This window comes from Odocoileus virginianus, chromosome 7 (assembly GCF_023699985.2).
Source record: "Odocoileus virginianus isolate 20LAN1187 ecotype Illinois chromosome 7, Ovbor_1.2, whole genome shotgun sequence".
Taxonomy (NCBI): domain Eukaryota; kingdom Metazoa; phylum Chordata; class Mammalia; order Artiodactyla; family Cervidae; genus Odocoileus; species Odocoileus virginianus.
Genome location: NC_069680.1, coordinates 11769 through 83857, shown reverse-complemented (window position 1 = coordinate 83857; position 72089 = coordinate 11769). Strand labels below are relative to the sequence as shown.

Below are 72089 nucleotides of genomic sequence, written 5' to 3'. Positions count from 1 at the left end.
GTCTATTTTGTCTAAGAATTGTTTCCTCAACTTTCGACTTCCGTTTGTACTCAATACATTTTTCTTGTGGAGTAGCTGCTGGGTGATGGTGGGTGGGGCTGGGTCATGTGGCAGCTGGTTATGAAACCCCTATGGGGCACAGTCTAGTCCAGGCCCTCTGGTCATTAGAGCTGGGTCCAGGGCCTCTTCCTGAGATGGCTGGCAGAGAGTTCTGGGGTTTCCCAGAACTGTGTGTGAGTTTGCTGTTGGGTGAGCCTGGGGCCCAAGATGTCTTCTGGTGGTGTGACCTGCTGTGGAGTAGGCTGGATCTTGACATGGTTGGCTGCAGGACTGCTGTGGTCCTGGGGCTGAGGTTGGCCTGCTAGTTGGTGGATCAGGCCCCAGGAGTCTTGAGGATAGTACCTGCCTTCTGTGTGTATGAGGCCACATCCTGGCTTCTCTGGCTGCAGGGTCTTGGGTATCTTGGTGGGGGGAGCCAGATCCTGTGTTTTCTGGCTGTAGGACCCTAGGGGTCTTGGAGTTGGAGTTGGCCTGCCCGTTGTCTGGATGGGGGTCCAGGGGGACCCGGGGTTGGTGTCTCCCAATGGGTGAGTGGAGTTGGGTCCAGGGGCAGCTGGGTCTCAGGGCTGCTATAGTAACTGGCATGCTGGTGGATAGGACTATGTGCTAGCCCTGCTAGCTGCTTGGCCTCCCACATCCAAGAACGGGTGATAACTGGCTGATGAGAAGGGCCAAGTTCTGGCAAAATAAGCCAGAGGGAAGATTCTAAAATTGCTCTTACTATCATCCATGTCCATGTGTTTGGATGAGCTCTCTAAAATAGCTGCTACTGGTATATGTGTTCCAGAGGTGAGCCCCAGCTGCCCCGTGCCTCTCTGGGAGGCTGTCCAAGATCAACAAGTGGGTCTGTCCCAGGCTCCTTTCAAATTACTGCTCCTGCTTCTGGGTCCCAGAGTGGGTGAGATTTTGTATACGCTCTTTAAGAGTGAAGTCTCTACTTTCCGCAGCTCCCTAGCTCATCTGAAATAAGCCCTGTTGGCCTGCAAAGCCAAGTGCTTTGGGGGCTCATCTTCCTGGTGCAGGACTCATGGGTTAGGGAGCCCAGTGATGGGTTCAAACCCCTCACTCCTCGGGGAGAACCTCTGTAATTATCCTGTTCATGGGTCTCCTACTTGGGCGTACAGTCTTAACTGTACCATGTTTCTGCTTCTCCTATGCATTACATGATTCCATCTTTAGTTCTTTAGTTGTTGAAGAACTTTCCCCTTAGACTTCAGGTTGTTCTTATTGATAGTTGCTCTGTAAATCATTGTATTAATCATTTTGTAATGCTTGTGGGAGGAAGTGATCTCAGCGTCTTTCTACTCTGTAATTTTGGATATTCTCCCTTAACTTACTTATTATTCCTATGTGTTGAGTCAACCAAGCATCTGTTCAGTTGGTCCATTTATTAAGTATTCACTGCATGGAGTACTTCTACTCTCTTAGAACTTTCATAAAAAACTGACATAAACAAAATGGTTAAACTGCATGATGTGAGCCTTTGAGATCCCACGTCCCTGAGTTTATTTTAAAAAATACACCAAGGAGAGAATCAGAATTAAGAAATGAATTTCATGATGTAACTGTGTTTTATATGTATGTGTATTTAAGTCTCTAATGAAATTCCAGTTTGCCCATGACACTGAAATTGTTTCTTTTTTTCCCTTGTATTGAAACACAGGTAATTTTTCCTTCTCTCCATACCCTACCACAATGTAATCATCATTAAGAAGATATAAAATATCTTTATCACTTGACATAAATTCTGCTTTCTACCTTGCCAGCTAAAGTCCAGGATGAAATTAACCGTGTGGTTGGCAGAAACCGGAGTCCCTGCATGCAGGACAGGAGCCGCATGCCCTACACAGATGCTGTGATCCACGAGATCCAGAGATACATTGACCTTGTCCCCAACAATCTACCCCATGCAGCAGCTCAGGACATTAAATTCAGAGAATATCTCATTCCCAAGGTGAGAGGCATTTCACCTATACTCCTCATGAAGACTCTTGGGTTTCAACTATCACAGCAGTAGATGTATAGATTGCCTAATTGTCTACAGGTATTACATAGTCGTGTCTAAGGTATTTCACCCTCTGACGATATGCTCCTTTTTTAGTTTGTAGATACATTTTAATAGTGCTTAGACTCCCACAGGATTCTCAGTACATTGTTAGTCCCATATTCTGCCTGTTCATTAGGCTACTTTTCTGTCCACTCCTTATTTTCCAGTGTGTTTTATTACTCTTACCACGTAATCAGTAAGCACCTCCCTATCTGTTTCACTTGTCAAAAGTCCAATGCAACAGTTTTTTTCCTCCCTACCTGCATTTGAGCTACTGATCACTTCTAGAAGACCATGCAGCTCATCAGGTTGATATTATTGTCAGCAACTCAATCAGTTCAGTTGCTCAGTCGTGTTTGACTCTTTGTGACCCCATGGACTGTAGCACGCTGGGCCTCCCTGTCCATTACTAACTCCAGGAGTCCACTCAAACTCATGTCCATCGACTCAGTGATGCCATCCAACCATCTCATCCTCTGTTGTCCCTTTCTCCTCCTGCTTTCACTCTTTCCTAGCATCTGGATCTTTTTGAATGAGTCAGTTCTTCGCATCAGGTGGCCAAAGTATTGGAATTTCAGCTTCAACATCAGTCCTTCCAGTGAATATTCAGGACTGATCTCCTTTAGGATGGACTGGTTGGATCTCCTTGCAGTCCAAGGGACTCTCAAGAGTCTTCTCCAACACCACAGTTGAAAAGCATCAATTCTTTGGTGCTCAGCTTTCTTTATAGTCCAACTCTCACATCCATACATGACTACTGGAAAAACCATAGCCTTGACTAGACGGACCTTTGTTGGCAAAGTATGTCTCTGCCTTTTAATATGCTGTCTAGTTTGGTCATGACTTTCCTTCCAAGGAGTAAGCGTCTTTTAATTTCATGGCTGCAAGTCACCATCTGCAGTGATTTTGGAGCCCAAGAAAATAAAGTCTGTCACTGTTTCCATTGTTTCCCCATCTATTTGCCATGAAGTGATGGAACTGGATGCCCTGACCTTCGTTTTTTGAATGTTGAGTTTTAGGTCAGGTGTTTCACCTTTCACTTTCATCAAGAAGCTCTTTAGTTCCTTTTCACTTTCTGCCAGAAGTGTGATGTCATCTGCGTATCTGAGGTTATTGATATTTCTTCCGGCAATCTTATTCTTTTGTTTATTTTCACACATGGAAATGATGGTCTGTCTTTCAATTCATGATGTTTTGGAGTGAGAACTATATCATGTATTTTGAAAGGCCATGCAGTATACCAGAAGGTATTCAGATGAATCTGAATTTGAATTTTGTCTCTGTATTATTATGATCCCTAGATATTGTGAATAAAATCATTGTTATCATAACAGTAGCAAAATTTTAATGTATTGAGCATTTTAGCTTGTGGTAATAGCCTCTGTTTAAAAAGTATTTTTTATATTATCTCATTATATAATAAAATAATGTAAATTTGTTGTTTATGTTTTTTGTTTTGTTAGTTTAGTTTTTTTTTTTGGCATGCTGAGAGACTTGTGGGATCTCAGTTCCCCAACCAGGGATTAAACCTAAGCTACAGATTGAACCCTAGCCACTAGGGAACTCTCTGTTTATATTTTACTTGTGATGAAAATGAGGCATGCAAATGTTAAAAAAAAACAAAAAACAATCTTGCCTATAGCCACAGAGATTAATTTAATAGAGAAAAATGTTCAATTGATTCTAAAAACTAAATTCTAAATCATTATGTTACATGGTATCTCTGAGTTTAGGATAAACCTTACAAGAAACCAGAAATGCCATCTTATTTCCAGAAGAATATTCAACAAATACATTGAAAAAACATAGCAGAAGGAGGGAATGCTTACCAGTTTCTCATCTTAGTAGGACAAGAAAATAGTTTTCAAAAATATGGCCATTCATGTAGTTTTGAGGAAGATGTCATATTTGATTCCAAAGAGAAAGAGCTAGATTTTCAGTGACATCAGCACGTTTAAACAGTATGTTTTTTTTTTGTCAAGAAAAATGCAGCTCCTCTAATTTACTGGAGAGCAAGTGCAGCAGGTAGGCTTCAAGCTGAAGATGGTGGTCTTGGAGTCAGGTTTTCACTGTGCCCTGAACTGGCATTATAGGATTTAAGGCCAGTTAGCCTTGGTCATTGGGCTTCCCTGGTGGCTCAGACAGTAAGGAATCTGCCTGCAGTGAGGGAGACCTAGGTTTGATCCCTGGGTTGGAAAGATTCCCTGGCAGAGGGCATGGCACTCCATAATTCTTGCCTGGAGAATCCCCATGGACAGAGGAGCCTGGTGGGCTACAGTCCATGGGGTTGCAAAGAGTTGGACATGACTGCGTGACTACAGCACAGGCTTGGTCATTAATTTGTTCTCTGACATGGAAAGAATAAATTTTTTGCATGTGCCTCAGTCACCTCATCTACAAAAGGACAGGACTAGACAAGGTATTTTTTTTCAAGCTCCATGACCATTTTTATAATCCCGTTAATCTGTTTGTCTTTATCTCAGGGCACAACCATATTAACATCTCTGACTTCTGTCCTGCATGATGGCAAGGAGTTTCCCAACCCAGAGCAGTTTGATCCTGGTCACTTCCTGGATAAAAGTGGTAACTTTAAGAAGAGTGACTACTTCATGGCTTTTTCAGCAGGCAAGCATGCTTCATTTTTGTCTGTACATCAGTGGTGAAAGGAGAGAAGGAAGGGCTTTGCATGGAGGCTAGTCTGGGCTGGACAAATTGTCATTTGCATGAGGCCAGAGGCACGACTCCCAAAGTGCAGATAATTTCTCACTGGTTTGGAGGCTGTATTTCCTGACTTCTGCTCTCTCACCCACTGCTGAGTATTGTAAGAGCTCCTCCTAGATGTCTAGTTCCACTGCGACTTTTCTCCCCTGCCCTGAGAAGTCAGTTCACTCAATGAAGTCAATTCACTCAATGAAGTCTACATACATTCTATGTAGTAGACTCATGCTCAGTCAGGTCCAGAGATACAAATGTGAGTAACAGATGCATCCTTCCTCTTAGAAAGAGGAATGCAGGTTAAAGGCAAGGATACTCCAGAGAGAAAATACCCTTCAAAGGGCTTCTTTCGGCCCCAGAGAGAGAAGCTCCTGAATCTTGCATTTTGAGGGACAGGGCAGAGGGCAGAGTAGTTGGAGAACAAAAGACGTTTTCTTGCAGGAAGAAGTATTTTATATTTAGTATCTTCCTTTAATCTGTTAGGGTCCTTGAAAGAAAGAGGTAGCATACTTTAGACAGTTTAATGAAGGGACGGTTTTCAGAGGTGTGGACATGTTTAAGGGAAGTGGCAAGGAGTGGTCAAGTATTCAGGGATGGCATCAGCAGGACGATGTTACCATCCTATGTCGGAAGGGTAGGGAGACGGAGGGTGTTGCTGAAACTCAAGCAGATTTTTAGCAAAGAGAGAATGGATGCCTCAGCAGGAGATGGGTCTGTAGGTTGGAGAATACAGCCACTGCTGAAATTGTGGCCTGCCAGGCTGGGACTGAGGGAAGACATACTCTAACATTCTCAATGTTTAATCCTCTGAGTTTACTCACAGTGAAGAAGGTAACTAACTACTGGAGCTATGCATTCCAAAGAAATCAACTTCCTAAACACAGAGTAGGTGCAAAAGAAAAACAAACAGAATGGATCTGGGAAGATGGAGAAACATCCCCAGACTATGAACAATGTCCAGAGGTGATTGCATAGAGAGACCCTGCTAATCTCCTTATCTTCTTCCTGAATTTTGGGTCCATTGTTGCATAATGAGCCTGCTCAAAATTTCTGCTCAATTTAAAGGGTTTGTGGGATTGCTTTTGTCCTGACACTGTGCTACCATTATAAGATCTAAGGCTTTACCTTATGAGCTTATATTCCAGTGTGTGGGACAGAGGAATAATTATGATTTCATGTGAAATATTCTGTATTAGAAGCATTAATAAGTCTTGTGGAATACCAGTGAGGGAGTAAATTATATCCCCGTGAATAGATCAAAGAAGTTTGTATAGAATAAATGACACCTGCGGTGGATCTAGAAGGATGTAGAGAATCTCAGCTGGCAGAGCAGAGGGGATGAGTATTTCAGGTGGAGGAATGACTGGAAATTCCTGACACTTGAAATAGCTTATGTGTCTGGGGCTTGGTGAGCATGTAGTAATACTTGTGTCTAGATTGTGACATTTCTTTTTATACCTGATAGTGGTAAACTCTTAAAATAGTGTTAATAAAGGGACATGGCAGGTCAAGATTATTTTTAGAAATCAGACAGGGAGTATTAAACCTGTTGTTGAGACTTAGGTTGGAGGTAGATGGAGAATGTATAGTGTGTCTCATGCTGATTGGGATGAGCGAGTGTGTGTATATATGTCTGTGTGTGTATATGTTTGTGTGTGTGTGCATATCTGTGTGTGTGTGTGAGTGTAGAAAAATGTCACTGGCCACCCTCAGGAAAGCAATTCCAACATGGGTGTATAGAACAGTTTTTAAAAAATATATTAAATAGAATGTACACAGAAATATGTTCTGAGGGAATGAAGCAGACCAGATTTTGGTGTAAATAGGAGAAGCCATTGGTTATTTGGTCTTCCCTTAGTTTATCTATTTATTTACTCTATTCTTTCATTTCATATTTATCTACATCTCCTGGTGCACTAGGTTAAATGAGAATTATATGGATATTTCATTTATGTGTCATTTTTAGGAAAAAGAGTTTGTGTTGGAGAAGGCCTGGCCCGCATGGAGCTGTTTTTACTCCTGGTCAGCATTTTACAGCATTTTACCTTGAAACCTCTGGTTGATCCGAAGAACATTGACACTACACCACTTCTGAAAGGGGTGGGTTCTATACCACACTTCTACGAGGTCTGTTTCATTCCAGTCTGAAGAAAGGGCCGCTGCCAGATCACAGACACGCCTCTCCCCCTCTATCTACACAAGCTGATGGTCTTTGCCCTTGCTGTTAGCTATGGTCCACCTCTCCCTAATGTCAGGAGTGACATTCCTGAGCCCTGTCTCTTTTGATTTTCTTTAAGATTCAGTTCAAGTTTTGCTTCATGAAATACAGCTCACTGTTTTGCCTTCAATAAAATGTTTTTTGTAATTCTATCCTGAAATCTTAAGCTGTATCTCATCTACAGTGGAAAGGTACCCTACAAATGTCACATTTTGATTTTTTTTTAAAATTAGAGTAGAACATTATCACATGTTAAAAAATATATATGTATAATGTACTCATCTCTTACTGCTATTATCTCTTCAGGGGAGTAATCTCTTGACAGTTTGACATGTATAGTTTCTGTTTTCTTCAGTGTTCATTAAAGTGTGATTATATATGTGGTGTATATGTTTTTATATATACATACATATATATATATATATACATCATATATATATATATATATATATATATACATATATATATATATATATACACGCATACATACATACATGCAGGAAGAAAGCAGAGGAAGATTGCTCCAGCTAGAGGGAATAACATGAGATAAAAATTACATTTGCTAGTTATTTTCAAGGCTGTCCTTTCTCTTTTCCCCTAGTTATTAAACACAGACCCACACATAGACCTAATTACAGATATACAGACATATTAAAGCAAAAAAGAAGGAAAATAATATGTATTTATGGTTATATTTGAACACACATAGAAATATGCATGTGTGTTTCTGTGGGTATGTGTGTATATATGTATTATTTATAATATATCTCTGATTTCTGACTTCTTAGTGACATTAGACAATAGCAACAGATACTTTCACAATCTATATAAATAAATGTATTGCATAATACCATATTTCATGCCTATAATCATCTTAAAAATTATCTTAGTGTTCAAGGATATTTAGATTAATTTTGAACTTTTGTTATTATAGAAGTGCTTCTACCTGCATATATCTTTTATTATTCCGGTACTATCTCTTTGAGATAGTTTGCTAGAAGTGAAGTGTCTGCATATAAATGTGCATTTTTGTTTTTCATTAATACTGAAGAATAATGCCCTAAAAAGTATGTATCTCTTTACTTTTCTGTCATGACTGTAATAGAAAGACTATTTGATCAAACCCTTTTATATGCTGAGAACTGAATTCTTTGGTAGATTTAGTAAATTTAGTTAGCTTTCATGGATTTTTCAAGTAGGAAATTTTATCATCTACAAATAATATATAATTGCAATGACCAGAAACTTTTTGATATAACATCTATATTTATGTCTGTATTTTCTTCCTCTGTCTGGCTCATCACACACACACACACACACACACACACACACACACAAACACATGCCTATGTACATATATATTTGTCAGCAGGGAAGAGTGTTCAAAATTGTGAGGATTTCTGGGGACAAGAAAGCAGAGGGTTTGGGAAATCCATATTAGGAAGCCTGTTATTTGATGTGCTTTTACCTTTGAAGTGATTGTTGATTTGAAATCAAGAGCTGAGAGTCTGAAGGGCTGGCTATAAAATGTCATGTAGGAGCTTTAGAATCAAAAAAAATTTTTTGAGGTTCTGACTGCTTGGAGAAAAAAAAAGTTGGTATGTAGAGCTTGCCAAGTAAGAAGGATCAAGTAAATATTCCAACTTCAGCTGAAGCCTGAAGGTTATGAAGATCTGCAAACAAACCTTAAGAATTAACCTAAAATTGAAGAGTAGTTATAAGACTAGAGTTCATCTTTAAGTAATTTTAAACATTGGTTAAATTACATTGATTCACCCCTAAACATTTTTTGCTTGCTGGAACATACTTTCTGCTGGAGAAAACTAATGTCACCCAGAGCCCCAGATTATCATTGCATTATTTGATGTACAATGTGTAGCATAGAGACTAACCTATCTGGTGGAACAAGTGACCTTCTCAGTAAATGTAAAAAATTTGATAATGGTCAACATTTTTTTAATGATACACATTCTCTGTAAATTGAGAAAAATTCTGAAAAAAAGATGTCTCAAAATCCTAGAAACTATTTTCATTAATGGTGAAATATTGAACCCTATAAGTTTGAAAAAAGTAAGAGTATCCACTTTTCATTACTTCCGTTCAAAATTAGACTGAAACATGTCAGCAAATGTGGTATGAAGTAATGACTTCTAATAATTCTCTCTGATATAAAACAATGAAAGCACAAGTAAAAATTATCAGGTCTGTTTTTTTCAGATCTTTGGCCATTAGCCAAGACATGCATCAATCTGCAGTGTGTCTTCAGGAAAATGGATAAACCTCAGTAATAACAGTGAGGTTTGTCATGTTTTGCCTTATTCCCTTCTATCTTCCCAGCTTTGAGGTAGTCTTGAAAAGCTACAGACTATAATCATGGTGAAAAGCATCAACAATATGTCAGCCACAAAGAGGAGGCAGTGAGTGGAGCTGGAACTCCTTCAAAACCCTGTTCTCGGAGAATCATTATTATTTGACCGGCCTGTGGTCCCTGTGGAAGACTACATTCAGGATTGATCTGACTCAGAACTTTCCCAGTATGAACAGCCTTTCCACAGACACATTTGTTGAAAACAATCAGGGGCAATTTTTGAATACTGTAGATGCCCAAAGCTATAGAAATCAGTACACTAATGAAAAAGCTTAAAAGGAAAAGTTGAGGAATGAGATATTCATGGAAGGCTCTGAAAACCTGATGAATTCCTGAGACACTTCGTGTGGGTGCATGCCAAGTCACTTCAGTTGTGTCTGACTCTGTACAAACCTAAGGACTATAACCAGCCAGGCTCCTCTGTCTATGGGATTCTCCAGGCAAGGATACTGGACTGGATTGCCATGCCCTCCTCCAGGGATCTTTACAATCTAGGGATTGAACCTTCATCTCTTGTGTCTTATGCCTTGGCAGGCAGGTTCTTTACTACTAGCAACACCTGGGAAGCCCTCCTGAGACATTAGAAATCTACAAATGCTCTGAAAAGACTGGAGTATACCCTAAACTCTCACCTCTGGCAAATCTGGAGGTTCTGTGCAAGACGCAAGTGAGGACACAGCAGAACTATTAAGTGTCTGGATGCATGTTGAAGGCATGCTCCAACATATGTATATATATATATATATATATATATATAAAGTGTCTTGCAAACAGTAGGTGCTGTTTTGATTCCTAAAACTACTAAGGAAATATCTGTCCAATTATTAGATGAGCACTAAGCTAATTGAGTGGTCTTTAGTGGACATATATGACAAAGAATAGAAAATTTTTGTAAGTTCCAAGGAGCTGCTAAGCAAAAATAAACAAAGCAAACTGTTAAGCATGTCCTCCTTAGATCTTGAGAATGTTACATTTGAGAGTGTAATAGAAGTACACTGCTGATGGCAAAGTAGAATGACCTTGAGAACTGGCTACAAGGTTAATAAAGAAATGAATTGAAAAAAAGGAATTGTACTGCTTTGTACTAAGATCAAATAATTAAATAATGATATTGATAAAAGAACCATTTAAAATAAGCTAACCACTCCCTCCAAATATCTAGGGCTGAATCTAATGAATCATGTGAAACACTTCAATACTTCAAATTTTGCAATGTTGCTGGGAGAAATTATCCCCAAATATAGAGTTATATCCTGTTCATAAATTTAGAAAAATCAGTATTGTTTAAGTGTCAGTTCTGCCAATGTAGAGATTCAATGAATTATCAGTAAATATCAGATCTTCTGAATTGATCAATTGATCTAAAATTTGTGTGGAAATACACAGAAGCTAATATAATCAAGAAAGAAAGAAGAATAAAGGTTGAAGACTTACACCTGATATGAGGACTTAGTTTAAAGCTATAATAATTAGGATAATATGGTATTGGCACAAGAATAACAACTTGAAATACACTAGAATAGAAAAAACTTTAGAAACAGACTCACACCTATATGACCATGTGATGGTGCCACTTAATTTAGCTGGAAAGAATAATCTTAATGCTAGATGAAATGGATATTGGGAAAACATCAACTTGCTCCTTATGAGTTGCTTACAAACACTCATTTGAGGTGGATCATGGACAAAAGTATGAAAAATAGAACTATAAAGCCTCTGCTGTGAAACATAAGAGAAAGTCATTATGATCTTGAACTTGACAGAGTTTTAACAAAATAGAACAAAAAAGCACTAATTATAAGAGATCAACAAATTGGTCTTTATTTAAATTAATTTTAAAACTCCTATTCATCAAAAGATATCATTTAATATCATCAAAAAGCTAGCCAGAGTCTGGGAGAAATATTTACACTGAATAAATCCAATGACGGACTTACATCCGTTTACATCAGTAAAAAGAAAGATTTCCATTCAGATATTTTGTTAGATGGGCAAAACGTGTGAACAAATTCTTCACAGAAAAGAATATCCACGTGGTCAATAAATATGAAAAAAGGTACTCAACATTTTTAGTTATGTGGGAAATAAAAATTAAAATCACAATGGATTACTAGTATGTCCCTACCAGAATTTTTTAAAAGTCCTGAAAATTCCAAGTGTTCATGAGGAAGTGGTATACTAGACCTACCATATATTTTGGTGGGAGGATAAACTGTTTCAAAACCTTGAAATGTTTACCATATGTTCTAAAGCTAGGCATCTGCCTGGTCCTGGAGCCTGAGGACATTAAGGTGTATATCCTTGAAAAATGTCAGCCTGTATCTAAGATCACACATGGAAAAAAGTGTTCACAATAGCTTTCTTTATAGTAGCTCCAAACTGGAATCAACTCAATGTCTATTAGCATAACAGTGAGTAAATACATCACGTCACATTCATGGAATAGGATACTGCCATCAATAAAAAAAGACAATCCTCTGCAACTTGTGGAAACACGGAAGAATGTCCAAGATGAGGTTGAACGAAAGAGTCCAGACACCAAAAAGTACATTCTGTAAGATTCTGTTTCTGTTCTTTTCTAGCATAGGCAGAACTAACCTTCATTGAGAGAAGTCAGAATAAGGGTTTATTGTCTGGGGTAAATAGACTGGAATAGGAAGTGAGAGAGCCTCCTGTGGTATAGGAACATGTTCTAGATTTTGATGTAGATGGTGCTTAGGAAGGTGTACACATATGTAAAAAGTGTACACTTAAGGTTAACACACTTTATTGCAGGTATTTTGTGTTAATATTTTATCAAGGGAAAAAATAAAATAGACATAAAAAACAAGATGCACACAAAAGTATGAGGATAAAAAGTAGACAATAGAAAGGAAAACCTGTTAAATCTAAGCATTGGAATTATCTGAAAGTAGCAAATATGATGAAAAGTTATGGAGATGAAAAGAGAAAGAATGCCACAATAAAAAGCAGAAAAGAGCATATCTAAGGTGCAATGTAATGGTTTTATATATGAATACATTGTGAATGATTATCACAATTATTCCATAATTATCATAGACCTTAAAGCAGGTATGAGGCGATGCCTATCTGTGGTTTTTTTATTGCATTTCCCTGGTGACTAGGGATGTTGAGCATCTTTTAACAAGCCTGTTAGCCATTTGGAAACTTTCTTTGGAAAAATGCCTGTTCAGATCATCTGCCTATTTTTAAAAAACTTTTTTATTTTGTATTGGGTTATAGCTGATTAACAATGTTGTGAAAGTTTCAGGTGAACAGTGAAGGGTCTCAGCCATACATATACATGTATCCATTCTCCCCTAAATACCCCTCCCATCCAGGCTGCCACAAAACATTGATCAGAGTTCCATATGCTATACAGTAGGTCCTTGTTGGTTATCTATCTTAAATATAGAAGTGTGTACATGTCCATCCCAAACTCTCTAACTATCCCTTTCCCCTGGCCACCATAAGTTCCTTCTCTGTGAGTCTTTTGTAAGTAAGTTCATTCATATCATTTCTTTTTAGATTCCACATATAAGAATGACTGCCCATTAAAAAAAACTGAATATTACTATAAAACTCCTAGAGGAGAACATAGGCAAAACACTCTCTGACATAAATCACAGCAGGATCCTCTATGACCCACCTCCCAGAATATTGGAAATAAAAGCAAAAATAAACAAATGGGACCTAATGAAACTTAAAAGCTTTTGCACAATGAAGGAAACTATAAGCAAGGTGAAAAGACAGCCCTCACATTGGGAGAAAATAATAGCAAATGAAGCAACAAAGGATTAATCTCAAAAATATGCAAGCAACTCCTGCAGCTCAATTCCAGAAAAATAAATGACCCAATCAAAAATGGGCCAAAGAACTAAACAGAAATTTCTCCAAAGAAGACATACAGATGGCTAACAAACACATGAAAAGATGCTCAACATCACTCATTATCAGAGAAATGCAAATCAAAACCACAATGAGGTACCATTACACGCCAGTCAGGATGGCTGCTATCCAAAAGTCTACAAGCAATAAATGCTGGAGAAGGTGTGGAGAAAAGGGAACCCTCTTACACTGTTGGTGGGAATGCAAACTAGTACAGCCGCTTTGGAGAACAGTGTGGAAATTTCTTAAAAACTGGAAATAGAACTGCCATATGATCCAGCAATACCACTTCTGGGCATACATACTGAGGAAACCAGATCTGAAAGAGACACATGCACCCCAATGTTCATCGCAGCACTGTTTATAATAGCCAGGACATGGAAGCAACCTAGATGCCCATCAGCAGATGAATCGATAAGGAAACTAAGGTATATATACACCATGGAATATTACTCAGCCATTAAAAAGAATTCATTTGAATCAGTTCTAATGAGATGGATGAAACTGAAGCCCATTATACACAGTGAGGTAAGCCAGAAAGATAAAGACCATTACAGTATACTAACACATATATATGGAATTTAGAAAGATGGTAATGATAACCCTGTATGCAAAACAGAAAAAGAGACACAGATGTACAGAACAGACTATTGGACTCAGTGGGAGAAGGCGAGGGTGGGATGTTTCGAGAGAACAGCATCGAAACTTATATATTATCAAGGGTGAAACAGATTACCAGCCCAGGTTGGATGCATAAGACAAGTGCTCGGGCCTGGTGCACTGGGAGGACCCAGAGGGGATCGGGTAGAGAGGGAGGTGGGAGGTGGGATCGGGATTGGGAATACATGTAAATCTATGGCTGATTCATGTCAATGTATGACAAAAACCACTACAATGTTATAAAGTAATTAGCTTCCAACTAATAAAAATAAATGAAAAAAGAAATAAAAGCTGAATATTTTTTAAAATTGAGTTGTATGAGTTCTTTTTCTTTCTTTCTCTATTCTTTATGGATATATGAAAAAAATTTTATTTACTTACATATTTAAGCATAGTTGGTTTATAGTATATTTTTCACATGTACAGCATAATGATTTAGTATTTTGTAGAGTATACTCTCTTAAAAGTTATAACATGTTAGTGGTTATAATTCCCTGTGCTATACAGTATATTTTTGTTGCTTATTTATTTTATAGATAGTAGTTTGTATCTCTTAACCTCATGCCCTGGACTGACCTTTCCCCTTTTCTTTTTCCTTTGGGCTCTGCTAGGTCTTTGTTGCTGCATATGGGCTTTCTCTAGTTGTTGTGAGCTGATGGATACTCTATCTGTGGTGCTTGGGCTTCTTGTTGTGGTGACCTCTCTTATTGCAGAGCATGGACTTTAAAGCACAGGCTCAGTAGTTGTGGCACATGGTGTTAGTTGCTCCAAGGCATGTGGAATCTTTCCAGAGCAGGGATTGAACTGGTGTTCCCTGCATTGGCAAGCCAATTCTGAGTCACAAGACCACCAAGGAAGTCCTGAGTTTATTTTTGTATATTATGTGAGTAAGTGTTCTAATTTCATTGTTTTACATAAAGCGATCCATTTTCCCCAGCACCACTTGTTGAAGAAACTGTTTTTCCACTGTTTATTCTTGCCTCCTTTAACTGACCATAAGTGCATGAGTTTATTTCTGAGCTCTCTATTCTGTCTTCTGTCCACTTTTTAATCAGAGGAGTTTTTTCTTTTGATACTGAGTTGCATGAATTTCTTATATATTTTAAACATTAGCCCTTTATCGGTCATATCATTTGCAGCTATTTTTTCCTATTCATTAGATTGTCTTTTTGTTTTGCTGATGGTTTACCTGCTGTGCTTTTACAATTGCTTGTAAGACATATTTAGTGGTGATAAACTCCCCCAGCTTTACTTACTGGAAAATTCTTTTTTTTTTCCTATTTTTAATATATAGTTACCTCTGCTATATAATAGGACCTTGTTTTTTTACACTTTACTTTTTATTTTATTTTATTTTTTGGCCTTATACACTGTGGTTTTTTTTAATTTATTTTTATTAGTTGGAGGCTAATTACTTTACAACATTGTAGTGATTTTTGCCATACATTGACATGAATCAGCCATGGATATACATGTGTTCCCCATCCCGATACCCCCTCTCACCTCCCTCCCCATCCCATCCCTCTGGGTCTTCCCAGTACACTTTACTTAAAAAAAAAATATTTTTTTTAATTGAGGGATAATTGCTTTACAGAATTTGTTGTTTTCCGTCAAACCAATATGAATCAGCCATAGGTGTACATATATCCGCTCCCTTTTGAGCCTCCCTCCCTTCTCCTTTCCATCCCACAACTCTAGGTTGATACAGAGCAGAGCCCCTGTTTGAGTTTCCTGAGACATACAGCAAATTCCCGTTGGATATCTATTTTACATATGGTAATGTAAGTTCCCATGTTACTCTTTCCATACATCTCACTCTCTCCTACCCTCTCCCCATGTCCATAAGTCTATTCTCTATATCTGTTTCTCTATTGCTACCCTGAAAATAAATTCTTTAATATCATTTTTCTAGATTCTGTATATATATATTAGTATACAATATTTGGCCAAGAGGAGCTACCCCAGGTCAGAGGTCAGGGGCAGCGGTGGAGGGGAGCTACCCTCCACCTCAGAGGTAAGGAGTAGCAGCTGTGCTTTGCTGGAGCATCTGTGAAGAGAGACCCCATGTCCAAGGAAAGTGAAACCCAAGTAAGATGGTGGGCACTGAGAGAGGGGCTCAGAAGGCAGACAGACTGAAACTACAATCACAGACAACTAGCCAATCCGATCACATGGACCACAGCCTTGTCTAACTCAATGAAACTAAGCCATGCCATATGGGGCCACCCAAGATGGACGGGTCATGGTGGAGAGGTCTGACAGAATGTAGTCCACTAGAGAAGGGAATGGCAAACCACTTCAGTATTCTTGCCTTGAGAACCCCATGAATGGTATGAAAAGGCGAAAAGGACACTGAAAGATGAACTCCCCAGGTCGGTAGGTGCCCAATATGCTACTGGAGATCAGTGGAGAAATAACTTCATTCCAGAAAGAATGAAGGCATGGGGCCAAATCAAAAACAAAACCCAGTTGTGAATGGGACTGGTGATAGAAGCAAGGTTCGATGCTGTAAAGAGCAATAATGCATAGGAAAATGGAATGTTAGGTCCATGAATCAAGGCAAATTGGAAGTAGTCAAACAGGAGATGGCAAGATGACAAGAGTGAACATCACATTCTAGGAATCAGCGAACTAAGATGGACTGGAATGTGTGAATTTGACTCAGATGACCTACTACTGTGGGCAGGAATCCCTTAGAAGAAATGGAGTAGTCATCATAGTCAACAAAAGAGTTGCAAATGCAGTACTTGGAAGCAATCTCAAAAACGACAGAATGATCTCTGTTGGTTTCCAAGGCAAACCGTTCAATATCACGGTAATCCAAGTCTATGTCCCAACCAGTAACACTGAAGAAGCTGAAGTTTAACAGTTCTATGAAGACCTACAGGACTTCCCTAGTGGCTCAGATCATAAAATGTCTGCCTACAGTGTGGGAGACCCGGGTTCAATCCCTGGGTTCGGAAGATCCCCTGGAGAAGGAAATGGCAAACCACTCCAGTATTCTTGCCTGGAAAATCCCATGGATGGGGGAGCCTGGTAGGCCATAGCCCATGGGGTCACAAAGAGACGGACATGACTGAGCGACTTCATGTCACTTCATGAAGACCTACAAGACCTTCTAGAACTAACACCCAAAAAAGTTGTCCTTTTCATTATAACGGACTGGAATGCAAAAGTAGGAAGTCAAGAAACACCTACAGTAACAGGCAAATTTGGTTTTGGAGTACAGAATGAAGCAGGGCAAAGGCTAACAGAGTTCTGCCAAGAGAACGCACTGGTCATAGTAAACACCCTCTTCCAACAACACAAGAGAAGACTCTACACATGGACATCACCAGATGGTTGACATCCAAATCAGATGGATTATATTCTTTGCAGCCAAAGATGGAGAAGCTCTATACGGTCAGCAAAAACAAGACTGGGAGCTGACTCTGGCTCAGATCATGAACTCATTTATTGCCAAATTCAGACTGAAATTTAATAAAGTGGAGAAAACCACTGGACCATTCAGGTATGACCTAAATCAAATCCCTTATGACTATGCAGTGGAAGAGAGAAATAGATTTAAGGGACTAGATCTGATAGACAGAGTGCCTGATGAACTATGGATGGAGGTTCGTGACATTGTACAGGAGACAGGAATCAAGACCATCCCCAAGAAAAAGAAATGCAAAAAAGCAAAATGGCTGTCTGAGGAGGCCTTACAAATAGCTGTGAAATGAAGGGAAGTGAAAAGCAAAAGAGAAAAGGAAAGATATACCAATTTGAATGTAGAGTTCCAAAGAATGGCAAAGAGAGATAAGAAAGCCTTCCTCAGTGATCAATGCAAAGAAATGGAGGAAAACAATAGAATGGGAAAGACTAGAGATCTCTTCAAGAAAATTAGAGATAGCAACAGAACATTTCATGCAAAGATGGGCTCAATAAAGGACAGAAATAGTAAGGACCTAACAGAAGCGGAAGATATTAAGAAAAGGTGGCACAAATACACAGAAGAACTATACAAAAAAGATCTAATGACCCAGATAACCATGATGGTGTGATCACTCACCTAGAGCCAGACATCCTGGAATGTGAAGTCAAGTGGGCCTTAGGAAGTATCACTATGAACAAAACTAATGGAGGAGATGGAATTTCAGTTGAGTTATTTAAAATCCTGAAAGATGAAAGTGCTGCACTCAATATGCCAGCAAATTTGGAAAACTTAGCAGTGGCCACAGGACCGGAAAACATCCGTTTTCATTCCAATTCCAAAGAAACGTGATGCCAAAGAATGCTCAAACTACCGCACAATTTCACTCATCTCACATGCTACTAAAGTAATGCTTAAAATTCTCCAAGCCAGGCTTAAACAATATGTGAACCATGAACTTCCAGATGTTCAAACTGGTTTTAGAAAAGGCAGAGGAACCAGAGATCAAATTGCCAACATCCACTGGATCATCAAAAAAGCAAGAGAGTTCCAGAAAAACATCTATTTCTGCTTTATTGACTATGCCAAAGCCTTTAATTGTGTGGATCACAATAAACTGTGGAAAATTCTGAAAGTGTTGGGCATACCAGACCACCACACTTGCTCTTGAGAAACCTGTATACAGGTCAGGAAGCAACAGTTAGAACTGGACATGGAACAACAGACTGGTTCCAAATAGGGAAAGGAGTACGTCAAGACTGTATATTGTCACCCTGCTTATTTACCTTATATGCATAGTACATCATGAGAGACACTGGACTGGAGGAAGCACAAACTGGAATCAAGATTTCCAGGAGAAATATCAATAACCTCAGATATGCAGATGACACCACCCTTATGGCAGAAAGTGAAGAAGAACTAAGGAGCCTCTTGATGAAAATGAAAGAGGAGAGTGAAAAAGTTGGCTTAAAGCTTAACATTCAGAAAATGAAAATCATGGCATCCAGTCCCATCACTTCATGGCAAATAGATGGGGAAACAGTGGAAACAGTGGCTGACTTTATATTTTTGGGTTCCAAACCACTGCAGATGGTGTTTGCAGCCCTGAAATTAAAAGATGCTTACTCCTTGGAAGGAAAGTTACAACCAACCTAGACAGCATATTAAAAAGCAGAGACATTACTTTGTCAACAAAGGTTCATCTAGTCAAGACTATGGTTTTTCCGGTGGTCATGTATGGATGTGAGAGTGGGACTATAAAGAAAACTGAGTGCCAAAGAATTGACGCTTTTGAACTGTGGTGTTGGAGAAGATTCTTAAGAGTCCCTTGGACTGCAAGGAGATCCAAGCAGTCCATCCTAAAGGAGATCAGTCCTGGTTGTTCATTGGAAGGACTGATGATGAAGCTGAAAGTCCAATACTTTGGCCACGTGATGGGAAGAGCTGACTCATTGGAAAAGACCCTGATGATGGGAAAGGTTGAGGGCAGGAGGAGAAAGGGACAACAGAGGATGAGATGGCTGGATGGCATCACCGACTCGATGTACATGGGTTTGGGTGGACTCCGGGAGATGATGATGGACAGGGAGGTCTGGCATGCTGCAGTCCATGGGGTCTCAAAGAGTCGACCACCAGTGAGCAACTGAACTGAACTGATACAATATTTATCTTTTTCTTTCTGACTTACTTCACTGTGTGTAATAGGCTCTAGGTTCATCCACCTCATCAGAACTGACTCAAATCCATTCCTTTTTATTACTCAGTAATATTCCATTGTGTGTATGTACCACAACTTCTTCATCCATTCATCTGTCGATGGACATTGAGGTTGCTTCCACGTTCTAGCTATTGTAAATAGAGCTGCAATGAACAATGGGATACATGTGTCTTTTTCAATTTTGGTGTCCTTGGTGTATATGCCTTTGAGCGGGTTTGCTGGGTCATATGGTGCTTTGATTCCTAGCTTTTAAAGGAATCTCCGTACCATCTTCCATAGTGGCTGAATCAATTTACATTCCCCCCAGCATTACAAGAGCATTCCCTTTTCTCCATACCCTCTACAGCATTTATTGTTTCTAGACTTTCTGATGATGGTCATTCTGACCTGTGTGAGGTGATATCTCATTGTAGTTTTGAGTTGCATTTCTCTCATAATGAGCGATGTTGAGCATCGTTTCATGTGTTTTTAAGCAATCTGTATGTCTTCTTTGGAGAAATATTTGTTTAGGTCTTTTCCCCACATTTTGATTGGGTTGTTTATCTGGTATTGAGTTGTCTGAGCTGCTTGTATACTTTGGAAATTAATCCTTTGTCAGTTGTTTCATTTTCTATTATTTTCTCTCATTCTGAGGGTTGTCTTTTCACCTTGCTTAAAGTTTCCTTTGCTGTGCAAAAGCTTTTAAGTTTAATCAGGTTCCACTTGTTTACTTTTGTGTTTATTTTTACTGGAAAATTCTTTATTTTGCCTTCACTTCTGGAGTATAACCTTACTGGGTAAAACATTCTTTATTGGCAGTTTTTTTTTTTTTTTTTTTTTTGGGTTGTGGTTGTTAGAACTTTGAATGTATCATCCCATTATCTCCTGGTCTGCAAGGTCTCTGTTGAGGAATATTCTAATAGCCTTGAGGTTGGGTCCCTTTTATAAGAAAATATGCTTTCTCTTGTTGCTTTTAAAACTCTCTCATCTTTGATTTTAAATAGTTTCATTACACATGCTTTGGAGAAGATTGTTTTGGATTGAAGTTTTGGGGTGACCTATTTGCTTCATGAACTTGAATAGCCAAATCTCTCTCCAAGTTTGGGAAGCTGTTAGCCATTATTTCTTTAAGTAAGCCCTTCACTCCTTTTGCCTACCTTTCTCCTTCTGGGACTCCAATGCTGCATACATTATTTCTCTTGAAGATGTCCAATAAGTTCAATAACCTCTTTTCATCCCTTCTCATTGATTTATTAATTTACTTCTCTGAAAATATAATTTCAACCTTCTGTCTTCAGGCTCACTGATTCTTTTCTTTGCTTGGCCCAGTCTGCTGATGAAACTGCCTACTGTTCAGTCATTGTACTCATAAGCAATGTTTGGTTCTTTTTATATTTTCTATGTCTTTGTTGAACTTCCTATTTAGTTCTTTTATTGTCTCCCAATATTGTTAAGTTGTTTATCTGTGTTCTCTTATAGCTCTTTGAGCACCTTTGGAACAATTGTTTATACTGCTATGTTGGGCAGTTCCTGGATCTCCATTCCTTTAGGGCCAGCTACTGGAGATTTACTGTAGTCCTCTGGTGGAGTCATTTCCCTCTGATTCTTCAGTGATCCCTGGAGCCTTCCACATAGGTCTACAGATTTGAAAAAGCATGCACCTCTTCCAGGCATTATGGACTTTCTTTAGTAAGAGAAGATTTTCACCTGTGAATGGGAGTATGCTGACGTATGCTGTTACTCTAGGTCAAGTGCTGCAAGATATGAGTTATGGGAGCATGTGGAAGCACTGAATCTGAGGAAAGGGGCATGATGTCTTTTCAACTCAGGCCACTGGTACCACAACACTGAAAAACTATGTGGATCTTGATGAACACAGCTGGGGTTGTGTAGCAGCTGCAAGGATAATAGGCATCTTCAGTGGTGTCTAAAGGCCCAGTTCCTAGGGAACAGGACAGGTATTGTTGGTGGCCAGAGAAAGTGGTGGACACAAACTCAGCAGCATGAGTCAGCTACAGGCCTTGTGTTGGGGCAGAAGCCAGGTGCAGACATATATATAGTGTGTAGGAAGCAAGAACCAGGCCAAGTAAGGGCTCACTGGCAGTTGCAGGGGTGCTGTCTGTTGGCAAATTCTCCCAGACCTGAAAACTCTCCCTCTGGACATGTGCACTGCTGTGGAGGTCACACACAGGGCTCAGGCTGGGTGTGTACATGTTCTCAGCTGGAGCAGTTAGTCTAAGCATATGTAGCTTCCATGAGCTCATATGGGTATGAGCCAGAGGAGTCTAGGCTTGCATCTTGCACTCACACAGACTCAGAAATCTGAGCTGGCTTTGGGTGTGGCTCTTGGACTCTGGCGGGTGTCTGGGGACAGACTGGGAAGGGGCTCCAGTAGCCGCATCAGCAAATGTGAATACCTGTGGCACAAAAGCTGGTGTCATCTGCCGGAAATGCCAGGTGACTTGTAAGATCTTTGTTTAATCAGTGGTGAAATCTGCTGAGTTTGTTTCCTAAGTAGGTCCTTGTGAACTGCAATAACTTCTATTGTGTGGCTGCTGTTAGTAGCCCCTGCATTTCTTATTCCTCACATATATTCCTCGCATATATTTCTCACATACATTCCTCACATATACATCTGAGCTTTGTGAGTCTGGGTAGCGTGAAATCAAAGCAGGACATTTGTACAATGATTCCAAAGGCTGGAGAAGCCTGTTGCTCAGACTTCTTTTCCTCACCTGGTGAGGGGACCTCTTTCTACTTAGGAGATTCCCTCATCACACTGAATGTTGCTTACTTGGGGGATAGTTTGATTTTTTTAGCCTCAACTAATGCCCAATCTCTACCTACTCACAAATTAGAATTCTGGTCAGGGGCCTAGAAACTAGATTCTGTGCTCAAATATTCTGACTTATTCTTTATTTAGAATTTTGGGGATCACTGAGAGCAAAGGGCAACAGAATATGTCTTGTATTGACATCCCAGTTTCTTTTTGAGCTCTGATTGAGGCTTTTAGGTAAAAGATTGTTGTTCTCTAAACTTTGATGTACCTACTATCTGGGGTAACACAGGTTATCACAAATTTTCATAACCTCTCAGTTTTCTCATGTTAATTTACTAGAGAGTTAAAATTTAATAGTATGTGTTTACTATGGTCAATATTATATTTACAATTTCTTCAGATTCACATGATTAAAAAACTCATATTTGAGGAAGTAAAGACTTTTCAACTGGAAGTTCTGATATTAACCCACTGTGTGATTATGTACGGAAGTCTTTGCATCTCTGAGCCATTATCACATTGCTCTTAAAATACAGATATAAGGCACTTTATTAGAACATTTCTAAGATCTGTCCCAGCTGAACAATTTCTATGGTTTCTTCCTTCTATGAAGAGTAAAATGGTTAGGCATATGAGACCCCAGAAATTTTGCATAGAAAAAGGGAAGTCACAAGTTTTTCAGGTAAAGAGATTGCTCTGGAGGAATAGAGAGAATATTATCACTCAAAAATCTACTCTTCTATGTAGCTTCCATTGATTTTCTACATAAATGATCATATACTCTGCAAATAAAGATAATTTTTCTTTGTTTCTCAAAAGTATTCCTGTTATTCAGTCACTAAGTCCTGTCCACTCTTTGCAACCCCATGGACTGTAACACGCCAGGCTTCCCTGTTCTTCACTGTCTCCCAGAGTTTGCTCAAATTCACGTCCATTGAATTGGTGATGCTATTGAACTATCTCATCCTCTGCTACCCTCTTCCCCTTTGGCCTTCCGTCTTTCCCAGAATCAGGGTCTGTTTCAAGGAGTCTGTTATTTACTCTGGTGGCCAAAGTATTGGAGCTTCAGCTTCAGCATTAGTTCTTCCAATGAATATTCAGGGTTGATTTCTTTCAGGATTGATTGGCTTGATCTCCTTGCTGTCCAAGGAACTCTCAAGGGTCTTCTCCAGCATCACAGTTTGGAAGCATTAATTCTTTGCTGCTCAGCCTTCTTTAATGTCTAACTCTCACATCTGTATGTGACTACTGGGAGAACTGCAGCTTGGACTATATGGATCTTTGTCAGCAAAGTGACGTCTCTGCTTTTTAATACACTGTTTAGGTTTGTCATAGCTTTTCTTCCAAGGAGCAAGAATTTTTTTTTTTCATGGCTGCAGTTACCATGTGCAGTGATTTTGGAACCCAAGAAAATATAATCTGTCACTGTTTCCACTTTTTCCTCTTCTCTGCCATGAAATGATGGGACCAGATGACATGATCTCAAATTTTTGAATGTTGAGTTTTAAGTCAAATTTTTCCACTCTCTTCTTTCACTTTCATCAAGAGGCTCTTGAGTCCTCTTCACTTTCTATCATAAGTATGGTGTCATCTGCATATCTGAGGTTGTTGCTATTTCTCCTGGCAATCTTGATTCCAAGTTGTGATTCATCTGGTCTGGTATTTTACATGATGTACCCAGCATAGAAGGTAAATAAACAGAGTGACAATACACAGCCTTTTTTGTACTCCTTTCCCAAGGTTGAACCAGCAAGTTGTTCCATGTAATGTTTTAACTGTTGCTTCTTGACCTCTATATAGGTTTCTCAGGACATAAGTAATGTGGTCTGGTATTCCCATCTCCTTAAGAATTTTCTAGGGTCTGTTGTGATCCACACAGTCAAAGGTTTTTGGGTAGTCAACAAAACAGAAGTAGATATTTTTCTGGAATCCCCTTGCTTTCACTGTGATCCAACAAATGTCGACAATTTGATTTCTGGTTCCTCTGCCTTTTTTACACCCACCTTGTGTATCTGAAAGTTCTCAGTTCACATACCGCTGAAGCCAGAGTTGAAGGATTTTGAGCATAACCTTACTAGCATGAGAAATGAGTGTAATTATTCAGTAGTTTGAACATTCTTTGACACTCTTCTTCTTTGAGATTGGGATAAAAACTTACCTTTTCGAGTCCTGTGGCCACTGCTGAGTTTTCCAAATTTGTTGACAAATTGAGTGCTATACTTTAACAGCATCATCTTTTAGGATTTGAAATGGTTCAGCAGGAATTCCATCACCTCCACTAGCTTTATTTGTCATGTTTCCTAAGGCCCACTTGACTTCACATTCCAGGATGTTTGGCTCTAGATGGGTGACCACATCATCATGGTTATCCAGGTCATTAAGACCTTTTCTTGTGTAGTTCTTCTGTGTATTCTTGTCACCTCTTCTTAATCTCTTCTTCCTCTGTTAGGTCTTTACAGTTTCTGTTCATTATTGTGCCCATCCTTGCATTAAATGTTCCTTTGATATCTCCAGTTTTCTTGAAGAGATCTCAAGTCTTTCCCCTTCTATTGTTTTCATTTACTTTTCTTCATTATTCACTGAAGAAGACTTTTGTATATCTCCTTGCTATTCTCTGAAACACTGCATTCATTGGGGTATATCTTTCCCTTTCTCCCTTGATTTTTAACTTCTCTTCTTTCCTCAGCTATTTGTAGATCTCCCTCAGATAACCACTTTGCCTTCTTGTTTTCCATTTCATTGGGATAGTTTTGATCGGTGTCCCCTGTACAATATTGCAAACTTCTGTCCATAGTTCTTCAGACACTCTGTCTATGAAATATAATCCCTTGAATCTTTTGTCTCCTCCACTGTAGTTATAAGGGATTTGATTCGGGTCATACCTGAATATCCTACTGGTTTTCCCTACTTTCTCCAATTTAAGCATGAATTTTTGCAATAAGGAACAATTTTGCGGTAAGGATGTTATGAGCCACAGTCATCTCCAGGTTTTTTTTTTTTTATTGACTTTATAGAGCTTCTCCATCTTTTTTCTTTCCATTTATTTTTATTAGTTGGGGGCTAATTACTTTACAACATTGTAGTGGTTTTTGCCATACATTGACATGAATCAGCCATGGATTTGGATGTGTTCCCCATCCTGATCCACCCTCCTGCCTCCCTCCCCATCCCATCCCTCTAGGTCTTCCCAGTGCACCAGCCCTGAGCACTTGTCTCATGCACCCAACCTGGGCTGGTGATCTGTTTCACCCTTGATGGTATACTTGTTTCAATGCTATTCTCTCAGAACATCCCACCCTTGTCTTCTCCCACAGAGTCCCAAAGCCTGTTCTGTACATCTGTGTCTCTTTTTCTGTTTTGCATATAGGGTTATCATTACCATCTTTTTAAATTCCATATATATGCGTTAGTATACTGTATTGGTCTTTATCTTTCTGGCTTACTTCACTGTGTATAATGGGCTCCAGTTTCATCCATCTCATTAGAACTGATTCAAATGAATTCTTTTTAATGGCTGAGTAATATTCCATTGTGTATATGTACCTTAGCTTCCTTATCCATTCGTCTGCTGATGAGCATCTAGGTTGCTTCCACATCCTGGCAATTATAAACAGTGCTGCAATGAACATTGGGGTGCATGTATATCTTTCAGATCTAGTTTCCTCGGTGTGTATGCCCAGGAGTGGGATTGCTGGGTCATATGGCAGTTCGATTTCCAGTTTTTTAAGGGATCTCCGCACTGCTGTCCCTAGTGGCTGTACTAGTTTGCATTCCCACCAACAGTGTAAGAGGGTTCCCTTTTCTCCACACCCTCTCAAGCATTTATTGCTTGTAGACTTTTGGATAGCAGCCATCTTGACTGGCCTGTAATGGTACCTCATTGTGGTTTTGATTTGCATTTCTCTGATAATGAGTGATGTTGAGCATCTTTTCATGTGTTTGTTAGCCATCTGTATGTCTTCTCTGGAGAAATTTCTGTTTAGTTCTTTGGCCCATGTTTTGATTGGGTCATTTCATTTTCGGGAATTGAGCTGTAGGAGTTGCTTGTATATTTTTGAGATTAGTCTTTTGTCTGTTGCTTCATTTGCTTTTATTTTCTCCCATTTTGAAGGCTGTCTTTTCACCTTGCTTATAGTTTCCTTTGTTGTGCAAAAGCTTTTAAGTTTAATTAGATCCCATTTGTTTATTTTCGCTTTTATTTCCAATATTCTGGGAGGTGGGTCATAGAGGACCCTGCTGCGATTTATGTCAAAGAGTGTTTTGCCTATGTTTTCCTCTAGGAGTTTTATAGTTTCTGGTCTTACATTTAGATCTTTAATGCGTTTTGAGTTTATTCTTGTACATGGGGTGAGAAAGTGTTCTAGTCTCATTCTTTTATAGGTTGTTGACCAGTTTTCCCAGCACCACTTGTTAAAGAGATTATCTTTTTTCCATAGTATATCCTTGCCTCCTTTGTAGAAGATAAGGTGTCCATAGGTATGTGGATTTATCTCTGGGATTTCTATTCTGTTCCAGTGATCTATATTTCTGTCTTTGTGCCAGTACTATACTGTCCTGATGACTGTGGCTTTGTAGTAGAGCCTGAAGTCAGGCAGGTTGTTTCCTCCAGTTCCATTCTTCTTTCTCAATATTGCTTTGGCTTTTCAAGGTTTTTTTGTATTTCCATACAAATTGTGAAATTATTTGTTCTAGTTATGTGAAAATTACCATTGGTAGTTTGATAGGGATTGCATTGAATCTATAGATTGCTTTGGGGAGTATAGTCATTTTCACAATCTTGATTCTTCCAATCCAGGAACACCATATATTTCTTCATCTGTTTGTGTCCTCTTTGATTTCTTTCCTCAGTGTTTTATAGTTTTCTGTATATAGGTCTTTCATTTCTTTAGGTAGATATACTCGTAAATATTTGATTCTTTTTGTTGCAAGAGCTTCTCCATCTTGAGCTGCAAAGAATATAATCAATCTTATTTCAATATTGACAATTTGGCATTTTCCATATGTAGAGTCACCTCTTGTGTTGTTGGAAAGGGGTGTTTGCTGTGACCAGTCTGTTCTCTTGTCAAAACTCTGTTAGCCTTTGCCCTGTTTCATTTTGTATTCTAAGGCCAAACTTACTTGATACTCCAGGTATTTCTTGACTTCCTACTTTTCCATTCCAATCCCCTACCATGAAAAGGACATCTTTTTTTTTTGGTGTTTTCCCTAGCTTGTAAGTCTTCACAGAACTGGTCAACTTCAGTTTCTTTGGCATCAGTGGTTTGGGCATAGATTTGGATTAGCTGTGATGTTGAATGGTTTGCCTTGGAAATGAATGTAGATCATTTTGTCATTTAAGAATGCAGCCAAGTACTACATTTCAGACTCTTTTATTGATTGTGAGGGCTACTCCCTTTCTTCTAAGGGCTTCTTAGAACAGGTGCCCACAGTAGTGGATATAATGGTCATCTGAATCCCCAAAGAATAGCAACAATAAAAGAAGTCTTCTTCCAGTAGAAGAATGTCCTGAGGCAGTGCACAATAGGTATGGGGTTGTGCACCTAATAAGTGCTTTTCTTTGAAATCAAATTCTTTTGAATCTGTGAATCTGGCTTCCTGAAGTTCTAAAGATTTCAAAGGGATAAACTTTTCTGAACTCTTATTTTTATTTACTCATGATGAAATTACTGACTCAGTTACTTTTTAATCCTAAATGGATTTTCATGCCAAAATGAGGCTGCAAGATATATAACATTTACTCAGCAAATGTAGAATGTATTTGGCTTGAAATACTTTCCAATGCAGAGTTCACAAGTTACAAAACCAGAGTTGAAATCTTGTACTATGCCTTAGAAATAGCAATTTGGATGCATTCCTTCAGTTCTGGTTCGCTTTCTCCTCATCTGTAAAATGGATTGAAAGATATTTGTTTTATGAGTTGATTATGAGAGTCAAATAATAAGGCAGCCACAAAAGTGCTTCATCAACTTTCTACAAATAAAAATAATTATTTTTTAGTTAAGGGAAGCCATTTATTTTTTTTAAAAAAAAGCACTTTAAAATTCTAGGCACATTATTTAAAAATCTAATCGCGGCTTTAACAAACACTGCTTTTAAATTGGTTCTTTTGATTTTGTTACATTTAGATGCTAATTTAAATGTGTTGTGTTCTTATCTTTGGAATATGGACATCGCGGTCTTTCCAGATTGGGTTGTTATTACATGTGGTTAGTTCCCCAGCCTCCACACTGAGCCGTGCTCCTCTGCTGCTGCAGAAGCTGTGGAGGGAAGCTCCTGTCTCCGAGAAACTTCTTGCTGACATCCATGTTGAAAACTAAGTAACATTGGGTGTCTTGTTTGAGTTTTATATGTCACAGCTCTTAAGAGGGGGACTGCTCTCCAGGTTGCTGTTGTGGAGCACCAGTTTCTTTTTTAAAGTTATACTCAGCATATGTGGTGTGGCAAATGTCTTAGGTTCACATTCCATCTCTACCCTTTATTAACTGGGCAGGGAGGTATCAGGTAATTCAACTGAAACGTTTCTGTTCAAAGCATCTTATGAAGATCAAGTGAGCTAACTGGGTGGGAAATATCTGGCACAGAAGAACCAGTAAAATATTTCCTCAGTCAATCTTATCTTGTTAGTTATATGCTGCTGCTGCTGCTAAGTCGTGTTAGTCGTGTCCGACTCTGTGCGACCCCATAGACGGCAACCCACCGGGCTCCCCCGTCCCTGGGATTCTCCAGGCAAGAACACTGGAGTGGGTTGCCATCTCCTTCTCCAGTGCATGAAAGTGAAAGTGAAGTGACTCAGTCGTGTCCGACTCTTAGCGACCCCATGGACCGCGGCCTACCAGGCTCCTCCGTCCACGGTATTTTCCAGGCAAGAGTACTGGAATGGGTTGCTATTGCCTTCTCCGAGTTATATGCCAGTTGTATTTTATTATTAAATTCAGCTTCTTAAATATTAGAAACTATTTATTAACTACATTGGACTTCCCAGGTTGTGCTAATGGTAAAGAACCCACCTGCCAAAGCAGGAGATGTCAGAGAGGTGATTTTGAATCTGGGTTGGGCAGATTTCCTGGAGGAGGGCATGGAAACCCAATTCAGTACTCTTGATTGGAGAATCCCATGACAGAGGAGCCTGGCCGGCTATAGTCCATGGGATCACAAAGAGTCAGATAGGACTGAAGTGACTTAGCATGCATGTATTATCTAAATTAATTGATTAAATGTTATTCTAAATAAGTATCCAGAGATACCTGAAATAAATGTTATTGATGTACTTGCTAGCAATAAAGGACACTCTAGAACTATCTTCCATACAACTTTTTGGGTAATTTTCATCATTGCTATTGTTTGCACTGATTTTTGTACACAGAATTCACTTTTAGTCTTCATATTTATTTGGTCCATACTGGTGTTGGACAGTATATTCAGGAGGTGCTTCTGATAAAAACCCATGCAGTCTTTGTAGGAAATGAGAAGTCATAGTGCCTCACTTAATGATTTTTACCTCATGCTTAATAGACTTCATACTTTTATTTTTCCTTAGCTGGACTGATCAAGCTTTCTTCATTTCATTTTCCTTTTCTTCTATTAAAAGGAAAGATATTTCATTTTAGGTTTATTTTAAACTTCCAGGCAAAATTTTTGTATTGTAATTGCTTGTATCTGTCTATATAATTAAAAATTAGAATTACTATCGATAGCCTTACTAGCATAAGACAGACCACTCTCTAAATGCTAACAGCTTCCTACCCTCTATATCAGCTTGCATATTTTGTTAGAAACAGCTAGAATTTTAGCCCTGTTTTCTTATGAAAAATAACTTGATAATTTCTTTAATCTTTGCTACGACATTATCAATCATTATTTAGACTGAAAAGTTTTGCTTGCCCTTTGTATGTCATTAATTTTGTGCCCCACTTTCTCCCCTTTTGGGGATACATTTTCATTTTGTCGGAGTTTTTCCTCAGGTAATTATTTCAGAAATGATTTCAAGATTATAAAAGTCTGAATGTTCACATGTCGAAAAATGTCTATATTTTTCTTACTTATTTTATTTTTAGCTCTACCACACAGCATGAAAGACCTTAGTTCCCTGACCAGGGATTGAACCCCTCCTCCCTGCAGTGGAAGCATGGAGTCTTAACCACTAGACCACCAGAGAAGGCCCCCAAATGTCTATACTTTGACCTTATGTTTGAATTGAGATTATCAGGTATAGAATAACAATTTTGAAAATAATTTCCTAGTGAACTTTTGAAGATTTTACTTGACTGCTTTTAATCATTTATAAGCATTGTGTAAGGAAAGATTTATTCTAAATTGAGTCTCATTCTTTGTAACTTCCTTTTTCTCTTTAAAATTTCTCAGGGCTTTATTTTTCCCTTGTTATTCTCATGTTTCACCAGATTTTGGGAGTGTGGATCTTTTTACTGTAATCCTGTTTAGAATTTGGTGGATTCTGTGGATTTTTCACCATTGTAGGAAAAATGTATTCAATTACCTTTGCTTATTTTTCTCTCTCCTTAAAACTCCTGTGATAAAATCACTAGGATTTCTATTAATAGAACTATTTTCCATACTACTTAACTTTGTCTAATGTTTTCATCATTATTATTTTGTACTCTATCCTTGTGGAAACCCATGTTACTGCTAAATCTTACTGCTATTTAAAATAAGTGAAAATGGAACTAAATCTATTTTTTACTCAGCATATCCATTTATTAAAAAATATTTTTTGCCACCACATACTTAATTTCCAAGAACTTCTCAGTTTTCTAATAACATTTTCTTTTTCATGGCTACATTTATCTGATGATACACTTATTTTAACTTTTCTGTTTTCACTAAGTTAAGTCCTTCAAGGATTAGTTTTCTGACTTTTATTATGCAATTGGAGGTCCTCAAATATCTTTTGAGTCTTGAAGTTTTGTTCATATTTGTGAGTTTCTAGACACTTTCAAATATTTATAGCATTGAATGCTGGAGTGTATTTTTTTCACTTAGGTATGAACATACAGTGTTTGCTTTGGCTATGATCCTCATGGAAATGGGTATGCAAAGAAGTGGGGTGGGTGATATACAGTCAAGGGACCTTCCACTGATGTCTTTGAGTGATTTCTTTCCTTGACTTGTTTTTCCTGTTTTCTGTCTACTGTCTGCTGACCAGCATCTCCTCTGGAAGTAAGTGGTGTCAGAACTCCTGGCACAAAAAAAGGGCTCTGCGAGGACTAGTGGGATAGCTCTACTCTTTTCTAAGATCAGACCAGCTCGCTATTCCTTTCTTTATTTGTCCTGCCCCTTTCTTCTGTCTTCAAAAAGTTCTAAGAGAGTGCTGCTTTTTCTGCTCATATGATGAGCTGAGATGCTCTCATCATTTGTTGTGATTGTGAATTCCAGTCCTTTGAAACTCTGATAGCTTCAATTTTACTACTAAAATATGGCCATCTCTGAGAAAGTGAATTAGTTTTCAGTTGAAATTTCCATGGAAACTTACATGTTTTATCAATAGCAATGTAACCTTTCATTTAAATATCTATTGACAAACCAAAGTGCACTGATGATAAAGCAATATTTATTTAAAAGTTCAAAGACTTATTGCATGTTTGGTGATAAGCTTGCACTTTGTTTGTTTGTTTTTTTCTTTGCACTTAGTTTTTATAAAGTGTTTGGATTCTAAGCTTTCAGTTGCCCTCACGCAAAGCACACCAATGGATCTCTTTGTAGTTCTGGTGATCTGTCTTTCTATTTTGATTTTCCTTTTTCTATGGAATCAGAGGTATGCCAAAGGGAAGCTGCCACCTGGGCCCACACCTCTCCCAATTGTTGGAAATATTCTCCAGATAAATATTAAGAATGTCAGCAAATCCATAAGCAAGGCAAGTATGATTACTTTTGTTCCAGTTGTTTGTAATGAGTAAATAAGACAGTCCTATGTCTTGTCCCAGACTCCATAGTCCCAGACACCATGTTTGTTAAAAGTGGTTTTAAAGGGGAGTTCCCATTGGACACCTGGACATTATTTTATTTATTTATTTATTCATTGTTATTTATTTTATTCATTTATTTAAAAAATATCTATTTTTGGCTGTGCTGGGTGTTCATCACTGTGCACAGGCTTTCTCTCATTGTGGCGAGCAGAAACTGCACTCTAGTTATAGTGTGCGGGCTTCTCCTGCCATGACTTCTCTTGTTGCAACAGACAGACTCTGTGGCTCATGGGCTTCTGTAGTTGCCACTCACAGTCTCCAGAGTGTAGGCTAAGTAGCTGTGGTACTCAGGCTTTTTCCCTGCAGCAAGTGGGGTTTTCCCAGACCAGGGATCAAACCAGCATCCCTTGCATTGTGAGGCAGATTCTTAACTGCTGGATTACCAGGGGAACCCTGTTAATTTATTTTCAATTGAGCTAGAGTTGATTTACAATATTATGTTAGTTTCAAGTGAGAACATTGAAAATCTTATAGATTATGCTCCTTTGAAATTTATTATAAAATATAGGCTGTATTCCCTGTGCTGAACAATTTATCCTTGTAGTTTATTTGTTTTATAGATAGCAGCCTATAGTTTTTAATCCCCTACCCCTCATTTCCCCTTCCATTCTTCTTGTTTCCCACTGGTAACCACTAGTTTGTTCTCTATGTATGTGAGCCTGTTTATATTCTGTCCAGTTAATTCATTGTATTTTTTAAAAATATTCCACATATAAATGATAACATAGAGTATTTGTCTTTCTCTGTCTGACTTACTTCACTAAGTGTAATGCCCTCCAGATTAGTTTATGTTATTGCAAATGGCAAAATTTCATTCTCTTTTATAGTAAAGATGGTAAAGAATCTGCCCACAATGTGAGAGACCTGGGCTCAATTCCTGGGTTGAGAAAGATCCCCTGGTGAAGGGAATGGCTACCCACTTCAGAATTCTTGCCTGGAGAATTCTGTGGACAGAAGAGCCTGGTGGGCTACAGTCTAGGGGGTTGCAAAGACTCGGACACAGCTTAGTGACTAACACTTTCACTTCACTAGGAAGCAGATCCAAAAATATATGCTATGATACATGTCAAAGAGTATACTGCCTATGTTTTCTTCTAGGAGTTTTATGGTTTCTGGCCTTACACTTAAGTCCTCAACCCTTTTTGAGTTAAGTTTTGTATATAGTATGAGAAAATATTTTCTTTCTGTGTTGTTCAGTCACTGAGTTGTGTCTGACTCTTTGCGACCCACAGACTGCAGCATGCCAAGATACTCTGTCCTCCACTATCTCCTGGGTATTTGCTCAAACTCATGTCCATTGAGTCAGGGATGCTGTCTAACCATCTCACCCTCAGCCACCCCCTTCTTCTTTGTCTTCAGTCTTTCCCAGCGTCAGGGTCTTTTCCAATGTGCTGGCTCTTCCCATCAGGTTGCCAAAGTATTGCAGCTTCAGCTTGATCAACAGTCCTTCCAATGAATATTCAGGACTGATTTCCTTTAGGATGGACTGGTTGGATTTCCTTGCAGTCCCAGGGACTCTCAAGAGTCTTCTCCAACACCACAGTTCAAAGGCATCAGTTCTTCAGTGTTCAGCCTTCTTTTTGGTTCACCTCTCACATCCATACATGACTACTAGAGAAACCATAGCTTTGACTAGATGGACCTTTGCCAGCAAAGTGATGTCTCTACTTTCTAGGTTTGTCACAGCTTTTCTTCCAAGGAGGAAACACCTTTTAATTTCATGGCTGCAGTCACTGTCCACAGTGATTTTGGAACCCAAGAAAGTAAAATCTATCACTGCTTCCACTTTCCCCCTTCTATTTGCCATGAAATAATGGGACTGGATGCCATGATCTTAGTTTTTTGAATGCTGATTTAAGTCAGCTTTTTCATTCTCCTCTCTCACCCTCATCAAGTGGTTATTTAGTTCCTCTTCCCTTTCTGCCATTAAATTGGTATCATCTGCATATCTGAGGTTGTTGATATTTCTGCTGGTAATCTTGATGCCAGCTTGTGATTCATCCAGCCCAGCATTTCATATGATGTAGTCTGCATATAAATTAAGATATACTCTGCATATAAGCAGGGTGACAATATACAGCCTTGTTGTACTCCTTTCCCAATTTTGAACCAGTCAATTGTTCCATGCCAGTTTCTAACTGTTGCTTCTTCACCCGCATACAGGTTTCACAGGAGACAGGTAAGATGGTCTGGTACTCCCATCTGTTTAAAATTTTTCACAGGTTTTTGTGATCCATACTGTAAAAGGATTTAGTGTAGTCAAAGAAGCAGTAATAGATATTTTTCTGGAATTCACTTGCCTTCTCCTAGAAGAGGATGAGATGGTGGATGGCATCACTGACTCAGTGGACAAGAGTTTGAGTTAACTCCAGGAGTTGGTGATGGACAGGGAGGCCTGGCATGCTGCAGTCCATGGGATTGCAAAGAGTCGGAGATGACTGAGCTACTGAACTGAACTGATCTTGCTTTCTCTATGATCCAATAAATGTTGGTAATTTGATCTCTGGTTCCTCTGCCTTTTCCAAACCCAGCTTTTGCATCCGGAAGGTCTTGATTCATGTACTGATGAAGCCTATGTAAGATTTTGAGCATAACCTTACTAGCATGTGAAATATTTTAATTTATTTCTTTAAGTGTACTGTCTAGTTTTCGTTACACCATTTATTGAAGAAATTGCCTTTCCCCCACTGTATATTTTAGTGTCCTTTTTCATGGATTCGTTGTTCATATCAGTGGGTTTTTTTTCTGGGCTATATATTCTGCTCCATATTCCTGTGTCCATTTTTGTGCCAGTACAATTGTTTTGGTTACTGTAACTTTGTACTGTAGTCTGACATCAGGGAGTATGATACTTTCAGTTCTGTTCTTTCTTTGGATATCTTTGTCTGCTTGAGATCTTTTGTGTTTCCATACAAATTTTAGAAGTACTTGTTGTAGTACTTTGAAAATTACACTGGTATTTTGATAGGATTTGCTTTGAATCTGTTGATTTCCTTGGGTAATATGTAATATGTTCATTTTAACAATATTAACTTTCCCTGTCTACGAGCATGTTATGTCTTTCCAACTATTTGTATTGTCTTTTTTTTTTTTAAAACAGCATCTTATAGTTTTCTGAGTACATATCTTTTAATTCCTTGGTTAATTAGATTTATTGCTTGGAATTTTATTCTCTTCTGTGTGATGATAAGTGGGATTGATTTATTAATGTCTCTTTCTGATAGTTTGTTCTTATTGTTTAGAAATGGAACAGATTTCTATATGTTAATTTTTTTTATCTACAACTTTTCCAAATTCACTGATGACTCCAGCAGACTTTTGTTGGGATCTTTAGAATTTTGGACAGCAAGGAGATCCAACCAGTCCATCCTAAAAGAAATCAGTCCTGAGTATTCATTTGAAGGACTGATGCTGAAGCTGAAACTCCAATACTTTGGCCACCTGAAGCGAAGAACTGACTCATTTGAAAAGACTTGATGCTGGGAAAGATCGAAGGTGGGGGGAGAAGGGGATGACAGAGGATGAGATGGTTGGATGGCATGATTGACTCAATGGATATGAGTTTAAGTAAACTCCAGGAGTCGTTGATGGACAGAGAGTCCTGGCATGCTGCAGTCCATGGGGTCACAAAGAGTGGAACACGACTGAGCGACTGAACTGAACTTAGAATTTTGTATGCATGGTATTGTGTCATCTACAAATAAGAACAGTTTTACTTCATTCTTTTCAAATCCTTTTATTTCTCTTTCTTTGACTGCTATGGCTTTGATTTCCAATATGATATTTTGAGTAAAAGTGGCAAGAGTGGGCATCCTTGATTTTAGAGAAAATGCTTTCAGTTTTTCACTGTCAAGTATGATGATGTTAGCTGTGGACTTATTATATATGTGATTTTTAAATTATGTTGAAGTATGTTGCCTCTATACCTACTTTGTGGAGAATTTTTAATCCTAAATGGATATTCAATTTTATAAAAAAACTTTTCTATATCTATCAAATTATCATATGGTTTTTATTTTTCCATTTGTTAATGTGGTGTATCACATTGATCAAATTGAGACTATTGAATCGTACTTTCATCCCTGGGATAAACCCCACTTATCAATGATGTATGACACCCAGACATGATTTTAGATGGTATACAGCTAAAGGTTGCCAGAATGGAGTGAGATCAATGACATCATTGTTGAAATTGTCAAAAGTGGGAATTCTCTGTCCATGTTGTGACCTATGTGTCCTTTATAGCACTTATTTTTGGTAAATTCTAATGGCAATGAAATTGCTTTAATTTTTAAAAACTGCATAGTTACAAAGTGACAACCCCACAATTTTCCTGAAAGAATACATTGAATTGAAATCAAGGAAATAACCAAGTTTCAAGAGATTTCACAGCTTCTGTTGTATTTGCTCCATGAATGAATAACTGTTCTATAGCTCTTTAAATCTTGAAGGAATTATCTGAAATCTGACTTCTGTGGGAAAGTTAGTTATGAGCACTGCCCCTGGAAGCTCCTCCTTCTGTGTATCAGACTCTGGTTTTGAAGAGATTGTGTCATCACCCCAGCTCATACACTTGTTAACTCACAGCCTTGGTCAAATTTTATAAATCTCTCTGAGCTTTAATTTCTACTTCTTTAAAATGTGAATAATAATTATTATGCACAAATATTAATACCTGAGTGTAACAAGTTATTGAATGCCTATTTTCAGTACCAGGTGTGTCAGACGCTGGGAATTTTCAAAGTGAAAGAAAGTGAAAATTTTAGTCACTCAGTCATGTCCAACTCTTTGTGACCCCATGGGCTGTAACCCACCAGCCAGGTTCCTGTGTCCATGGAATTCTCCAAGCAAGAATCCTGGAGTGGGTAGCTCTTCCCTTCTCCAGGGGATCTTCCCAACCCAGGGACTGATCCCAGGCCTCCCACATTGCAGGCAGGTTCTTTAACTATATGAGCAGCGAATTAAAAAAAAAAAAAGTCAGCAGTATGGAATTTACAGTCTAAATGGTAGGCATGTATTTATGAAACAATCATGCAAATAAGTGTATGATTACAAACCATGTAATAGGAACACAGTAGAAAAAGGTGCAGCTGAAAAAGGTGATGTAGTTTAAAGGATTACAGGTAGGAGGCACAGTCAGTAAGGGTTCTCTGTGGAAGTGAAATTGGAGCTGAGATCTGAAAAATAATTAGTCATTAACTGGATAAAATACAAGTAAATGTTTGTTCCATTTTTTTTTCAGTCTGGGGCAGACTTAGTTATTGGAATGTCTGAAAGAGGACCAATATGTTTGTTGCCCAGAGAGTAGGTAAAAGCATGGTGGAGATGAGATTAGGCAGGTAAGCAGGGACCAGAGTATGTAGATTTTACAAGGATTTTAAGAATATTGGTTTTTAGCATAAGAGCCATAGGATGTCCTTTAACATTTGCTTTGTGAAATGGGTTGCTGTATGGAGAATGAATCAGAAGGTAGCAAAAGGACTCAAACATTGGACAAGTTGAAAGAGTGAAAGTCTATATCATGTAGTACACTAAATAAGCTGCCATGACAGAAAGACCACAATAATTCAGTGACTTAAGGAAGACAGTTTATTTCTGCCTTCCACATAGAAGGTATAGAGTAAGTGCTGCTGGGCTGCCTCTCCTCCACGAAGCCTTTCAGAGAACCAGATCTCCTCAGTCTTGTAGTTTACCATCTTGTGCCCTAAGGCTCTCACAGAGGGGTCATCTCCATGCTGTCATTTCAATCTATGGATAAGAGGAGAAATGAAAGATGCGTTGTCACCTATTTATGCCAGTGTAGAATTTGTGTACATCCCTTCTGCTTATCTCAGTTCATGAAAACTTACTTACATCATCACACTGGGAAGATGAAAAATGTCTGTGGCTATGTCCTTGTGTATTTTGAAAGCTTAGAGGTCTCTGGTGCTAAAGATGTGAAGAATGGATGATGAGGGGATGATTATTAGTCTTCATGTGTGAGAGATGGAGCACCTTCCTTTAAACAGAAGAAACATATCATTTATTGCCACTATAAGAAGGAAAGAGCAATTATAGGTTTGGCAGAAAAAAGCTTAATAGAATAATACTAATAAAATTCATGCTATGGCCTTTGTCACATAGTAGGACCTGAATAAAGAGTAACTATTGATGGTGATGATAATAATAACAGTATTCCTAATAATATAATGATAATTACCCTTGTATTAAAGTTATGTCATATTATATTACTGGTTCTAGAAATTGAAATCTTTTATAATGGGTGAATCTTAAGAAGATTGAAAATATTTCCCACATTATCTATATTTTCCTACATTATCTACATTTTCAGTTTTGAAATGCTCACTGTTCTTGCATCTCCTGTTTTCTCCAGCTAGCAGAAGATTATGGTCCTGTGTTCACTCTGTATTTTGGCATGAAGCCTACTGTGGTGTTGCATGGATATGAAGCAGTGAAGCAAGTCCTGATTGATCAGAGTGAGGAATTTTCTGGCAGAGGTAGTTTACCAGTGGCAGACCACATCAACCAGGGATTAGGTATGCTTCTATTTGGGGCATGTGTGGGAATTGTAGGTTGGAAAGATTCAAATAGGCTAAGGAATTGAGAAATTATAGGTAATAGAGAAGTTTATGAAAGCATCATAAATAAACAGTTTTCTAGGGTCATTAATCCACATTTAAAATTATGAAGATGACATGGTCTGAATGAAACAGGAAGTGCAGGGAAAGCAAATCTAACCACTAATGTTCTATTAATAAATTATGGCCAGGTAGGAAAATGAAAAAGAGACAGAGAGAAAAATAAGGGAGGAAAATGACAATAAATTATCCTATTTACTGAACATTTTGCTTTCTGGCCTGAATCATGGTTGCTAAGAGGCTAGTTTTGGAAGCTTGCATATTATATACATGGAACCAACAAAGGTTTGGAAAGTGTAAATTGCATTCAATTTTCTATTCTTCTTAGAAAAAAAAGCACAGCAAATTTTTTTTATCCAATAGAATGTAATACAAAGCATAAAGCACAAATATGCTCTGAAAGAGGGTCATGGGGAAACACAATAAATATAAATTTGAATATTAAAGAAAATCTTTTGAAATCAAATACTTGCGCTGTCATCTGTTTTTAAATAGCTAGACCTTAAACTGTCCTATCCTCTGTGGTTCACTGGGTTCTTACAAAAATAATGCCTGAATAGGGTCACTTCATCCTTTCCATTGTTCTTTATGGTCTTATTAGACAAGCTCCCTATGAGCATTGTCTTTCCCTCTGATCTTGTCCTTGGCTCTGAAAGTCTGACATTGAACTTTCTTGGTACAATGTAAAAAACAGATGACAGACAGTGCAAGTATTTGATTTAAAAAGATTTTCTTTAACATTCTGATATATATTTATTGTGTTTCCCCATGACCCTCTTATCAGAGCATATTTGTGCTTTGTGGTTTGTATTATAGACCTAGCCTAGCCATGGTGCTGTGAGAAGTGGGGGCAGGCACCTGCAGGGTAGAACACGGGGAAGACATCCATATTTCTTGGAGGAGATTAGCAAATAGAAGGAGAATGTCAAAATGGGAAGAGCTATGGCCATGTTCCTTACTTGAGGAATAGATTTTCATGAGCTTCCTTTAAATACACAAGTGCTCTTTATACCCATCTTAAGAATTGACTCTTTTGTTGTTTCTCCTACAGTTCATTTTCAGTGCACAAATCAGCCCCCAAAACCTAACCTATAACTTGGACTCTGTGGACTGTTAGCTGAGTCATCAAAGAGCAGGCATTTTGCCTCTGTGATTTTCAGCATCCTCATAAGTAAAATGGAGACAAAACACTTGGTCCTTAGGGTTGTTCTGAATTTTACAGGAGCTAATGGATAAAGAAGAGTGTAGTGATATGTAAAACCAAGAGTCTTGACAGTAAGATACAAGCTGGGTTAAGAGAGGAGGAGGCAGGTGATGAAGGGCCCAATAGAAATTCCTGAGGCTGTCACTACTACATTTAATCCCTGCTTAGGTGTCCTTGTCCTCTCCTGGTTTAAAGACTCTCAGCTAGAATTCATGGCAATGGATTATTCTCTACTTTTGGTTTTTGTTCTGGTAGGAATTATTTTCAGCAATGGAGACAGATGGAAGCAAACTCGGCGTTTCTCCCTCATGGTTTTGAGGAATATGGGGATGGGGAAGAAGACTATTGAACACAGAATTCAAGAGGAAGCCTTATGTTTGGTGGAAGCATTAAAAAAACTAATGGTAGGTATTTCTTTATGCAATTAACAGTAACTGCTTGGGCAGACTACATGATATTACAAGTAGACTACAGAGAGATAATGGCTCAAATACAACAGAAGTTTACTTTCTGCTCACATGACAGTAGTAAGAGGTGAAGTGGTTGGCATAATGGCCTTTTCAAGCACCTGGTTTCCAGGGCCTTTGATGCCTTCAGCACATGGTTGCCTTCCTGTGACACCCAGAGTTCATTTCTTTGAATGGTAGTGGGGTTGAAGGAAAGAATAAAGAAAAGTGCAATACTGTTTTTAATACGTGAGGTATGGCAGACATACAAAAGTTCATTCATATTCCATGGGCTGTAACTCAGTCACAAGAGTTGGGAAATGTGCTTATCTGTAAGAGGAGCTGGGAAATGTGCTTAATCTCAATAAGACTGAAATAAAATTAGTGGTTCAGGTATAGATTTTGCACCAAGTCCTTCTCTGTGCATAAGGCTGTATTATAGCTCTCCTTGGGTGTGAAGGGAGGGAGCTGCAGCATCACACATCTGCTCAGTGTGCATGTGTGTGGATGCCCACGTAGGACTGGAAGAGGGGATAGGAGAGAAATAGGTGAGTAGGAGACTTCGCAGGGAAGGAGCAAGATCAGGATCATAAGACATAGGTGGTTTTTAACCTCACTATTTCATTTGTAAAGAACATTATTAGCTTACTAATGCTATATTTTAAATTGTGACTCAGTATTGTGGTTTTTTTACCACTGATATATGGTCATCCAGATAGGTTTCTCCCCTCATTTTTTGCTGCTACTGGTATAAATAATGAAATAATTACAGATATATGGGTGATTCTGGTTTCTTCTTTTGAGTAAGTTTCTCAAGTAGACTGTCAATGAATATCATGTGGACTTTTGGTGCATATTACCTAGGAATGGGTGGGAGATTTCGCAGAAGCAGTGATAAGAACACAAGGTTCGTCTAAATAGATTGTTCTCTACCCTTATGTTAAAATTTAACATATTAAATAAATATGTTTGCATGTTCTTTTATCATTACCATTTTTTGTTATCATTATCATTATTAATAGTATAGTAGTCTATTATTTTGCAGGTACCATAGTTTATTTAACCAAGCTTTATTTATTTGTCCAGATAGACTGTTTTCAACACTTTGTTGCTAATAATATAAAAAATATTAAGCATTGAATATTTCTGATTGCTTTCTAGAATAAAATTTCTGAAATGGAATTAGTAAATCAATGAATATTGAAATTTGATACATATTACTTATAAGTGGTTTTGTCCACCTGATTTGCATTTCAAGCAGAAATTATCATTAGCTGATTCAGTTTTCCCATAATTAATATGGCCTTCTCTCAGCTTCCTCACTGATGACCTCCCAGACTCTGATCGATTCCACCTAGCCATGGAGACCTCATACTCCTGGGGTAGCCCAGTTTGACTGCAGAGTTCCAGAGAATAGCAAGGAGAGATAATAAAGTCTCCTTTTGTGAATAATGCAAAGAAATGGAGGACAAAAATTGAATGGGAAAGACTAGAGATCTCTTCAAGAAAATTAGAGATACCAACGGAACATTTCATGAAAGATGTGCACAATAAAACAGAAATGGTATGGACCTAACAGAAGCAGAAGATACTAAGAAGAGGTGGCAAGAATACACAGAAGAACTACACAAAAAAGATCTTCAAGACCCAGATAATCATGATGGTGTGTTCACTCACCTAGAGCCAGACATCCTGGAATGTGAAGTCAAGTGGGCCTTAGGAAGCATCACTACGAACAAAGCTAGTGGAGGTGATGGAATTCCAATTGAACTATTTCAAATCCTAAAAGATGATGCTGTGAAAGTGCTGCACTCAATATGCCAGCAAATTTGGAAAACTCATCAGTGGCCTCAGGACTGGAAAAGGTCAGTTTTCATTCCAATCCCTAAGAAAGGCAATGCCAAAGAATGTTCAAGCTACCGCACAATTGCACATATCTCACATGCTAGCTTTGTTGATAGTGATGCTTCCTAAGGCCCATTTGACTTCACATTTCAGGATGTCTGGCTCTAGGTCAGTGTGTATGAACAAAGCTAGTGGAGGTGATGGAATTTCAGTTGAGCTATTTCAAATCCTGAAAGATGATGCTGTGAAAGAGCTGCACTCAATATGTCAGCAAACTTGGAAAACTCAGCAGTGGCCACAGGACTGGAAAAGCTTAGTTTTCATTCCAATCACAAAGAAAGGCAATGCCACAGAATGCACAAATTACCACACAATTGCAAGTAATGCTCAAAATTCTCCAGGACAGGCTTCAGCAATACATGAACCATGAACTTCCAGATGTTCAAGCTGGTTTTAGAAAAGGCAGAGGAACTAGAGATCAAATTGCCAACATCCACTGGATCATCAAAAAGCAAGAGAGTTCCAGAAAAACTATCTTTTTCTACTTCCAGAAAAAAAAAAAAATCTGTTTCTGCTTTATTGACTAAGCCAAAGCCTTTGACTGTGTGGATCACAATAAATGTGGAAAATTCTCAGAGAGATGGGAATACCAGACTACCTGACCTGCCTCTTGAGAAACCTGTATGCAGGTCAGGAAGCAACAGTTAGAACTGGATATGGAACAACAGACTGGTTCCAAATAGGGAAAGGAGTACATCAAGGCTGTATATTGTCACCCTGCTTATTTAACTTATATGCAGAGTACATAATGAGAAATGCTGAGCTAGAGGAATCATAAGCTGGAACCAAGATTGCTGGGAGAAATATCAATAACCTCAGATATGCAGATGACACCACCCTTATGGCAGAAAGTGAAGAAGAACTAAAGAGCCTCTTCATGAAAGTGAAAGAGGAGAGTGAAAAAGTTGGCTTAAACCTCAGCATTCAGAAAACTGAGATTATGGGATCTGGTCCCATTACTTCATGGCAAATAGATGGGGGAACAGTGGGAACAGTATCAGACTTCATTTTTTTGGGCTCCAAAATCACTGCAGATGGTGATTGCAGCCATAAAATTAAAAGATGCTTACTCCTTGAAAGGAAAGTTATGACCAACCTAGACAGCATATTAAAAAGCAGAGACATTACTTTGCCAACAAATGTCCATCTAGTCAAGGCTATGGTTTTTCCAGTAGTCATGTATGGATGTGAGAGTTGGACTATAAAGAAAGCTGAGCAGCGAAGAATTGATGCTTTTGAACTCTGGTGTTGGAGAAGACTCTTGAGAGATCCAAGCAGTCAATCCCAAGGAAATCAGTCCTGAATATTCATTGAACAGACTGATGCTGAAGTTGAAACTCCAGTACTTTGGCCACCTGATGGGAAGAACTGACTCTCTGGAAAAGACCCTGATGCTGGGAAGGATTGAAGGCAGGAGTAGAAGGGGACGACAGAGGATGAGATGGTTGGATGGCATCACCGAGTCGATGAACATGAGTTTGAGCAAGCTCTGGAAGTTGGTGATGGACAGCAAAGCCTGGTGTGCTGCAGTCATGGGGTTGCAAAGAGTCAGACATGAATGATCGACTGAACAGAACTGAACTGAGTTTGTCACTGGTTGACTGTTGGAAGTTTATTTCACATGTTATGCAGAACCTTTTCCCTTGTAACTTCTACTTTTTAATCCCTGCTAGACTTTTTCCTTTTGGAGTATAGTGTTGTGGTAGTAACCAGGCAGAGGCAGGATGGACCTCCCATCCAAAATTTAGTTTAGCTGTTGAGGTTGGTAGTGATACACACATCTCGATAGGATATGAAAAGGTCTATTACACACATAATGAGGCTTTCTGTGGAGGGCAGGTGGCTAGAAACCAGATCCAAAAATGGCTTGAGAGAGCACAGGAAGGATGCAGGTTTGAGATTTTTATGGTCTTTTGGGGATAGATTGGGCATGAAGGTTCTCAGTGAAAAACCAGACCTTATGTGCTTTAAATTTTGTTCTTGTTGCAAAGAAGTATCACTTGAGCTTTCTTTAAAGTCACCTAGTCCAGATGTCAGTAGAAGAAGAAAAGACGAGGCTTACAAATTGTCATCAGTCGAACAGGAATAAAGTTAGTCATATTCTTTATTTTGGTTGGGAAGCCTGTTTCTAATACTATAACATATTTTTAAAATATCTGAATGTAACTCCAATTTCTGTCACTGTTCTTTTCTTCTACAGAGAAAGCACACTCCAATTTTTTCCTTTAAAAAATTATTTGTTTTAATTGAAGGATAACTGCTTTACAATATCATGTTGGTTTCTGCCATACATCAACATGAATCAGTCATAGATATACATATGTCCTCTCCCCCTTGAATCTCCCTTCTACCTCTCACCCCTTTCTACCCCTCTAGGTTGTCACCCTGGTTTGAGGTCCCTGATTCATATAGCAAATTCCCTTTGGTATCTATTTTACATATGTTAGTGTATATGTTTCCATGCTACTCTCTCCACTCATCCCACTTTCTTCTTCCTCCACCCACCTGTGTCCATAAGTCTGTTCTCTATGTCTGCATCTCCATTTCTATCCTGCAAATAGTTTCATCAGTGCTGTCTTTCTAGATACATATATACGAGTTAATATACAACAGTTGTTTTTCTCTTTCTGATTTATTTCACTCTGTGTAATAGGCTCTAGATTTGTCCACCTCATTAGAACTGACTCAAATGCACTCCTTTTTATGTCTGGGTAATATTCGTTGTATATATGTACCACAGCTTCTTTATCCATTCATCTGTTGATGGACATCTAGGTTGCTTTCATGTCCTAGCTATTGCAAATAGTGCTTCAGTGAACACTGGGGTACATATGTCTTTTTCAATTTTGGTTTTCTCAGGATAATGCCTAGTAGTGGGATTGCTGGGTCATAAGGCAGTTTTATTCCTAGTTTTTAAAGGAATCTCCATACTGTCTTCCATAGAGGTCGTATCAGTTTACATTCCTACCAACTGTGCAGGAGCATTCCCTTTTCTCCACATCCTCTCCAGCATTTATTGTTTGTGGATTTTTGATGATGACCATTTTGAACAGTCCATTTTTTTCAACTGCATTTTTGAAGTATTATTTCAAGTCTCCCCAGTCTCTTGATTTTCTTATGATATTGCTGTTTCCTGTAGGCATGATGAAGAAGTATCAATAGTAAAGGCTAAATCTGGCAACATTAAAAACATTTTAAAATAACCTTTTTCTTGTGAATTATGTTGTGGCTGTTATTTGGAGAATGGCATAAATAGGAGAACACTTGGAGGGAAAACAAATAAATCACACTGGATTAGATAATTTTGCTTGGGAAAATACAATAAATTTTATTTTAGGCATGTTGAATAGTGATGATTGCATGTCCAGGTTGTTCCTATAAATAAAAAAAAATCTTGGAAGTCAACTCTTCTTACTTACTTTAAACAGTACATGTAAGATTTATACTAGAATATTTTCTAATGTTTATATTGACTTTTTAGGATCTCCTTGTGCTCCTACTTTACTTCTGGGCTGTGCTCCCTGCAATGTGATCTGCTCCATTATTTTCCAGAACCGTTTTGAGTACAGTGATGAGAAATTGCTAACCTTGATAAAATATTTTGATGAAAATGCAATGCTTGTAAGCATCCCCTGGATAGAGGTAAGGTCAAGATTCTTTTTAAATGGGAAACAATTTTCTAGCTAATTGATTGCTCATCCTTCCACATCCCTTTGTGTCTATCAAAACAGATAATGCTTATCAAACTATCACCTGTAACTGATTAGTGAGTTATCAATTCAATTTAGCTAATGAATTGAGTTTTAAAATGTAAAATATAGTAATAAAAAGAAAAATATAATATTGTAGTGTACTAATTATAGCAAAATATTTTTTTCCAGAAACCTTTTTAACCCCATGATTTGTATATCTATAGATAAAGAAAGTGGTATATAAAATATGTTTTTTTATGATAGTACATGTCAGGAAAAGTTACTAACATATGTGATACATCCTTTGTAACTAAAATTCTATGTGGAACATAAAGTTATGTTTTCCACTTGAGAAGGACTATAGAGGACAAATACTCTATTCCTCATTTTTTGGAACATAAAAATTTACCCAGAGATATTAAACATACTTTCCAAAGTAGCCTAACCAAGAAAAAGAATGAACTAGACTTAGAAGCTAGATTTCTTAACTCTTTAGCTAGTTTGATACAAGCTACCAGCCTTAATAAATTTCTTCAGTGTCTAGCAAAGGTATTAAATCATGAAGGTACTATTTAAAAAGGAGCCAATAACTTTTAGGATTAGAAATAGCCAGGTCCATAAGGGCAACCTGTATACTTCTCAGGGCTTTCCAGGTGGTGCTAGCAGTAAAAAAGTCATCTGCCAATGCAGGAGGTGTAAGAGATGCAGGTTCCATCCCTGAGTGAGGAAGATCTCCTGGAAGAGGGCTTGGCAACCCACTCCAGTATTCTTGCCTGGGAAATCACCTGGGCAGAGGAGCCTGGCAGGCTACAGTCCATAGGGTCACAAAAAGTTGAACATGACTGAAGAGATTTAACATGTATATTAGTCAGGGTATAAAATACCTAAATAAAAATAAGCTACATAATTTAGGCATTAACAATATTTCTGGTGAGTTTATTCATTACTAAAAAAGGGTGTGAATGTTAATAGACATGAAAGTAATTGTTGATCATAATATAATAATAATATGAGACTTTAACACACCATTTACACTAATGAACAAATCATGCAGATCTAAACTTCATAAGGAAAAATTGGTGTTAAGCAACACATTAGATCAGATTTATACAGAACATTCCATCAAATGCAGTCAAATACACATTCTCTTCAAGTGTACACAAAACATTCTCCAGGATAGATTGTGTTATGTCACAAAACAAATTAATTATGTCAATAAATTCAAGAAATTGAAATCATATCAAGCATCTCTTCTAACCACAACTGTGTGAAACTAGAAATCAATCACAAGAAAAAAAAAAACTGGAAAAAATACAAACATGTGGGGACTGAATAATAGATCAATAAGGAAATCAAAGAGGAAATGAAAATATTTTGAGATAATTGAAAATGGAAATACAACATTTAAAAATCTTTGTGACAAACAAAAACAGTTCTAAGAGGGAGTTTTTTTAGCAAACAGGCCTACCACACCAGGAAACTAAAAAAAAAATCTCAAAAAAACAATCTGACCTTACATATAAAATAAATAGAAAAAGAAGAACAAACAATGCCCAAAGTTAGTAGAAGGAAGGAAATAATAAAGGTCAGAGATTAAATAAATGAAACATTAACTACAGACAATAGAAAAGATCAATGAAACTAAAAGCTGGTTTTTGAAAAGTTAAACAAGAATTGATAAACCTTAGCCAAACTCATCAAGGTAAAAAGAGAGACAATCCAAATAGATAAAATCAGAAATGAAAGAGAAAAGCATTACAACTGATATGACAACACTTCAAAGGATCATTATCACCACTATGAACAATTACATACCAATGAACTGGATACCTAGGAAAAAAGTGTGCATTCACAGAAACACATAACATACCAAGACTAAATCAGAAAGACACAGAAAATCTAATCAGAGTGATCATTAGTAATCAAATTGAATTAATTATCAAAACACCTCCATCATTGAAAGTATAGGACCAGATAGCCTCACAGGTGAATTCTATAAAAAATTTAGAGATGTGTTAATACATATCTTTCTCAAACTTTTGCAAAAAAAATTGAAGAGAAGGAACACTTCCTCAAAAATTCTTAATAAAATATTTGTAAACAGAACTCACCATTACATTAAAAGGGCCATAAACCAAATGATTGTGAAGTGAAAGTCTCTGAGTGGAGTCTGACTCTTTGCAACACCCATGGACTATACAATCCATGGAATTTTCCAGGCTAGAATACCGGAGTGGGTAGCCGTTCCCTTCTCCAGGAGATCTTCCCAACCCAGGGGTCAAACCCAGGTCTCCTGCATTGCAGGCAGTTTCTTTACCAGCTGAGCCACAAGGGAAGCCCAAGAATACTGGAGTGGGTAGCATATCCCTTCTTCAGCGGATTTTTCTGACCTAGGAATCGAACAAGGGTCTCCTGCATTGCAGGCAGATTCTTTACCAGCTGAGCTATCAGGAAAGCTCAAACCATGATAAGTTAAACTTACTCCAGCGATGCAAGGGTGGTTCCATATCTGCAAGTCATTCAGTGTGATACATTAAATTAACAAAATGAAGAAAAAAATCTATGATCGCAAATTATGTTAAAAAAGACTAAAAAATTCAACCTCCATTTATGACAAAAGCTCTTCATGAGTGAGTATTGAAGGAATACACCTCAAAATGTAATAAAGGCCATAATGACAAGCCCATAGCTAACATCATACTCAACAGTGAAAATCTGAAAACATTTTTTAAGATCAGGAAAAAGACAAGGATGCCAGTGAAACAAAATGGTTTCCTATCAAATGGGAAAAGACATTTCCGAACAATATATCTTACAAGGGGTTAATATAAAAAATTCACACAGGACACATACAATTCAAAATCAAAAACAAAAAAGCAAACTCAAAATAAATAAAAGTGTCTAGAGGACTTGAATAGACATTTTTTCCAAAGAGGATATATAGATGTCCAATTAGCATATGAAAATATATTCATCATCACAAGTCATCAGGGAAATCAAAACCACAATGAGATATCACCTCATACCAGTCAGAATAACCCTTGTCAAAAAGAAATAACAAGTGTTGGGGAGAATGTGGAGAAAAGGGAACCCTCATGAACTGTTGGTGGGAATGTAAATTGGTGTAGGCACTATGGAAAACAATATGCAAGGCCATCAAAAAATTAAAAATAAAACTAATGTACAATTCAGCAATTCCAGTCCTGGGTATTTATCCAAAGAAAATAAAAACACTAATTTGAAAATGTATATGTACCCCTATGTTCATTGTATCTTTGTTTACAATAGTCAAGATATAGAAGCAACCTTAGTATCTGTCAAAGAATGAATGGATAAGGAAAATATGGTTTGTATATATACAATGGAAATTTATTCAGCCATATAACAGGTTGAATAGTGCTGTTTATGGATGGGCCTAGAAGATATTATGCTAAACGGAAAATTTCAGGCAGAGAAAGACAAATACCATATGATTTACTTCATATTTGGAATTTAAAAATGAAAACGAACAAAACAAAACAGAGACTCATAGACCCAGAGAATAAACTAGTGGTCACTTGAGAGGAGGGAATGTGGGCATGAATGAAATAGATGAAGGAGATTAAGAAGTCTGAACTTCTGGTTATAAAATAAAGTCACAGGGATGTAAAATACAGCACAAGGAATAGTCAGTAACATTTCAATAGCTGTATGATGACAGAGGGATCCTAAACTAACCATGGTGAAAAATTTGTGATGTATATAAATGTCAAATCACAATTTTGTACACCTGAAACTAATAAATATTGCATGTCAGCTATACTTTCATAAAAACTATAACAAAAAGGGTGTGATCCCTGCATACTTTTTAGGTGACTCTCTCTAGACATGCGTGTAGGGTAAACTGGAGGGAACACTGGGTTCTACCTCTATCACTAGTTTTGTGTCTTAAGGTGGCTGACTAATCTTTCTGAATCTCAGTACCCTCATTTGGAAAAATGGTAGTATGATCCTGAGTTTCTTTAGAGAGTTATGGTTAGAAATGAATTTGAATGGTTTTGAAATTAGTTGGTAACCTGTGCATGCTGTTACTCCAGCCAGTTTATCAGTTCCCTCTCAATCTCAAATGTATTCTAATGCAAGATGCATGTCTTCTTCATCTTAATCTACTCACTTTTCACTTTCATGCATTGGAGAAGGAAATGGCAACCCACTCCAGTGTTCTTGCCTGGAGAATCCCAGGAATGGTGGAGCCTGGTGGGCTGCCATATATGGGGTCGCACAGAGTTGGACATGACTGAAGTGACTTAGCAGCAGCAGCAGCTACTCATTTTATAGCAATGTGTTTGATCCATAATATGGGCCCGTAAAAGTTTGCTGAATAAATTAATGAATGATTCTTTCATCTTTCAGCTCTTCAATGCTTTCCCTCTTTACTACATTATTTCCCAGGAAGTCATAATACAATATTTAAAAACATGACTGAGCAAAGAAAGTTTATTTTGGAGAAAATAAAGAAACACCAAGAATCCCTGGACCTCATTAACCCTCAAGATTTTATTGATTATTTTCTGATTAAAATGGAAAAGGTAAAATGGAACCCAGATTTGCTATTTCATCTTTGTGGGTGGAGTGATGTGACACATGGAATAGCTTTGTTCTTCTCAGTGAAATTGGTTTATTAGAACAAATGCTCCTTCTTAAAGATGTGTTCACTGCTTGCACATACAAGAATGAAGATTGCTTGTGCAAACCATACTGGATGTCTTGAGCTATTTATAAATTGTCACTGAAAATGATTTGGAAGTTTTTATATTTACCATGTTAAAGTTTGTTCTTTATTTGGGGACAGGTTGAAGCACTCACACACAGACAAATAGGCACATTCAAGATTATTGATAGATAACATATTATTTTTCATCATATAAATTCCATGAATGGATGATGTAACAAATGAGAGAAAGCAGGAATTGGTGGGAATCTAGAAAGGCTTACTGTTGGAAAGATAGTAGGAAACAGCTGAGGAAGGTTTTGAGAAAACTCTGGCTTAGATTAGCAGAGATGACAAAATTGGTTCAGGGTATGATAAGTGCAGTGATGAAGTGTGTGGAATTTTTAGAGATTATCTTGATTGTAATTGAGAAACTGTCATGGGTGTAATGACTGATGATTTTGAGAATATTGTTTCAGTTTTAGGGTAGGTGATTCTGGATACTTTAGTGAGAACTTCAGATATGATGAAATAAACAATAAATGCTTGAATTGACAGTGAGTAGCAGTGATGACTTGATAAGAGTCAAGTTAGAAATTACTGAAGAACTGATTTGCTATAGTGAGTATCAAAAGTGAAGAATCAGAAAGGACTTGGAAGTTTAACTGTTTTAACTGAAGTAATTCTAACAAACTCATCTAACTTTACCTTCATCTATAATACTCTCTAATGTTTGGCTTAATTTGTCAAATAAGTAAATTTTTAAAAATTATGATGTTATATGGAATTATGTTATTTATAGGGTTATTTATAAGGTTCTTTTATTTATCATTGCTAGGAAAAACATAATAAACATTCTGAATTTACCATGGACAACTTGATAACCACTGTATGGGACGTGTTTAGTGCTGGAACAGAGACAACAAGCCTCACTCTGAGATATGGGCTCCTGCTCCCGTTGAAGCACCCAGAGGTCACAAGTAGGATCACAGATGATGGACAGGATGAAATTCTGGGTAGAAACTGGTAGGCAACATTGATGACTATTCCATTCTTCATCTGCCTAGATATTGTACAAGAAGAAAAAGTCATCATTAGTAGATCTTCCTATAATTGAATAAATTAAATTAAAATTAAAGTAAAATTCATAATGAAATATTTAATCAGCAGCGGCAGGTTTCAAGGGCTGAGGTCACTGTTGTTTTCTGTGGCGGAGTATCATTGATCTGCATCATGTAAAATATAGTAAAGAGAGTTATCCTAGGATCTGGAAAGCATTAGCCTTCCTCTTTCTCTAAAAGGGCATTACTTGATAAAGCCTTCTAAGTCCACATAAATATATTTTTGTCAAAAGATAATTCTACTCAAATGCATTTGTACTGAAAGGATTGATTCAGCAAAATCACAATCCTTTGTCAAAAAGATTCACTCTAAAAGAGTTATAGACAAATTAAAAATTCTTTTAAATTATATCCTTTTGGGCAAACAAATTATCCAATGTAACCATGATTAAGAAGCTAAATTCTGATTCCTATCTTGCCAACTAAAGTTCAGGAAGAAATTGACCATGTGGTTGGCAGAAACTGAAGCCCCTGCATGCAGGACAGGAACCGCATGCCCTACACGGATGCTGTGGTGCACGAGATCCAAAGATACATTGACCTTGTCCCCAGCAATCTGCCCCATGCAGCAACTCAGGATGTTAAGTTCAGAGAATACCTCATTCCCAAGGCATTTCATCTATACTCAAGACTCCTGAAAATGAAAGCCGTTCAGTCATGTCCGACTCTTTGTGACCCCAAGGACTACACAATCCATGGAATTCTTCAGGCCATTATACTGGAGTGGTAGCCTTTCCCTTCTCTAGGAGATCTTCCCAACCCAGAGATTGAATGCAGGTCCCTCATCGTAGACAGACTCTTTACCGTCTGAACCACGAGGAAGCCAGTAGACAGGCACTGTATAATTCTACTGCTGTGATAGTTGATAACCTAAGAGTCTTAATGTGGCTCAGCTGGTAAAAATCTTACCGCAGTGCAGAAGACCTGGGTTTGATCCCTGGGTTGGGAAGATCTCCTGGAGGAGGCATGGCAATCCACTCCAGTAGTCTTGCCTGGAAAATCCCTATGGACAGAGGAGCCTGGTGGGCTACAGTCCATGGGATCACAAAGAGTCGGACACAGCTGGGTGACTAAGTATGCACACAAGTGTTTACAGGTACTAACTACACAGTCATGTCATACATTTTACCCTCTGACCACATGCTCCTTTCCTTTTTGTTTGTTAATACAATTTAATAAATATAATAGTGCTTAGGCTTCCACAGGGTTTTCAGTACATTGATAGCTCCACACTCTGCCTGTTCATTAGCCTACTCTTCTGTCTACTTCCTTATTTACCAGTGTATGTTTTACTATTATGAGCACTTAACCAGTATCCTCTATTCTCATATGTCTCACATCATGCTGCTCCCACCTGAGTATCTATCAGATTGTTAGTCACCTTCCTAACGATCTCTTTCACTTACTTATCCAAAATCCAATGCAACAGTCTTCTGCCTTTCTGCCTGTGCTTGAGCTAATGTCTCCTTCTGAAAAAGACCGTGCAGCCCAGCAGGTTGGTATTATTATCACCAACCTTAAGTGAATCCTCAATCTTATACAACATTCTTGCTTGGTAACCCAACTCAACTTACTCCAACAAGCATGACATGGGCTTTCAGCCCTGAATTCTTCCCTTCCAGTTCTCTGCTGAGGACTTCTCCCCAAGTGAGTTAGTCTTCCACAAAGAAACTAAGTGCCATTGTAGGAAACTCCCTCAACTCCTGTCCACAAGGTTTACAAATTTAGCTACATCCACACCCTTTGTTTTCTCTTTCATTTTGTTGTAGAAGAAGGGGTCTCTTTATCTAAAGCAAATCTTTCTGTCTGTCTCATGGATCCCTTTCCTGTCACGTTTTCAGGAATCATTTCTTCTTTTTTCTCTGTTTTCTCTCTCTCCTTGCTGGCTCCTTTCTATTAGCATTTGAACATATTCAATCCTTTTGCATTTTAAGAAAATTTTTCCCAAATTCTGATCCCTTCTGTTCAGTAAAAGTGGTGAGAGTGGTCATCCTCGTCTTATTCCTGATGTTAGAGGAAAAGCTTTCCCCTTTTCACTGTTGAATATGATATTGGCTGTGGGGTTGTTATATAGAGCCGGTATTAAGTTGAGGTATGTTCCCTCCATACCCACTTTGTTCAGAGTTTTTTTTTTTAATCATGAATTAATGTTGACTTTCTTTTTTTTTTTTTTTTCAGTTTCTCTTTTTTTTTAATTTTTTTTATTTTTTTTAATTTTTTTTCCATTTATTTTTATTATTTAGATGCTTTTTCTGACTCTCTTGAGATGGTCATATGATTTTTATCCTTCATTTTGTTAACGAGTTGTATCACATTGATTGATTTACACATATTGACCCATTCTTGCATCACTGAAATAAATCCACCTTTTTCATAGTCTATGGCCCTTTTACTGTATTCTTCAATTTAGTTTGCTAATATTTTGTTGAGGATTTTTGCATCTGTGTTTATCAAGCCTATTGGCCTGTAATCTTCATTTTTTTGTAATGTTCTTCTCTGGTTGTGATAGCAGAGTAATGTTGACCTTGCAAAATAAATTTGGAAGTATTCCTTCCTCTTGTATTTTTTGGAAAAGTTTGAGAAAAGTTGGTATTCATTTATCTTTAAATGTTGTATTTGGTAGAATTCATTATCAAAACTATCTGTGTGCTGTACTTAGTTTCTCAGTCGTGTTTGACTCTTTGTGACCCATGGACTGTATCCAACTGGGCTTCTCTGTCCATGGGGATTCTCCAGGCATGAATACTGGAGTGTGTTGCAATGCCCTCCTCCAGGGGAGCTCCCCGACCCAGAGGTTGAACCCAGGTCTCCCCCACTGCAACCCAATTCTTTACTATCTGAGCCACCAGGAAAACCCAAAACTATCTGGTCCTGCATTTTGTTTGTTTGGAGTTTATGACTACAAACTCAATCTCCTTTCTAGTTATTGCTGTGTTCAAATTTCTGTTTGTTCATGATTCTGTCTTAATAGTTTGCATGTTTTTAAGAATTTATCTATTTTTTCCAGGTTGTCCAATTTGTTCATGTATTGTTCATTATCATCTGTCATCATCCTCTGTATTTCTGTGGTATCAATTTTAATGTTTACTCTTTTATTTCTGATTTTGTTTATTTGAGTTGTACCTCTTTTTTTTCTTGGTGAATCAAAACGTTTGCCAACTTTGCTTATCATAAAAAAAATACAGGTCTTATTCAATACTTTCTATTGTCTTATTGGCCTCTCTCTCTCTCTCTTTTTTCCACTCTTTGTTATTTCCTTTCTACTAATTTTGAACTTTGGTTTTTATACTTTTTCTAATTCTTTGAGGTGTCAAGTTAGGTTTTTTGTTTGAGATCTTTCTTATTTCTTGATGTAGGCATTTTTCACAATGAACTTTTTAAAAAATTTATTTAATTGGATGCTAATTACTTTATAATATTGTAGTGGTTTTTGCCATACATTGACATGAATCAGCCATGGGTGTACATGTGTTCCCCATCCTGACCCTCCCTCCCACCTCCCTCCCCATCCCATCTCTCAGGGTCATCCCAGTGCAGCAGCCCTGAGCACCCTGTCTCATGCATTGAACCCGGACTGTCGATCTGTTTCACATATGATGATACATATGTTTCAATACTATTCTCTCAAATCATCCCTCCCTCGCCTTCTCCCACAGAGTCCAACAGTCTGTTCTGTACATCTGTGTCTCTTTTGCTATCTTGCATATAGGGTCATGGCTGCCATCTTTCTAAATTCCATATATATGCGTAAATACACTGTACTGGTGTTTTTCTTTCTGACTTACTTTGCTCTGTATAATAGGCTCCAGTTTCATCCACCTCATTAGAACTGATTCAAATGTATTCTTAATAATGGCCGAGTGATATTTCATTGTGTATATGTACCACAGCTTTCTTATCCATTCATCTGCCGATGGACATCTAGGTTGCTTCCATGTCCTGGATATTATAAACTGTGCTGTGATGAACATTTGGGCACATGTGTCTCTTTCAATTCTGGTTTCCTTGGTGTGTATGCCCAGCAGTGGGATTGCTGGGTCATATGGCAGTTCGATTTCCAGTTTCTTAAGGAATCTCCACACTGTTCTCCATAGTGGCTGTACTAGTTTGCATTCCCACCAACAGTGTAAGAGGGTTCCCCTTTCTCCACACCCTCTCCAGCATTTATTGTTTGTAGACTTTTGGATAGCAGCCATCCTGACTGGCATGTAATGGTGCCTCATTGTGGTTTTGATTTGCATTTCTCTGATAATGAGTAATGTTGAGCATCTTTTCATGTGTTTGTTAGCCATCTGTATGTCTTCTTTGGAGAAATGTCTGTTTAGTTCTTTGGCCTATTTTTTGATTGGATCATTTATTTTTCCGGAATTGAGTTTCAGGGGTTGCTTGTATATTTTTGATATGAATTCTTTATCAGTTGCTTAATTTGCTATTATTTTCTCCCATTCTGAAGGCTGTCTTTTCACCTTGCTTATAGTTTCCTTTGTTGTTCAAAAGTTTTTAAGTTTCATTAGGTCCCATTTGTTTATTTTTGCTTTTATTTCCAATACACTGGAAGGTGGGTCATAGCGGATCCTGCTTTGATTTATGTTGGAGAGTGTTTTGCCTACATTTTCCTCTAAGAGTTTTATAGTTTCTGGTCTTACATTTAGATCTTTAATCTATTTTGAATTTATTTTTGTGTATGGTGTTAGAAAGTGTTCTAGTTTAATTCTTTTACAAGTGGTAGACCAGTTTTCCCAGCACCACTTGTTAAAGAGATTGTCTTTTCTCCATTGTATAGTCTTGCCTCCTTTGTCAAAGATAAGGTGTCCATAGGTGCATGGATTTATCTCTGGGCTTTCTATTCTATTCTATTGATCTATATTTCTGTCTTTGTGCCAGTACCATACTGTCTTGATGACTGCAGCTTTGTGGTAGAGCCTGAAGTCAGGCAGGTTTATTCCTCCAGTTCCATTCTTCTTTCTCAAGATTGCTTTGGCTATTCAAGGTTTTCTGCATTTCCGTACAAATTATGAAATTATTTGTTCTAGTTCTATGAAGAATACCGTTGGTAGCTTGATAGGGATTGCATTGAATCTATAGATTGCTGTGGGTAGTATACTCATTTTCACTATATTGATTCTTCCAATCCATGGACATGGTGAGAATGGACACCCTTGTCTTGTTCCTGACTTTAGGGGAAATGCTTTCAATTTTTCACCATTGAGGATAATGTTTGCTGTGGGTTTGTCATATATGGATTTTATTAGGTTGAGGTATGTTCCTTCTGTTTCTGCTTTCTGGAGGGTTTTTATCATAAATGGATGTTGAATTTTGTCAAAGGCTTTCTTTGCATCTATTGAGATAATCATATAGTGTTTATCTTTTAATTTGTTAGTGTGCTGTATTACATTGATTGATTTGTGGATATTGAAGAATCCTTGAGTCCCTGGGACAAAGCCCACTTGGTCATGATGATCTTTTTAATATGTTGTTGGATTCTGTTTGCTAGAATTTTGTTAAGGATTTTTGCATCTATGTTCATCAGTGATATTGGCCTGTAGGTTTCTTTTTTTGTGGCATCTTTGTCAGGTTTTGGTATAAGGGTGATGGTGGCCTCATAGAATGAGTTTGGAAGTTCACCTTCCTCTGCAACTTTCAGGAAGAGTTTGAATATGATAGGTGTTAGCTCTTCTCTAAATTTTTGGTAGAATTACATCTGTGAAGCCATCTGGTCCTGGGCTTTAGTTTGCTGGGAGATTTCTGATTACAGTTTTGATTTCCATGCTTGTGATGGGCCTATTAAGATTTTCTATTTCTTCCTGGTTCAGGTTTGAAAGTTATACTCTTCTAAGAATTTGTCCATTTCTTCCAAGTTGTCCATTTTATTGGCATATAGTTGCTGATAGTAGTCTCTTATGCTCCTTTGTATTTCTGTGTTGTCTGTTGTGATTTCTCCATTTTCATTTCTAATTTTATTGATTTGATTCTTCTCCCTTTGTTTTTTGATGAGTCTGGCTAATGGTTTGTCTATTTTATTTATCTTCTCAAAGAACCAGCTTTTGGCTTTGTTGCTTTTTGCTATGGTCTCTTTTGTTTCTTTTGCATTTATATCTGCCCTTATTTTTAAGATTTCTTTCCTTCTACTAACCCTGGGGTTCTTGATTTCTTCCTTTTCTAGTTGCTTTAGGTATAGAATTAGGTTATTTATTTGACTTTTTTCTTGTTTCTTGAGGTAAGCCTGTATTGCTGTGAACCTTCCTCTAAGTTCTGCTTTTATAGTGTCCCATAGGTTTCGGGTTGTGTTTTCATTTGCATTTGTTTCTATGCATATTTTGATTTCTTTTTAAATTTCTTCTATGATTTGTTAGCTATTCAGAAGTGTGTTGTTTAGCCTCCATATGTTGGAATTTTTAATAGTTCCTCCCCCCCCTGTAGTTTACATCTAATCTTAATGCATTGTGATCAGAAAAGTTGCTTGGAATGATTTCAATTTTTTTGAATTTACCAAGGCTAGATTTATGGCCCAGGATGTGATCTATCCTGGAGACGGTTCTGTGTGCACTTGAGAAAAAGGTGAAATTCATTGTTTTGGGATGAAATGTCCTATAGATATCAATTAGGTCTAACTGGTCCATTGTATCATTTAAAGTTTGTGTTTCCTTGCTAATTTTCTGTTTAGTTGATCTATCCATAGGTGTGAGTGGGGTATTAAAGTCTCCCACTATTATTGTGTTACTGTTAATTTCCCCTTTCATACTTGTTAGCATTTGCCTTACATATTACAGTGCTCCTATGTTGGGTGCATATATAATTGTTATATCTTCTTCTTGTATTGATCCTTTGATCATTATGTAGTGTCCTTCTTTGTCTCTTTACACAGCCTTTATTTCAAAGTCTATTTTGTCTTATATTAATATTGCTACTCCTGCTTTCTTTGGGTCTCCATTTGCATGAAATATCTTTTTTCAGCCCTTCACTTTCAGTCTGTATGTATGCCTTGTTTTGAGGTGGTTCTCTTGTAGACAGCATATATAGGGGTCTTGTTTTTGTATCCATTCAGCCAGTCTTTGTCTTTTGGTTGGGGCATTCAACCCATTTACATTTAAGGTAATTATTGATAATTATGATCCCATTGCCATTTACTTTGTTGTTTGGGGTTCAAGTTTATGTTTTTATGCCTTTATGCCTTTATGCCTTTTCTCTGTTTCCTGTCTAGAGAAGATCTTTTAGCATTTGTTGAAGCACTGATTTGGTGGTGCTGAATTCTCTGAGCTTTTGGTTGTCTGTAAAGTTTTTTATTTCTCCTTGATATTTGAATGAGATCCTTCCTGGGTACAGTAATCTGTGTTTTAGGTTTTTCTGTTTCATCACTTTAAGTATGCCCTGCCATTCCCTTATGGCCTGGAGGGTTTCTATTGAAAGATCAGGTGTTATCCTTATGGGAATCCCCTTGTGTGTTATTTGTTGTTTTCCCCTTTCTGCTATTAATATTTGTTCTTTGTGTTTGATCTTTGTTAATTTGATTAATATGTGTCTTGGGGTGTTTTACCTTGGGTTTATCCTGTTTTGGACTCTCTGGATTTCTTGGACTTGGGTGGTTATTTCCTTCCCCATTTTAGGGAAGTTTTCAACTATTATTTCCTCAAGTTTTTTCTCATGGCTTTTCTTTTTGTCTTCTTCTTTTGGGGCTCTTATGATTTGAATGTTGGGGCATTTGCATTGTCCCAGAGGTCTCTAAGTTTGTCCTCATTTCTTTTAATTCTTTTTTCCTCTCTGCTTTATTTATTTCCACCATTCTATCTTCCACCTCACTTATCCTATCTTCTGCCTCTGTTATTCTACTGTTGGTACCCTCCAGAATGTTTTTTATCTCATTTATTGCATTATTCATTATTCATTGACTCTTTTTTATTTCTTTAGGTCCTTGTTAAACATTTCTTGTATCTTCTCAGTCCTTGTCTTCAGGTTATTTATCTGTAACTCCATTTTGTTTTTAAGATTTTTGGATCATTTTTAGTATCATCATTCTAAATTCTTTTTCAGGTAGACTCCCTATCTCCTCCTCTTTTGTGTGGTTTGGTGGGCATTTATCATGTTCCTTTACCTGCTGAGTATTTCTCTGCCTTTTCATCTTGTTTAGGTTGCTGTGTTTGTGGTGGTCTTTCTGTATTCTGGCAGTTTGTGGTTCCTCTTTTGTGGAGGTTCCTCCCTGTGCGGGGGGGTGGGGGTGGGGGTGGGGGGTGGGGTGGGGGGGGTGGGGTGGGAATAAACAAGTGGCTTGTCAAGGTTTCCTGGTTAGGGAAGCTTGTGTTGGTGTTCTGGTGGGTGGAGCTGGATTTCTTCTCTTTGGAGTGCAATGAAGTGTCCAGTAGTGAGTTTTGAGATGTCTCTGGGTTTGCTGTGACTTTGACCAGCCTGTATATTAAAGCTCAGGGCTATGTTCCTACATTGCTGGAGAATTTGGGTGGTATGTCTTGCTCTGGAACTTACTGGTTCTTGGGTGGAGCTTGGTTTCAGTGCAGGTATGGAGGCTTTTGGATGAGCTCTTATTGATTAATGTTTCCTGGAGTCAGGAGTTCTCTGTTGTTCTCAGGTTTGAGATTTAAGCCTCTTTTTTTCTGGTTTTCAGTCTTATTCTTGCAGTAGCCTCAAGACTTCTCTATCCATACAGCACCAATGATAAAACATCTAGGTTAATGGAGAAAACATTCTCCACAGTGAGGGACACCTAGAATTGTTCGCTGAGTTACATGGAGAAGAGAGGAGGGAGGAGGGAGATAAAGGTGACCAGGAGGAGAAGAGGGGGAATCAAAAAGGGAGAGAGAAATCTAGCCAGTAATCAAATCCCTATGTGCTCTCCACAGCCTGGAACACCCAGAGAGGTTCACAAAGTTACATAGAGAAGAGAAGAAGGAGGAAGGAGATAGAGGTGGCCAGGAGGAGAAGAGGAGGGGTCAAAAGGAGAGAGACAGATCTAGCCAGTATTCAGTTCCCTAAGTGTTCACCACAGCCCAGAATACCCAAAGCAATTCACAGAGTTGGGTAGAGAAGAGAAGGGGGAGGGAGGAGATAGAGGTGACTTAGGGGAGAAAAAGGAGAGTCAACAGGTGGAGAGGGCAATCAAGCCAGTAATCACACTCCTAAGTAAAAAGGAGTACTGAAGATTTGATTCTTAAAGGTACAAAATTGATAATTAATACCAAAAAGCAAAGATTAAAAATCTAGAATAGACATTAGACTCTCAAAAGTACAATATTAAAAAATCAAAACACGCTTCTTGGTGAAAACACCAAATGGCGGATGACGCCGGTGCTGCGGAAGGGCCCGCAGGTCCGGGGAGCCCTGGAATGGGAGGCCGCGATGGCTTCCACGGAGGCTTCGGTAGTGGCGTCCGGGGCCGGGGTCGTGGCAGGGGCAGAGGCTGCGGAGCTCGCGGAGGCAAGGCCGAGGACAAGCAGTGGCTCCCCATTACCAAGCTGGGCCGCCTGGTCAAGGACATGAAAATCAAGTCCCTGGAGGAGATCTACCTTTTCTCTCTGCCCATCAAGGTCTGAGATTATTGACTTTTTCCTGGGAGCGTCCCTCGAGGATGAAGTTTTGAAGATCATGCCCGTGCAAAAGCAGACCTGTTCTGGCCAGCGGACCAGGTTCAAGGCATTTGTTGCCATCGGGGATTACAAAGGACATGTCGGTCTGGGTGTCTAGTGCTCCAAGGAAGTAGCCACTGCCATCCGTGGGGCCATCATCCTGGCCAAGCTGTCCATCGTCCCCGTGTGAAGAGGCTACTGGGGGAACAAGATCGGCAAGCCCCACACAGTTCCTTGCAAGGTGACTGGACGCTGCGGCTCCGTGCTGGTGTGCCTCATCCCTGCCCCCAGAGGCACTGGCATCGTCTCCGCCCCTGTGCCCAAGAAACTGCTGATGATGGCCAGCATCGACGACTGCTACACCTCTGCCAGGGGCTACACCACCACCCTGGGCAACTTCGCCAAGGCCATTTTTGATGCCATTTCCAAGACCTACAGTTATCTCACCCCTGACCTCTGGAAAGAGACGGTGTTCACCAAGTCTCCACATCAGGAATTTACTGAACATCTTGTGAAGACCCACACCAGAGTCTCCGTGCAGAGGACCCAGGCCCCAACTGTAGCCACCACATAATTTTATAAAGAGAATAATAAAGTGAATGAAACCGGTTAAAAACACACACACACACACAATCACAAAATTATTAAAATATGTATGAAATTTGCTTTAAAAATGCCTTTTTTGAAAGGTAATGGTTATAAAAATGAAAATTAAAGCAGTAATAAAGGACTTAAAAATTAAAAACTCTAAAATTGATAATAGTAAAAATATATCTAGGAATTTCTCTGGAGCTGTTGAGGGCTGTGTGGGGTCAGTTCAGTTTCAGATAGTTCCTTGTTCCAGCTTATACTTCTCAAGGTCTATAGACCCCTTCCCATGTAGATGGTGCCAAATACAGGGTTTAATCTGTTGCACCTGTCACTTCCAAAGAGGTTCCCTCTGTTTATTTTGGCTTCTTCTGTTTGCACGTCTCTTCAGTGTCTAATTTCTGCCCTGACACAAGGGGGTGGAGGTGGTCACTTGTTTAGGCTCACTTGTTCAGTCGTGCTGTGGGGAGGGAGGAACACTGCAAACAAGTATCACTGGCGTGTGTGGGGAGCGCTCGCAGCGTCTGGGCCACAATGGGTTTGCCCCCGCTCAGGGTGTGTGTGCTTTCCCAGTCTACACAGCTCAGGCTCCAGGTTGCTCTGCAGGGAAACTGTCTAAAGCGGACCTTGGGTTTCGTGCACTTCCCAGGTTTAAGCCGCTCAGATTCAGGTTCTCGGGTACTCCATAACGGTGCAGACTCAGTTGGGCCTGCGTTCTGTGCCCTTCCCAGGTCTGAGCAGCTCAGGTGACCAGGTGCCTGGCGAGCGCACTCTCCTCGGTGGGGCGGTGCGTCTTCTCACTTCCCCAGTCCTGGCCGCTCGGTTTCCTGGGCGCACAGCAGGAGCGCTGTCTCAGGTGTGCTGAGTGTCTCCTCTGGGAAGCTGATCTCTGGCTGTGCCCCTCCCAGTGGATGTCAACCATCTAGGATCCCAGGAAGACTTGGTTAGCAACTGGGAGCCTGCTCACAGTTTTGTAGAAGATGCCTTCTCTGGGTCCGAGATTGCCGGTTTCCAGCTCTGGCTATCGCTCGCCTGCCTCTCTGCTTCCAGCGGGGGATGGGCCGATCTGCAGCCGGCTAGCTCTCCTCTGGTATTCGCTCAGTCCTTGGTTCTGTGAGCGGGTTGGCAGTGTCTTAGCTTAGAGCTTTTCATAGGAAAGTTCTCTCTCTCTCTTTTTTTTCTCTCTCTGGCTATCCCACTGTTTGGGTTGCTATCTCACATTAGCTCCCTCAGATTGTCCTCAGGGCATTCAGGCCAGATCCCTACCCTAAGCAATGCCGCCCCCACCTCCCTGTTCAGCCCCCACTTGCTGGTGGCAGACACCAGCATCTGGGCTACTTCTCTGCTGTGAGTTGCCATCAGGTGTGTAATCTGTGGATTTTTTAAATTTATTTATTTTTCCTCCCAGTTATGTTGCCCTCTGAGATTCCAAAACTCCCCACAGACCCACCGGTGACAGGGTTTCCTGGTGTTTGGAAACTTCTCTTTTATGACTCCCTCCCAGAATGGGTCTTGGTCCCTAACTCTTTTGTCTCTCTTTTAATCTTTTATATTTTATCCTACCTCCTTTAGAAGATAATGGGCTGTCTTTCTGGGTGCCTGGTGTCCTCTGCTAGCGTTCAGAAGTTGTTTTGTGGAACTTGCTCAGCATTCAAATGATCTTTCGATGAATTTGTGGGAGAAAGTGGTCTCCCCGTCCTATTCCTCCACCATCTTAGGACCTCTCCTCACTATGAACTTTCATCTTAGAACTGCTTTTCCTGAATCTCATGGATTTTGATATGCTGTGTTTACATTTTTGTTTGTCTCAATGTACTTTATTATTCTCTTCTGATTTTTCTTTGGATCATCGATTGTTCAATAGCACATTGTTTAATCTCCACATCTTCGTGAATTTTCCAGTTTTCTTCTTGTAATTGATTTCTTGATTTATACTATTTTGGTTTGAAAAGATACTTGATATGATTTCAATCTTCTTAATTTATTAATACCTTTTTTGTACCCTATCATATGATCTATCCTGGAGAATCTTTCATCTGTGCTTAGAAGAACATGTTCTGTTGATTTTGGATGGACTCTTCCTTGTATGTCTGTTAAGTGCATTCTGACTTTTAAGTGGGAATGCCTACTTCATTAAAATTTAATATAATTATCAACAGGTGCTTTATTTCTAGAAATCTATCATTTTTGTCCCACTTGTTCACTCAGTTTATATTCCACTCCTCCTCCTTCATTGTTTTATTATTCTTGGAATAATTATATATTTAAATAATTGCTTTTGTTTGTCCTCCTTTGTATTCCTTCATTTCTCCCTTTCTTCCTTCTTCTGGAATAGTTTAAGTTTTTGTGTTATTGTAAATTTCTATTGGCATCGAACTATTTTTTTTTTTTTTAGTGGTTTCTCTTGAGATCACAGTATATTTGCATGTGTTAAGTTGCTTCTGCGACCTTATGGGCTGCAGCCTGCCAGGCTTCTCTGTCCATGAAATTCTCCAGGCAAGAATACCAGAGTGGATTGCCCTCCTCCACTGCAATCCATGCCCTCCTCCAGGAGATCTTCCTGACCCAGTGACTGAACCCACATCTTCTGTGTCTCCTGCATTGGCAGGCAGGTTCTTTACCACTTACGCCACCTGGAAAACCCCTGAGGTTACAATTTGCATCCTTAAGTATTTACAGTCTTAAAATTAATAGTATTAAATTTTGTTTAAAATACAAGAACACTGCAGTTGTATATGGCTATTTAACTTGTTCCACTTCCTTTCTGCTAAAGTTATCAGATGTATATTTTGTATATTATGAACATACCATGAATGTTATAAGTTTTGCTTTAAAGCAAGGTTGGAAAACTTTTTGTAAAGGGCATGGAAATGCTAAACAACGTACCTGTGGTCATAAACCTTAATTTAAGAGAGAAATACTTGATTGATGATAAAAACTGAGCTTCAAATCATTATGTAGTATATCTCTGAGTTTATGAAAACCTTACTAGAACCCAGAAATTCCTTCCTGTTTCCACAGCATATGCAACAATTACATTGAAAAAACATAGAAGTAAGAGGGATACTTAATTAGTTTCTCATCTTAGAGGGAAACTGAATAGTTTTCAAGAATATGGCCAATCAGATCATATTTGGAGAGGACCCTATATTTGGTTCCAGTGAATGAACTGAATTTTTAGTGACATCAGCACTTTTAAACAACGCTCCAATTTATTTGTTAAGAACAAAGCACCTGCCTTAGTTTTTGGAAGAGCAAGTGCTGTTGGTAGGCTACAAGCTGAAGATGATTAGCGTTGGAATCACTTAACAGTGCCCTGGACTGGCACTTTGATTTATATGATTGAATCATAAATCATTTATATAATTTATTTGGCATTATATGACTTAAGACCTGTTAGGCTTGTTCATTAATTTGTTCTTTGACATGGAGAGAATAAAATATGTATGTGCCTCAGCAACCTCATTTATAAAAGGATTAGATAAGGCATTTTTTCAAATTCCATGATGTTTTTTTATAATCTAGTTATTGTGTTTCTCTTTATCTCAGGGCACAGTCATATTAACATCTCTAACTTCTGTCCTGCACGATTCCCAACCTAGGGCAGTTTGATCCTGGTCACTTCCTGGATGAAAGTGGCAACTTTAAGAAGACTGACCACTTCATGGCTTTTTCAGCAGGCAAGCATGCTTCATTTCTGTCTGTACATCAGAGGTCAAATGAGAGGAGGAAGGGCTTTGTATGGAGGCAACTCTGAGCTGGACAAATTGTCATTTTCATGAGGCCAGAGGCACCACTCCCAAGGTGCACATAATTTCTGATTGGATTGGAAGCTGCACTCACTGAGTTCTGCCCTCTCACCCACCTCTGACAATCTTAAGGGCTCCTTGTAGAAGTCTAGCTCCATTGAGACTTTTCTCCCGTCTCCAGAGATGCCATTCACTCAATAAATGTCTCTGAGGACCTTATATGTAGTAGACCCATGCTCACTCAGGTCCAGGGATAGAAATGTGAATAAGGGACAGCTCTCCTCTAAGAAAGAGGAATGCGAGTTAACAGGTGATGATACTCCAGAGAGACAAAAGCTATTCAAAAGGCTTCTGTGGAAACCCAGAGAGAGGAGCTCCTAAATCTTACATTTTGAGGGCAGGGCAGAGGACAGAGTAGTTGGAGCACAAGAGAAATTTTCTTGTTGGAAGAAATATTTTAGTATCTTCCTTTAATTTGGGGGAGGACTTTGAAAGAAAGAGGCAGGGTACTAAAAAAGTTTCATTAAAGGCAGCTTAATGAAGAGACTATTTTCAGAGGTGTGGACATTATTAAGTGAAGTAGCAAGAAGTGGTCAAGTACTCAAGGATGAGCATCAGCAGGACAATGTTCCCATCCTATGTCGGAAGGACTGGGAGAAGGAGGGTGTTGCTGGAACCCAAGCAGATCTTCAGCAAAGAGAGAATGGATGCCTCAACAGGAGATGGATCTATAGGTTGGAGAATACAGCCACTGCTGAAACTGTGGCCTGACAGGCTGGGACTGAGGGAGGGCATACTCTAACCTTCTCAGTGTCTAATCCTTTGAGTTTATTCACAGTGAAGAAGGGAACTAACTACTGGGGTTATGCAGTCCATAGAAATCAACTTCCTAAACACACAGTAAGTGTAAACAAAAAACAAGCACAGTATGGATCTGGAAAGATGGAGAAATGGAAAGTGTTCAGCACAGTTTGAAGGAGAAGGGTAGAAAGTAGAGGGTGAAGGGCCTTTCCTACAGAAGGAATTGAAATAGGGATAGAAATAGGAGGTTCACTCCTCATTGAACATCCAGGAAAACAGGTTTCAAGGAACCCTTGTTGCTTGGTCCCAAGATTATGAACAATGCCCAGAATTTGACCTCAAAACTAGACCCTGCTAATCTTTTCCTTATCTACTTCCTGAATTTTGGGTCCGTAGTTTTATAACAAACTGGCTTAAGATTTCTGCCCAGTTTATGGGATTTGTAGGACTGCTTTGTCCTGGCACTGTAGTATCATTACAAGACTTAAGGCTTTACTTTGTTGTTGCTGTTCAGTTGCTAAGGCGTGTTCGACTCTTTGCAACCCCATGGATGGCAGCACACCAGGCCCTCTGTCCTCCACTGTCTCCTGGAGTTTGCTCAAATTCATGTCCATTGAGTTGGTGATACTATCTAACCATCTCATCCTCTGTCACATCCCTTCTCCTTTTGCCTTTACTTTATGAGCTTATATTCCAGTGTGTGGGACACAGGAATAATTATAATTTCATGTGAAACATTTTTTATTAGAAGTATGTATGAGTCTTGTGGAAAACCAGCAAGAGAGTGAATTATATCCCCCTGAATAGATCAAAGAAGTTTGTATAGAACAAGTGACACTTGTGGTGGATCTAGAAGGATGTAGAGAATCTCAGCAGGAAGAGCTGAGGGAACCAATATTTCAGTTGGAGGAATGACTGGATACTCATAACACTTGAAATAGCTAGTGTGTCTGGGGATTAGAGAATGGTTAATAATATTTGTGTCAAGTTTGTGACATTTCTTTTTATACTTGGCAACAGTAAACTCTTGGAATATTGTTAGAAACAGAGACATGATAAGGTCAAGATTAGTTTTAGGAATCCAGATGAGGAGAAATAAATCTGTTGTTGAGTCTTAAATTGGAAGTAGATGGAAAAATATAGTGTGTAGCTCATGTTATTTGGGATGGGTGAGTGTGTGTGTAGAGAGATATTATTGGCAAGCCTCAGGAAAGTGATCCTGACATGGGTGTACAGAACAGATTTAATAGAGAATGTACACTGAAATATTTTCTGAGGAAATGAAGCAAACCAGATTTTGGTGTAAATAGAAGCCATAGATTAATTTGTCTTTTATTAATTTGTTTGTTTATGTATTTACTCATTCCATATTTATTTATGCTTCCTTTTGTGATATATTAGAAATAGAATTGAACAACTCTTTAATTTATGTGTCATTTTTAGGAAAAAGAGTGTGCTGGAGAAGGCCTGGCCCGCATGGAGCTGTTTTTACTCCTACTCAGCATTTTACCTTGAAACCTGTGGTTGACCCAAAGCACATTGATATTGCACCAAGTTTCAAAGGGATAGTCTCTATTCCACCCTTCTGTGAGATGTTTCATTCCAGTCTGAAGAAAGGGCCAACTGCCAGGTTGCAGAGTGAGCCTCTCCATTTCCATCTACACAAGCTGATGCTCTCTGTCTTGGCTGTTAGCCATTGTCCGCCTCTCCCTTACCTTTAGCAGTGACATTCTTAAGCCCTGCCTCTTCTAATTTTCTTTAAGATTTAGTTCAAGTCTTTTTGTATGAAATACAACAGTTTTGTCTCCAATAATTTTTAAAAAAAATTACAGTCCTGAGATCTTAAGCTACATCCCATTTATTGTGTATACTAAATGGAGGACACCTTATAAATGTCATATTTTATTAAAAATTAAAGTTGGCAATTATCCCATGTGCTAAAATTTTTAAAAATGTACTCATCTCTTACTCCTATTTCTCTCTCTAGGGGAATGATCTCTTGATAGTTTGGATGTATAATTTTGCTTTCTCCCAATGTTATTAAAAATATAATTATGTGTTTGATGGGTATGTTTGTGTATATATGCATATACATGCAAAAGAAATCAGGTGAAGATGACTCCAGCTAGAGGAAGTAGTATGAGATAAAACTTGAATTTATTAGTCTTTCCAGAGATGTTCTTCCTCTTTCCCTTAGTGATTAAACACACACACACACACACACACACATATAAAGACAAAGAAGAGGGGAAGGTAATTAATATACATATGGGTTATATTTGAGAAAGAGAAATCTATCTACACAGAGAAATCTATGTGTGTGTTTAGTGTTTGTGTGTGCATGTATTACTTATAGCTATGGTTTTTTTGTGACATTAAATAATAACATAAGATTGATTTTTGCACAAGCAGTGTAAGTTAATGTATCTCATAATATTCTGTTGATAACTATAATAATTTTTAAAAAATTATCTTCCATCTCATTAGAACTGATTCAAATGAATTCTTTTTAATGGCTGAGTAATATTCCATGGTGTATATGTACCACAGCTTCCTTATCCATTCGTCTGCTGATGGGCATCTGGGTTGCTTCCATGTCCTGGCTATAGAACAGACTTGTGGACTCTGGGAGAAGGCGAGGGTGGGATGTATCAAGAGGACAGCATCGAAACATGTATATTACCTAGGGTGAAACAGATCACCAGCCCAGGTTGGGTGCATGAGACAAGTGCTCGGGCCTGGTGCACTGGGAAGACCCAGAGGGATCGGGTGGAGAGGGAGGTGGGAGGGGGGACCGGGATGGGGAATACATGTAAATCCATGGCTAATTCATTTCAATGTATGACAAAAACTACTGTAATGATGTAAAGTAATTAGCCTCCAACTAATAAAAATAAATGGAAAAAAAAAAGAATACAAAGGTAAAAAAAAAATTATCTTCCTATTCAAGGATATTTCTATTATTTTGAAACCTTGTTAATATAAAAATGATACTATATAAATGCTATATAATACAAGCATATATTTTTTATTATTCCTTTACTGTCTCTTCAGGATAGTTTCTTAGAAGTAGTGTGGCTGCACATATATATTCACTTTAATTTTTCATAGATACAGAAGCATAATGCCCTAAAGATTATATATCTGCTTACTTTATTAAAAGAATTTTTTTTTTGGCTATGCTCCCTGGCATTTGGAATCTTGATTTCCTGACCAGGTGTGGAAACCATGCCCCATGCAGTGGAAGGGAGGTCTTAACCATTGGACTGCCAGGGAAGTTCTTTTCTTTTCTGTCATGACTGTAATAGAAAGACTATTTGATCAAACCTGTACATGTACTGAGGATTGAATTCTTTGGTAGATTTAATAGTTTTTAGTTACCTTTCAAATAGAAATCTCATCATCTGCAGATAATATTTTATTGCAATGACTAGAATTTCTTGATATAATATATATATATATATATATTTATGTCTGTATTTCTCTGACTCATCACACAGACACACACAGACCATACACAAACACGTGTGTGTGTGTGTGTGTGTGTGTGTGTGTGTATTTGTCAACATGCGAGAGTGATCAAAGTTGTGACAATTTCTAGGGACAAGAGAGCAGAGGGATTGGGAAGTCCATGTTAGGAAGCCTCTTATTTGATGTGATGTTACCTTTGAGGTGATTATTGATTTGAACTCAAGAGGTTAGAGTCTTAAAGGTTGACTCTAAGGTGTCACATAGGAGCTTTAGAACTCCTCCAAATCTTGCAGATTCTGAAGGCTATCAGAAAAAAGATGGACCAAGTAAACATTTCAACTTCAGTTGAAGCTCGAAGGTTATGAAGAAGATCTGCAACTAAGGAATAAAATTAGCCTGAAGTTGAAGAATACTTATAAGACCAGAGTTCTTCTTTACATAATTTCAGTCATTGATTAAATGCTTGTTGGAACATATTTTTCCCTGTAGAAAACTAATGTCATTCAGAGCCCTGGATAATCATTGCATTATTTGATGTACAATGTGTAGCACAGACACACACATGCACACAAACTTACCTGAAAAAACGTGATCTTCTCAATAAACATACAAAAATTAACAAAGTTTAATACTTGTATAGGGTAAACACTCAGCAAATTGAGAGAAAAATGGGACTTCTTTAATTCTGAAAAATGGGACTTTTTTAATTCTGAAAAAGGGCATCTCCAAATCCTAGATAATATTTAAATTCATGGTGAAATACTGAACCCTTTCACCATAAATTTGAAAAAAGCTGCCTCTATTTAATGTTAGACTGAAGAAACCGTGTAGAGTAATGACTTCTATAAGTCTTCCCAGGTGACTCAAGTGGCAAAGAACTCACCTGCCAATCTAGGAGTTGTAAGAGATGTGAGTTTGATCTCTGTGTTGAGAAGCTCCTCTGGAGGATGGCACAGTCACCCACTCTAGTATTCCCCAGTATTCTGGAGAGTCCCATGGACAGAGGAACTGGGCAGGCTACAGTCCACAGGTTTGCACAGAGTTAGACACAACTGAAGAGACTTGGCACGCATGCACTCACACAATGACTTCTATAGTAATTTTGTCCAACGTAAAACAGTGAGAGCACAGGGGAAAATTGTCAGCACAACTTTTTTAGGACTATGGACATTATACAAAGACTTGCATGAATCTGTATTGTGTTTATTTTTTTTTTAAAAAGTGGGCAAATATCAGTAAGAATAGTGAGGTTTGTGGTATTTTCACTTGCCTCATTCCCTTCCTCATCACTCCAGTCTTGATGTAGCCTTGAAAATCTACAGGACATAGGTGAAAAGTAGTGGCCTAACAGCCACTGGATGGGGCTTTCCTGGTGGTTCAGACAGTAAAGAATCTGCCTGCAATGTGGGAAGACCCAGGTTTGATCCTTGTGTTGGGAAGATCCTCTGGAGAAGGAAATGGTTACCCACTCTAGTATTCTTGCCTGGAGAATTCCATGGATAGAGGAGCATGGCAGGCTACAGTCCATGGGGTCGCAAAGGGTCAGACACAACTGAGCGACTAACAGCCACTGGAGGAGGCAGAATGGAGCTTAAACTCCTTCAAAACCCTGTTCCCAGAGATCATTATTATGTTTCCTTCCTGTGGTCATCCTGGAAGATCCTACATTTAGGATTGATCTGACTCTGCTATCACCTAATATTATGTACAGTATGGAGATGTGCTAAGTCACATCTAACTCTTTTGCCACCTCATGGATTGTAACCCGCCAGGCTCTTCTGTCCATGGGATTTTCCAGGCAAGAATACTGGAGTGGGTTGCCATTCCCGTCTCTAAGGGATCTTCCTGACCCAGGGATCAAATCTGAGTCTCCTGCATTGGCAGGTGG

The 72089-nt window shown here is 38.5% G+C and overlaps 1 protein-coding gene and 2 pseudogenes across 1 annotated transcript in view; all 3 read left to right on the top strand.

Annotated features, from left to right (window-relative positions):
• LOC110131075 (cytochrome P450 2C31) overlaps positions 1-7419 on the top strand; it is a 9768-nt gene extending 2349 nt beyond the window's left edge. Inside the window, exons 3-5 of the mRNA XM_070469883.1 lie at positions 1827-2014; positions 4591-4732; positions 6789-7419. Of these exons, the coding sequence (XP_070325984.1) occupies positions 1827-2014; positions 4591-4732; positions 6789-6970 (512 nt within the window). The 3' untranslated portion in view covers positions 6971-7419. The remainder of the gene's footprint in view (positions 1-1826; positions 2015-4590; positions 4733-6788) is intronic.
• Positions 7420-32005: 24586 nt separating this feature from the next.
• LOC110151484 (cytochrome P450 2C21-like) lies at positions 32006-68794 on the top strand (annotated as a pseudogene).
• LOC110151483 (small ribosomal subunit protein uS5 pseudogene) lies at positions 61284-62208 on the top strand (annotated as a pseudogene).
• Positions 68795-72089: the final 3295 nt, after the last annotated feature.